This window comes from Orbicella faveolata, unplaced genomic scaffold (assembly GCF_042242905.1).
Source record: "Orbicella faveolata isolate gen_17 unplaced genomic scaffold, um_ofav_v1 contig_36, whole genome shotgun sequence".
Classification (NCBI taxonomy): Eukaryota; Metazoa; Cnidaria; class Anthozoa; order Scleractinia; family Merulinidae; genus Orbicella; species Orbicella faveolata.
In genome coordinates, this window is record NW_028301565.1 from 13762057 (window position 1) to 13823004 (window position 60948).

The 60948-nt window shown below is 40.1% G+C and overlaps 8 protein-coding genes across 10 annotated transcripts in view; 5 read left to right on the forward strand and 3 right to left on the reverse strand.

The window, feature by feature from the left end:
• LOC110064180 (uncharacterized) overlaps positions 1-19119 on the forward strand; it is a 25542-nt gene extending 6423 nt beyond the window's left edge. For 2 of the 3 annotated variants that reach the window (XM_089275598.1, XM_089275597.1), the window contains 13 exons: positions 2711-2824; positions 3398-3497; positions 4093-5442; positions 6098-6163; positions 6760-6927; positions 7509-7606; positions 7937-8066; positions 9219-9325; positions 10412-10507; positions 11713-11875; positions 12382-12462; positions 13799-14271; positions 15483-19119. In XM_089275598.1, coding sequence (XP_089131724.1) covers positions 2711-2824; positions 3398-3497; positions 4093-5442; positions 6098-6163; positions 6760-6927; positions 7509-7606; positions 7937-8066; positions 9219-9325; positions 10412-10507; positions 11713-11875; positions 12382-12462; positions 13799-14271; positions 15483-15620 — 3084 coding nt within the window. In that variant the 3' untranslated portion in view covers positions 15621-19119. Of the gene's footprint in view, positions 1-2710; positions 2825-3397; positions 3498-4092; positions 5443-6097; positions 6164-6759; positions 6928-7508; positions 7607-7936; positions 8067-9218; positions 9326-10411; positions 10508-11712; positions 11876-12381; positions 12516-12940; positions 13026-13798; positions 14272-15482 lie in introns of those variants that run through there. The other variant, XM_089275599.1, reaches the window with a different exon arrangement.
• Positions 19120-22104: 2985 nt separating this feature from the next.
• On the reverse strand, positions 22105-26516 carry LOC110064249 (histamine H2 receptor-like). Its single transcript, XM_089275600.1, has 2 exons — positions 25846-26516; positions 22105-24540 (listed from the first exon to the last, which is right to left on the reverse strand). Exon 2 carries the CDS (start codon positions 23964-23966, stop codon positions 22821-22823), a length of 1146 nt encoding a protein of 381 aa, XP_089131726.1. The 5' UTR covers positions 23967-24540; positions 25846-26516; the 3' UTR covers positions 22105-22820.
• Positions 26517-26652: 136 nt separating this feature from the next.
• On the reverse strand, positions 26653-32277 carry LOC110064248 (uncharacterized). Its single transcript, XM_020771266.2, has 3 exons — positions 29399-32277; positions 27898-28065; positions 26653-27467 (listed from the first exon to the last, which is right to left on the reverse strand). Exons 1-3 carry the CDS (start codon positions 29892-29894, stop codon positions 26782-26784), a joined length of 1350 nt encoding a protein of 449 aa, XP_020626925.2. The 5' UTR covers positions 29895-32277; the 3' UTR covers positions 26653-26781.
• Positions 32278-34497: 2220 nt separating this feature from the next.
• Positions 34498-35588, reverse strand: LOC110064086 (uncharacterized). The gene has a single exon (XM_020771093.2). The coding sequence runs from the start codon at positions 35586-35588 to the stop codon at positions 34635-34637; it is 954 nt and encodes a 317-aa protein (XP_020626752.2). The 3' UTR covers positions 34498-34634.
• A 4195-nt stretch (positions 35589-39783) lies between these two features.
• Positions 39784-43541, forward strand: LOC110064128 (uncharacterized). The gene is made up of 3 exons (XM_020771127.2): positions 39784-40397; positions 41814-41984; positions 42796-43541. Exons 1-3 carry the CDS (start codon positions 39887-39889, stop codon positions 43503-43505), a joined length of 1392 nt encoding a protein of 463 aa, XP_020626786.2. The 5' UTR covers positions 39784-39886; the 3' UTR covers positions 43506-43541.
• A 1618-nt stretch (positions 43542-45159) lies between these two features.
• Positions 45160-48631, forward strand: LOC110064178 (uncharacterized). The gene is made up of 3 exons (XM_089275172.1): positions 45160-45670; positions 46189-46359; positions 47884-48631. Exons 1-3 carry the CDS (start codon positions 45160-45162, stop codon positions 48594-48596), a joined length of 1395 nt encoding a protein of 464 aa, XP_089131298.1. The 3' UTR covers positions 48597-48631.
• Positions 48632-51320: 2689 nt separating this feature from the next.
• LOC110064340 (uncharacterized) lies at positions 51321-55566 on the forward strand. The gene is made up of 3 exons (XM_089275143.1): positions 51321-51558; positions 51699-52406; positions 53880-55566. Exons 2-3 carry the CDS (start codon positions 51905-51907, stop codon positions 54686-54688), a joined length of 1311 nt encoding a protein of 436 aa, XP_089131269.1. The 5' UTR covers positions 51321-51558; positions 51699-51904; the 3' UTR covers positions 54689-55566.
• A 78-nt stretch (positions 55567-55644) lies between these two features.
• LOC110064339 (uncharacterized) lies at positions 55645-60539 on the forward strand. Its single transcript, XM_020771382.2, has 2 exons — positions 55645-56986; positions 58110-60539. Exons 1-2 carry the CDS (start codon positions 56449-56451, stop codon positions 58886-58888), a joined length of 1317 nt encoding a protein of 438 aa, XP_020627041.2. The 5' UTR covers positions 55645-56448; the 3' UTR covers positions 58889-60539.
• The last annotated feature ends 409 nt before the right edge of the window (positions 60540-60948 follow it).

Consider the following 60948-nt stretch of genomic DNA (forward strand, 5'->3'; position numbering starts at 1 on the left):
AGCCTTGACAGGAAATACACGTCATAAATGTTGGAGGGTGCCAAAGAGTGTAGATTCACCAAAATGAATGCTACAGATTAGAACAGCTAAGTATATTTTTCGAACATCTTGAGTACTCGATTGGAGACTTTGAAGAAGAGTGTGGCAACTTTTATATCACTTCCTGAAGCCTAAACATGACATATAACATCGTCTGTTTTCAGCTTGGTTCTGAAATTTGGATTCTCACATATATCTTTTGTTGAATATATCCTCGGCAACTCTACAGCATTAAAAGCGGTAAGCGCATCAGCCATCCGCACGATCACAAAGTTATTCACAGTCCACAAGCTTTGAGTTGAGTTCTTCTTTGCACACAGAGGGCATCATTTTATGATACTAACAAGTGATAGTTGTTTTGGTAGACAAAGAGTATCTTTGAAAACTGTGATCCACAGCAGGGTTTGCTTTATCGCCGCATACATATCAGTCTAAACAAAGCGGGAATTTCGCTTCTCTTTTACACATATCTCCCAATTGCAATATTTTAAGGCCGATGGATTACTCTGAGTTCTTTAGTGCATACTTATGTCTATGATCTTTATTTAATAGAATCCAAGTTCAAAGCAATTCATTAAAACATCACTAGTTAACACTCCTTTGGAAGGTTTATTAAACAGAATTTGAACTAATTTGCATATATGACCTTTCGCCGCCGACATTATCACACTCTCTCTCATTTCCTGAAAACATACCTGTAGGGTCATGGCAGCTTAGTTTACTTTCATAGTTTTAAATTCGCTCCCTCCATATAAAAGAAGAGGGTTTCTTAAATTGTGCTGTTGTGATAACTTGTACGATGTGGCAGATACAAACTAAATACATCAACACATTAATAAAGCTTTTACCTTACTTACTTACAAGTGGACTAAACGTCACTGTAGCACAATCTCGTCCGCAGTGAAACTCACCAAGCGTCCGGTTTCCTCGAAGCAAAACGACTCGAAAACTCAAAGCATTGTTGCTGCGATTTGTGCAGCAGCACTCCAGATAATATTTTCAAAAGCCACTTTGTCTTGTTTTCATGTCTTTTTTACTTTACGAGTGTAGATATTGTTTAACTGAGTGCTGGCCATTTGACAAAGAGTCCTGATCATTTTTGCGATTTAAGAACTTGCACTGGTTTGCTTGCCTTCATAAAAATAATATCCTGGAAGTATCCAATAAAATAGACTGAAAAGCCCCAGGATCGACTCTCCACGTCTTCATGTCTAAGGCTACTGTTATTATCTGCTTAACACTCTGAGATGTCCTTAAGATGTTTTTAGGGGGGCTTTGAAAAGTATTCTCTTCTCCCATAATCACTCTAAATTTTCAGCGCGGCATGAGAGTAATACAACCAGTGACGTCACTAGGCTGTTTTGGCCGCGCCAAGATGGCCGCCAATTTTGGGCTTAACGAGCCAACTTCAAATGGCTGAAAAAGCAGTTTTCACTTACTGTATGCAAAAAAAAAAAAGTATGCAGTGTTTCCAAGTAAGGTTGAAACTTTATTATTAAGCAAAAATCTCACATACGAAAATTTTGTTTCAGTAGCACTTTCGTGGTAACTAAGTTGAGATATCCAAATGCTTCCTGGACTGATACCCAAGTTCTATGACATGGTCTATGAACACAGCTACCTCTCATTGCCCCCAGCCAGTTTGGCATTTTTTGCTAGAGACCGTCTCCCATTTACAGAAGAGCCTATACTGATGATGTCAACTACTAGATAGTAAAATGTCTTTAAACTTTGAGCTTAACTGTCTGTGCCAAACTGGCCAGGAGTGGTGAGAGGTGACTGTATTTGCTGGCTAGAGTTAGGCACTTGGCTGTACCCTCATTTCACCTCTCCCCTCACAGGAGATTAAGGTGGCTCCCTAGAGTATTTACGAACACCCTTCCTATAGAGCACAAGTTAGAAAAGGAAAGATAGTAATTTCTCTTGAAGTTTTCCCTGGAGAGATTTACCAGTATGGGTACTGTTAATATAAGGCTTATTTTTTGATTGTCAATTTTTGAACCAAAGCCATTATCATGGCAACATCTCATCTAATGACAGGCAGATATGTTCCTCATTTTGGCCTGAACTCCTTAATATTTTTACTTTCCTTAAAAGTCAAGGTTGTTGAGATGGTTTTTCTAATATTCTGTAATTTGTCATTCTTCTAAATATATTAGATTAACTCTGACAGATTTAATAACAAAAATAGGGTATTTTATAGGAATTGTATGTGGTTGCAACTGAGCCAAATTTTAAAAAAATTCACCAAAGGAAACGCGAGAAAATTCACTGTCAGTTTTGCTTTTTGTGCTCATCTTGAAGTCATAAAAATAAAAAAACACTGATGTTTTCCTTTGAGTGTTCGCAGATTACTTGAACTTTCATCCTATGTGTGCGTGCAATCATAAAACTATAGGGAGCCGCCTTAAATGGGTACCAGTAGACAGTAAACCTGTGCAAACTGCAAAAGTTGACTGTAATCATGAATCTGTGATGCCATTACTCACTCATCCTCGTCACTTCTGTGAGTGGAGCATAAGGTTACAGCTTTGAATATCCCATACACTTGTTTAATAATTATGCTATAGATGGAAATTAGGACAAAAAAGTGTATGGATTTTTGGTTGACACACAAACCTTGAAAGAATTGGTAATTGACAAATATTTTATTACGATATATTTTTTTCAGCCTGGCAAAGTAGCTCCTATCTGGATGCCTGATTTTGGGTGCTACAACTGTACTGCCTGCAATATAAAATTTACACTTTTCATCAGAAAACATCACTGTAGAGGTTGTGGGAAGGTGAGCTGACTTTAATTCAATGGTTATTTGAATGCCAGTGACTGTGAAGATAATCCACCTATGCTATGTAGCCATAATTTCATAATATGAACTGAAATGTTAACACAAAATCCGATAGAAAATCAAGCAGTTTGAGGTTTTACATGTAGTGGTCAAAAATCTGGTACCAGAATAATTTAAGTATTTTACAGTCATTTTAAAAATTTACGTTTTCCTAAATAATACATAAATAATTGCCTGAAATAACACCAAAAACAATTCCCATGGGAACGAGAGAAAATAAATTTCAAAGTTCAGAGAACTTGTGCAAACACAGGCAAAATTTCATCATCAGTTTCATTTCGCCAGTACTTTGAAGTGTTTCATAAGAAGTTCAACCTTCGCCTTTGACATTTGGTGTTGTTAGAAATGATTTTTTTTAGCAAATTTTTAAAACAGTGGTACAGAAGTTTGCAGAAGGTTTTTGTCCACTTCTTACTTGAACTTCTGGTGGATTCTGTCTTAAGCTCTTTGTACTGCATGAGGCATAATATGTGATGAAATGTTAACGGTTTTTCACTGCATGTTTAACAGATATTTTGTAATAGCTGCTGTTCCCAGCTGGCTAGATTTCCTTACATGGATTTCAAGATTGGTAGAGTTTGTTCTTCATGTGCACAAGCTATTAGAGAAGGTAATTTATTACTTATTTTCTTGTTTGATGAACTTCTAGTTTATTTTAAGATCCTAATTCTATGTAAGAAACACAGTAATTCATTTTATTGCTGAACTCATTTTGCAAGAGCATATTCAACAGATCTTATATATGAACTCCAGAGCAAAATGTGAAGACATGAAAGATCATTGTACATAACTTAAGCAGCATTACTGGTAGGCCTGATTGAGGTCTTGGAATCTGTTCAATCCTGGATTTTTTTTCAGGCTTTATTTTCACAGTTGCTTAAGTTGGACTTAAATACTGTGATATGTCTATAATAATTATGCAGGTGTCTGTATTAAGAGGGTGTCTGAAGTACAGGTACCACAGACTGTGAGCAAGTGCCCCCCCATCCCCCCCACCCCAGGCATACATTTCTTTGATATAAAGTCTGGGGTCCCATATTTTTATGAGTTGGTAACAGATTCTTATGAAACTTTTCATATTTACTAAATTTTGGCATGTTAAATTGAGCAGTGAGGCTTCTTTTGTGGTGTTTGAATGAAAATTTCAGAAAAGCATGGCATGAGTAAAAAGTTCCATTGGTTTGCTAAATTTCTTCTTTTTTTAGTTACTCGTTTAATGAAAAAAGAAGATCCATCAAAACCAAGTCCTGGGCAGCAATCAACAATAGAAAATCAAGGAGCTGCAGCATCTCCTGGGCTGCCTGCTCAGAAATTGTCTGCACTACAAACTAGACCACTACCTCAAGGTGTTGTGGTGACTAATGGTCAGGCACAGAGAAAAGCAACCACGCCTCCATCTGCACAGATTCAAAGATCGGCAACTCAGTCTGCTGCTGTGGTGTCATTACACCAGGGACTGCCAAGAGGTGTTTCAAACCAACCTGTCCAGTACCGACCACTAACACTGCCACCAATGTCCACTGCAGGGATGCGAAACACAGCAACAGCATTGCCTTTTTCGAACCCATCTGCTGCTGTTTTACCATTAAATCAGGGACTGCAGCCTGTTCAGTACCAGCCCCTGACTTGGCCACCAATGTCAACTGCAAAGGTTCAAAAATCAGCGACGCCAGTTCCTGCTCTTGTGCCATCAAATCAGTTACAACAGCCATCTCAGGGACTTGTTACACCAGCACAACCAGCTAATCAGTACATGTGGGTGCCCGCTTCTGCCATTCAGCAAAGCATGCCTGTCGTTTATGCCAACCCTGTTGCACCTAGTTTGCAGGGGGGACCAATGTTTGTCAGTTATCCCCAAGCAGGTCAGTTCATTCCGCAGCAGGCTCCAGTTGTGCTGATGACCAGTCAACCATCATCTACTTCATGCTTGCCTCGGACGACTACCGTTATGCAGGCTACAATTGCAACGACAAGTGAAAGAGCAAAGGGAGTAACCCCAGTTTCAAACAGGTCCTCAGGTGGGACAGTGACAACGTTCAGTGTTTTGCCACAGCATGTTGGACAGTCAGCTGTCCAGTCAGCTCAAAGGAATAATGTTGGAAGTGTACGACAGCCAACAACAACTGTTAATGAAGCTTCTGTTGGCAGTGCCATGCCATCAGTTAGCAAACAGCCAGTGGTACCCTCCTTTCCCCAATCTAGTCATCAGACTACTTCATTAACCAGTCAGCTGCCTTCGACTACCCTTCCAATAACTTCTGCGCCTCATCAGCCTCCAACTCCCTGTGCAACTACTGCATCACCATCCCAGAGATTGCCTGATGCTGTGGTAAGGAAATTCAATGAAGACAGTCAATCCCATGAAAGTGTTAATGGAAGCTCGCATTCCAGGGAATCAGATGGTAGTTTCCTTGTTGCTGATGAAACAGACCCAAGCTCAAAAGATTTCCATCTACCATTAAGAAGAGCAGGAAGGACCATCACTTGGCATTACAGGACCCAAGGGAAGAGTAAACTACAAGAGATGAGGAAGTCTTTGGCGAAGGATTTAAGAGGTAAGTGTTATTACATCCCAGGAGAGCTAGAAAGCTGATATTATAACAATAAATTATCCTAAGATGTACTCTATAGAGTATGTTGATACAGGTAGGGAGAATTAAATTCTTTGGGCCTGATAGAGTCCAAATAATGGACTTAGGTGTAAGCCAGTTGGACTAAAAAATGTACACCCCAACCACATTATGCTACTAGATCAACTGGTCCAGCTTTCACTTGAAGTGCAAACTGAGACCTCCCACTATAAAATAGACCATCCTGTCTTTGACATGATCTTAGAGCTTTTTCAGTGATATGGGTAAAGAACCTTTAGTATAGACTTGTAAAGAAGAATGACCGTTTAAGACAATCAGATATTTTAAGCTTGATGACAACTTTTTAAGAGGTAAATTCAAAAATTAGTTGGCTTGCACATTTAATTGACTCTTCTAAAGTCAGGTTCCTTTTAAGCTTTGTTTTCACTAGCAATTTTAACATAGCTTGCTTTTTAGTGAGGACAGCATTGAAGAAGAATGAGTGTGTTGATTACTCTATGGCTGTGCTTACGGGACACTGTGTTTACACTTTCAATGCATATGCTTATCTTTCTATTTAAAAAAATGACATAAAGCATTTCTTCAGTTGTTATTGATGCCATTGTTATTTTTGCTGCAGATTTGCCAAATGGAATAACAGTTCAGGCCTCTCAAGACCTCTTGGTTCACATCAAGAAAATGAAATGTATGTATCCATTTTTTAGTGTGCAGGATTGTAAGAGAGCAGTAACTTGCTGGGTTGCTGACCAACCCCAGTCAGCTCCTTAAACTGAGTGAACAGTACTTAGTCTAGTGTCATTATTTTATAACCATTGTTAGCAGAATGTTGCTTGAACGCTAATGCAAATGCTACAATCTGATTGGCTGGGATATTTCACACTTTGAGCCATTGGTTTGCAAGTGCTGAAGTTCATCTCAACTTTATTTTCTCCATTTTCCATAGTTTCAGAGGAATGTTTAGAAACATCACTGGATAATTAAGTTTCTGTAAGGCTGAAAGACGGATGTTTAACTGTTACAGGACTTTGCTTTTTTAAAGAAAAACCCTTGAAATTGTTGAAAAAAACAGATGAATGAACCTGCACAACTGCAGTTTTCAAAATTTAATGGCAATTCAGTCCATGCGATGTTGCTCAAGCGTAGCATTTAATTCCCATTCAAGTTGATAGTTTAAGAGGCCTGTCAATGGATACTGATTTTAGATTCCTTCTTTTTTCCCACTGAGGATCATTAGTCAACCTAAGTGATTTTTAGCAGACTTTTCCTTTCATTTGCATTCAGTGAAAGAAGGAGAGAGGGACATTGCTGTGTGGTGCTATCAGAGTGACGGACTGAACAAGTTCAATCATTTAGAGGTTGTGGTTATGCTGGAAATGAGGAAAAAGGAAAATGTCTTTCCTGAGGAAGTGCTACGAGTTTACAGAGGCATATTACATCTTGCAAAATTGGGTAGGTACCCAACACAAAACTCCTTTTAATTACATTGTTTTCAGGTACATTACTTGACCCCACTGCAATTGTCTTTCAAATTACAGTTTGTTTGAATCATAAAGTACTATATTTGGATAAGCTACAGACCATGCATTTCTTTAACCACTTGATGTACTGTATGGAAAGATACTTAACAATGATTTCTTCTTGAATTCCATTAAGTTAAATCTTCTTTTGGTTGGACTGCCTGAGCGTCCAACCATCAATTTATTGTATTTATTTATCTATGTTTTTGAGAGGAAAATAATTTACGTTCGTTTGAGCGTAGCGAATTAGAACGTAAATTCATTTTCTGTACTGTAATATTATTTTATCAGCGTCCATGGCCGACTTTTTGTTGAACTTATCAACCATTGAAATAGACACCTTCCGGGCTCACTGAAAAAATTTAAATAAGAATAGGGGTAAATGTGGCTAAATCGTTGCCAATTGACCCAATAATAACAATGTTCACTTTATCTGTCTGTTATTCCTACTGTTATGTAGGCTGTTGTTTTGTTGTTGAATGTGAAGGTAGTTTCTTTTCATCTTTGTGGCAGAAAATCGTTTTGAACATGGTAATTATTTATCAAGCAACAGTCAGTTTCTGGATGGCAGTGATGATGCTGGCTTCATTTTTGTGTCCAGTGAATTAAAGGTAAAAATTTAAATACCGGTATCTAGCAATTGCTGTGAGTGCATTTCATCGCCGAATTTACAGCTGAAACTTGACACTAAAAACAAAGGAAACAAGATAATGATGAAAAACAAACAGCCGGTCGACACGTGTGGTGTGCAAATGCTGCTCCTGACTTGCTGACCTAAACTCTGTAACAGGGTGAAAAAAAAACCACTAACACTGCACATGCCTATATCCATGAAGCCCATGTAGGGGAGTACCTCCTGGGAATTAAACACCCTGATTGTTTAAGAACATCTTTTTATTTTTGTCAGGTTATTCAATGTTTGCTTCTCTGTGCTTTTGCAGTCTAAACCACGGGGATTAAAAGAAATGAAGGCACCTTTCTTGTATGGCATTCTGGTGAAAAGATCTGAACTTTCTGCCGCCATGTTTACGCCAAGCAGACTTCTACTTCAATTGGGAAATAAAATGCAAAGTAAGTTGAAGAAGGTCTTGTGTTTTATGTCGTTTTTTTTAATTTTATCCCCTTCCGCTCACTTATTGGAAACTCTTTAATTTAATGGACGTTTGTTGAGTGTTAGAGATGTTGTTGATTAACAATAAACAGTCGGAATACTAATTGACATAGTCTGTGAATATGTTTGTGAAAGAGTCTTCATCGGCAAGTACACTTTTCCAGTAATTTTATTTTCATTTTACTACCCTTACATGATAATAACTCGACCCTCGGTGTAGGAAAAATAAGTTGGAATTAAGAGTCATTTCCAGAAATGGCTCACAATTTCTAGAAACAGCCAGAGGCAAAATTTCCGATGTTTCGTAATTGATTTTGGATACAGTGATTAACACTTTGCAAATGTTTGAAGTGCTCTAGCTAGTTCACATTGAAAAATGCTTTTTGACTGAAAAGCATTTTGCCATGACTTGATTTTCTGTGGCCAGCAAAATTTAACTTTGAAAATGCAATGTTGATCGTCTTCGTTTACATTAAGTGATGCTTCATTGAATGAATATTTCATGGACGTACTTGTATTTCAGCAGATTTGCAATACAGTTGGACTCCGCTATATATATTCAAAGTCTTGGGGAGAAAGAGAAATAATTCAAAACAGTAGAGGCCTGAAGAAACTGAGTCAGTATTCAACGTAACCTGCGATCAAGAGATTGGCATTTGTAAATTTAAATGTCTTGGTCAAGCACACAACGTTCAATCAATCAATCAATCAATAACTTTATTAATGTGTCAAATACATTCTAGCCGAGGATAAAAAACCCTCTACTAATGGGGGACACAAAATAAATAAAATAAATTATAAAATTTAGAAACCTAAATTTGATATTTACAATAAAAAGAGACTAAAATTTAACTTCATTATTTACAGTAATTCCAACAATTCTAAAATAATTCAATCGTAAGTAGATCGTGTGCTACATAAAACACAGTTCTCGCATTCATGTTCAATTTTCTGTGAAAGATTAGTTAACGTGATCTGTCTTTTAAAAGATCTTTCACAATGATCCTAGAGAGCGTTTGAATTGCAGTCCTGATAACGGATCTAAAGCTCTTCAGGGCAGTAAGACTTAAAGGAAAGGTCCCTTGTGTTGAGACTGTTTTCTCTTTCATCAGGTTTTCCGTTCCCGTTGTGGAACAATCGAGATCGAAGAGCTATCAATCTTGGTATCCAACAGGACGACAGGTTCTTCCACACATTGTTTGCCATGAACAAGTACCTGGTGTGTATGAAACCCTTTTTCACTGTTCTTTTATTCCTCTCAATTATTTTCAATTAACTTTGATACATTATGTTTTGGAACTACCCTTCTTCTTTACTTAACACTCTTTTTCCGGAGACGTGCTTTTAAACAGAAGTAAATATTAAACTCCCGTGTGTATTTATGCACTGTTGGCTTATTCAGTTTATGATTTAAAATACGCCTGGTGTAAACGCAGGTCTCCTGAATTCCTAGGGAGCCTTGAACATTTTAACATATTACACTCACTTGCTAACGCAGCGTAAATATAAGAGTTTGTATGGGAATGTAACCATCGTTCAAAACAGTTCGAAATATGGAAAAGAAATTCTATTAGAACGACTTACTTCGACTCTTCTGTGTTTACTTGCGTTCTGTGGCGTTCCGGTCGCCGTCTCAAAGCGATTTCAGCGAGTATTAGTTTCATCGTGTTCCTCAAGATATGAATGAATTCTGCCACCCTCAAAAAATATTGGCATCAAAATAAATCAGTCCCCAGAGCCGCTATAGTGAATTTCTCTGTGGTTAGTTTGATCCTGTTGCTCCCAAGAATCCCAATGTTCCGCAAGACAGAAGTATATCTCTAGTGACATGGATTTTATTTCGTAAAATACCCAGAAGCAAACACGAATATATGGAAACACTGCTCGGCATCTCTAATTTGAATGGTCACAGTGTAGGGTTTTAATTGTCCGTAAACCCTGACGTTAGAAATTATTAGTTGTTGTACAAGGCACAAGAAACTGTAGCTCATGAAAGTTCTGAGCAATTTTGCCAGCTTTTACGGCTTTTCATCTACTGAATGTCACTAAAAATTAATGCCAAATTAATTGACTCTGAGAGTCAAAGGACTGTATATTATGACCACACTACTATTCCCTTGCTGATTGGTTGAAAGAGGTTCCTATAGTCTAATTGAAGGACGCACTGTCTCAATGCTTTACCGATTTTGTTTAAAGATGGTTTATTAAAACTAATCACAAGCGCCAATTCACGTGGATATTTTGTTTCTTGATTGAAATTTGGCTTTGTTAATTTTCTTAACTTCCGTCTTTGTTTTTGTCGCAGAAAAACGGTGTACCCGAGGCCATGGTTCCTGGGCTTTATGTGGTGAAAGAAGACAATAAAATTATTCTTCAGGTTCCCAGCAGTGGTCAGAGTGCGGTATGTGGTCATATTTGATCGACATCTAAAATCTCCTTGTTAAATAAGTACATTGTGAAGCAGGCAGGTGACGAGAATTAGAAAATGCAATCGTCTAGTAAAGATGTCTTGATTGCAGATGTTAATACGAATGGGTGGAGACTTTGCGAAGAATTAGTGTAAAACTTGGCTACGTGACCTTGGTTACATGAAATATAAACACGCAAAAACTTTGGCTGCGTTCATTTACCTCAGCGAATTTCTGCCATTGCTAAACAGTGTTTGGCTTTAGCAATAAGTCGTGAATGGAGTGTGTTTACGAGGCGCGGTGGCCTCATGGTTAGTGCGCTCGTCTCTGGATCGAGCTGTCTGGGTTCGAGCCCTGGCCTGGGACATTGTGTTGTGTTCTTGGGCAAGACACTTCACTCTCACAGTGACTCTTTCCATCCAGGTGTATAAATGGGTACCGGCGAATTTAATGGTGGGGGGTAATCCTGCCATAAACTAGCAACCCATCCAGGGTGGAGTAGAAATACTCCTATTCGCCTCATGCTATAGAAACCGGGATAAGCTCCAGCCTGATGAGCCACTTGGCTCGTATGCAGACTTTACCTTTTACCCTTGATGGAGTGAAAAACTGGCTATTTACACTTAAGCCACAAAAAAGTGGCGTGAAAAGCATCACAAAACTAATCAAACTGCAACTTGATGTTATCGACTAAAGGGAATGAACGCACTCCTTGTGGAGAACTACAAAGGGGTTCAACTCCACTGATGATTTATCCTTTCACATTGAAAACGGTCTTTGATCGACGATTTTTTTAAAAAAACAAGACTTTTAAGACCTCTTTTATCGCACTGCAAAATGACTCTGCTCCAGATGGGGAAAACTGGATCTTTTCAGAGGTTACGTGTCACCATTAAATTCAAGGATTTCGTATGCCTGCTATTTGATATCTCGAGAAGGGAAAAATTCTCGTCTACAGGCGTCTAAAGAGAAGTCATTGCCGAGAGATTTTGGTTCCTTGTACCCCAAACAATGCTGCATGTGCTTTCACACCCGCTTCTTATACATTTTTAGTTTCCCTTTTGCAAATAGTTTTTGAAGTCTCATTGTCTGTAAAAGAATCTTTGTCTTGTCCACTTAAAGGTTTATATGGTGGCCCATATACTGGCCTCCTAGAGACTACGATTTAATAATAGTGTTCTTTCCTAATGGTCTGTAGATTGTGGGTCTGTTGGATCGTCTGGTAAAGAAGGAAGATCAAACAGCTACTGTGCCGCTATTGGCTGACATACCTCCTTATGTGGATAACTGTAAGATTGTAGTCTGCAATGAACGTGGAGGAAATACTGTACAGACATTCGGAAATACAGCTAACAAGTCAGGTACATACAGCAAGTTATTAAGAGTTTTCTTCTCAACGGGGCGGACTCTCATGTTAAGTGGGCAGCAGGGCAGGGGTGCTTGTCGGAAATTTTGAGTAACGGGAATTTTGAAATTTTGAATTGCGGTTAACCTCAAAGGGGACTGATCTGGGCGTCGCCTAAGCGTGGATTGAACCATAAAAGATACATTTCTACACGGACACAACACTGAGACCTTTAGTCAAGCCAATAACGATCAAATACTTTAACCTGCTAAGAAATTTTATAAACCATCAGCACAGTGTGACGGGTAATCCTGCAAGATACCTTAAGTAACAAAATCATGTTGTTTCTGTCCTGAACGCCCTAAACGAGATCAAAATCTTAATTGTACAACGACCAGCATCCCCACCCCTTAACATGTAGTATGGGGGATCTCTTTAACTGTAGTCCGTTTAAACCAGCACTTTATAACCATCCCCATAAGCTGTTATATAAGCGCTCTGACACTGAGTTTTGTTGATCAGTTGTAGGTCTTAGTTTTCTGTTGCTTCATCTTGGAGTAGATGCCTCTTCGCCTCTCAGCTTTGGAGGAGAGCTTCTAGATGGTAAGCATGAAATTTAAATTAATTGAACCTCTGCTAGAGGACACCTTCCGTAGGTAGGTAGGTAGGTAGGTAGGTAGGTAGGTAGGTAGGTAGGTAGGTAGGTAGGTAGGTAGGTAGGTAGGTAGGTAGGTAGGTAGGTAGGTAAGACTTTATTTTACGAGGGTAACATTTGACAGTATTAAAACTGATAACCTAATGGCCCTCAAAAATTAAAATTTTAGAAAAAGAAAGAAATTTTATGCTGAATCATATATAAATCGATGCGCTCTAACCTACAAAAGGCTGAATGGCAATACCCCGGAATATATAAATGATTTACTTATCAGAAACTCTGACACTCACAATAGATCAACCCGTTTTTGTAATATAAACTTAATGTGCCCGCGATTTAAGAGAATTACTGAAGGGGGTCGAGCGTTTGCTGTGCGAGCCACAAAAGAATGGAACAAATTAAGTGTGGACATCAAACAGTCCGTAGACAGACATCAAATTGTGATCCTGTTGATTTTCTTACTAAAATGCTCTTGTTAGCAGAAACATACACCCTTGTTCAAGTCTTGTTGGCCATAATAACATCTCACGAGTTGATAGTAGAGAAAGAGAATCAAGACTGAAATACACGACAAATTAGAGCTGCATCTTGCGTTAATACAATAAGGGCCCACTGAACAGAAAACAATGATCAGTAACTATGTGCGTATATCTAATAAAGGTGAAGCTAATAGGAAACATTGGTTAATAGTGGAGTCGACCGCAATCCACCAGTACTCAGCAAACTTTATGCCAGCTGAGAAAAAAATATCTTCTGAAAACTTGAACCTACGCGACAGTTGTTTGCCATTTCCATTTCATCTGAAATGCACTCATAGCAAACATACGGTACATACTGTTTCAGTGAATCCTTCACTTTTGAAATTCGATGGTAATTTTGAGTCGATTATATGGTTTGGTTAAAAAAAGTCTTTGGAGCGTAGAAGAGAGAAGAAGCTGAAAAAGCTCTCAGGTTTATACAGAACTGGTATTTGTTAGGTATTTATTGCCTAGTCTCTCACGCCATGAAAACTTCACGTCCGATTTTTTTATATCAGATTTTAGGTTTAGACTTAACTCACTGTTTTACGTGCTTTAGGCTATCATTAGACTTTGTACGTCTACAATAGAAAATATTTACATTAAACGATTGTAATCAGTTTACGTATGAACATCTCCAATTGCCAGAGAAAAGAGAGCGAAAAATACTGAACTACTGACTGATAAGTTGTCGCACAATCCACCATCTCCAAGGACGCTGTTTGATATCTCTGGTTGAAGTTTTTAAAATTTCTTTCACCGGCAGATGGTGTGCTACTTTTCTTCTCTAAGAGACACACGCAAAAGCTCCGCGAAAGCTTGGCATCCAAAGCCAACTGTTATTTCTTCCTGGGCGATAAATTTAACATCGCACACTTCGAGCTGCGTTGGGTGCCAGACGTAAATTATCATGAATTACCAAAACCAGCGAAAGACGCCGATTTCCCAGAAACGACAGACAACCGGTTGTCTGAAACAACCACTGCCGATACAACAGCAAAAGAAACCGGGGGCGAGTCGTACCCAGGTACTGCGACCATTGACATTCGGTACTCGGGGTATGGGAACGAGGTTGAACTTCTGAAGAAAGTGTTCGACGACACTGGGAAGATTCTGAAAATCCTGGAAGGTAACATTCGGCAAGCGTGCACCGATCCACTCATGAAACACGCCAACAAGATGAGGCCTGGTGAGAACCAGGAGTTACAGCTTCGTGTTGTCCTGAGGTCGAGTTACAAGGTAAGAAAAATGTGGTGAGAAGTGCTCACATTTTCACAAACACAAACGCGCAAACGCAAACTTGAATGGCTTGTTCCCTCTATTAGACGTACCCGCAGGTAATCATGGTAGTTGTATTCATCAAAACAAATATCCAGTCCAAGGTGATGAATACAACTACCATGATTTTCTGAATACACGTCTTATAGAGGGAATTGGCCATTAAAAGTGCTTTACGACAGAGAAGCCTAAGCTCCCCCTGTCGCAAAAGCAATAAGGGGTTGTCTTTCAATATGTAGCTTTGTCCCCACCTTGTCGTCCTGCAAACATTTCCCCGCAACTTTTTTCATGTCTGATGCCAATCCTTGCCGGTAACCTGACCAGAAATGCTTGCGCTGCTGGCTACTACGCCGTCGCGCAAGCATAATGGGGACACTTAAGGTTTGGTTGACAAGCACCTGTTGACCCCCCACTTAATGTTGGAAACGTGGGACATTTTTCAACTAAAATCGTTTTCTCCTTTATAAATGAGGAGGAGGACGGAGACGTGTTAAGTGTGGCAAAGCTAAAAAAGCTAGTAAAGCTTGTTGAACTAGTGATGGATAGTGTTTATTGTTGGTGTGGACATTTCTTTCTTGCCTCACAGCCTGCATTTTTATTAGCAACACCAATTCTTAGCGGCAGCTGTTAGGGAAGGGATGGGGATGGAAGGCGTATTAAAGTCTGACACATCCTAGTAAGCTCTCCTTGCCTTCACCACCCACTCTAGCTACTCTAGACAAAATCGTGTTTAAATAAAAGATTGCTGTTGTTGCTATTGATCGCACGCTAGCACTGAAAAGGGTTCAAGTCCTTGAGAACCCTGAACCCTGAGAACCCTCTTTGCTATGTGTGTTCGCGCAAAGCGCTCTTTGAATGATTGTCTTTAGGTTAAGGAACCTGACTAAGGTCTTTGTTGTATGTTTTTGTTGGCTATTTTGGGGATTGACCCTGCACAAAACCTGGCGAAATACAAAAGGTGGTTATGTGGGCTCATACAACTAACCAATAGAAGCATTACAATGATGTAATTCAGGCATAGTCAGTGAGTATAACACAAAAGATGTGCAGGGTCCGGGACCTCCCAACATAAATCTCGGCCTGTTTTTTTGCTTCTTTGATGTTTACCGTGTTTCTTAACAATTTCCCTCTATGAACTATGTCTCAGCAAATGTTTTCTTATCCAAATGTAGAGATGGTCTGTTGGCCCCAGTGATCTTTCCACAGCTCTTATCCGGTCTCTTCAGATGGCTCTTCACACGGTCCAAGTTCCTGTGGTGTTCGAGGGGGAACTGGTGATGAGTTTTGATGTCAGTGTTGTTAAACAGTAGTGTGCCATGTCACAGAAACATGGTGACAATAATGCCTTATAACAAGAAAATGCAAAGCGATTAATTTAGAATTACAATATTTAGGTTAATGTTGGTTCACATACAGTGACCGGAAGTAGTCTATGTAGGAGATGTAATGAAATTTTTGTTCACTTGGAGGGTTACTTCCGGCTAGGAGGTTGTATAGTTTCTAAAGAAATTTGCGCAAAACCGGGCTAACTTCAAAAATGAAGTCCGTCAACGACGCAGAAATACCCCAAGGGTCATATATCAGTTTGAGTGGTCTCGCGAAGGTAACTTGAACAAATTGAGTAGAGGTTTAATATATCATTTATTGGGTATTCCAGGCCTCAACTTGAGATGTTTGACACTTATGTCTAGGTTTATAGAAAATAATCTGGGTACACCTTCCTTTACCAGTCCCTGTATGACGGGCTCTTCAGATACTTGCTTGTCTGTCTTAGAAATGTATCACCCCTTACCTTACTGTACTGGGAAGATGAATAACTGTAGTTTACACAGCAACTTTGTGGTTAGCCCCAGCATTTTTAACATACTCTTTACTTACAACAAAACAACAACAAAAACCTTTATTTCACCCCAGAGTTAGAAATGACAACGTTTTGCTAGAGTAAAAACAAGAATGATAGGGGTGCTGGCTACCCGAAATAACTTATGAGGTCAAAATGCCAGGCAGCCAGTCAAAAGAGAAGGTATTTTAGATGGTTAGGTCAGGGACACAAATAAACAAACAAGCAAACAAACAAACAAACAAACATAGACACATACACACAAAATAATCGAAATATACAAAGTTAAGCTAAGTTAAGCAACGTTATTTCGTACAAAACGTTTTACTAATTGCCATCCTTGGCTACCTGAAATTTCCCTATAAGCTAAAAAGATAAGGACACCAATAGTTATAAGATTATACAAATAGAAATAATGAAGTCAAAGTTTAAATCCCACACCAATCAAATCATATTTTACCGAGAAATAATTTTGTTTATACCAACTTACAAGTTGATTAAAATAGCGTTTCCGTGTAGCTTAAAGTAATAAGACGGTGCAGGAAAAAGACGCAACATTTTTTGAAAAAAGAAAAAGACAAAAAAAGTAACAAAGTAAACGGATGGTTTAAAAGTCAAGGACGGCAACTGTCTGTCAGGAAAAATATGAAGGTACCTAAAGCAGGAAAGGCGCGTTTGTTAGTCAGACGGTTGATGGTTTATGTTGGATGTGTTTTGGGTGTGTTCATGTATTTCTATTTTGAGACGGAAATAATAATGAACTCCCATGTGAAGGAAACTCTGCTGTCTTTGGGTACACAAAGGAATGTTTTGCTTTCCCCTGTTTAATTGCAAGCATTGCATTGTTGTGCAGAAAATGTTCGTGTGCGGGTTATTTTTTTAAAAGGTAACCCACTCTGTAGTAACTTGTAAAACACTGCTCAGTTCTGCGACCTATCTACCTATAAAAATTCTTGAGGTGTAACGTAGAGAGGTCATGCTCGCTGCTAAACGGTCTGAAACTTATGGCAAAGCAAAAATGTTACTCTTGCTTGCCGCCGCCATAGCGATCTCTGAGGGAGTGGATTTGGAGACAGAAATGTTATGTATCCGTAAATATATTTGATATGTTCATAAGTTATAGGATTCTACGCCCCGTCCACACTATGCCGGAGAGGAATTTGAAAACCGAACAGTCACCGGTCATTTTGGATTTGTATTTGCTGAAAACTTCGACAGGGAAATCACATGATTACCCTGGAGCCATCGTTTTCGAAAAGTTCCGCGCGTTTTGGAATGTTTTCCGCCCACGCGAAAACGAAAAGCTGGCGTTTTCAATTTTCTCCGGTTTGAAGGGCGTTTTCGAAAAGCTCCGTTTTGGTGACGGATTAGTGTGGACGGTAGGCCTAACCGGAGAAATAAAGCTGAATTTTCAAATTTCTCCAGCGTAGTGTGGACGGGGCTTTTGTCATGTTAGTTTTTAGAAAGGATGTTGATCTTGAGACACGATCTGTCAGTCTAATGTCACATTATTTTGTCAGTTTTCAGTTAACCCTTTGAATACCAAACTTTTGCCAAAAAATACCGTTTTTAACCGTTTAGTCAGGTTTTTTAACTGCCATGACGCTAAATAAGCCTAAGTTGTGCTAAAAAAGCTTTTTTTTTTGCTAAAAGGAGAGCTTTTTCGAGGATTAGGTACAAAATTGAGTAAAACTTCAATTACGGGCATGCGAATAAGCCAAAATTTGGACGTTTTTTTTTTTTGCCATTAACCGTTCTCAATTTCGTTTGTTGGCCCTTTCCTTTCTGTTTTTCTCTGCCCTTTTACACTGGCTACCTTTTTGATTGTATGTTCTTTCTGGCTGCAGTGAAAAGTTGGATGTTAATTACGGGCGAAGCCTAGAAATGGACCTCGATCAATCATAGGCGTTGTGGACCATTTTACCACCGTTTTTGCACCAAAACTGATAACCTTGTTTTTCGATTTGCGACGTCGGAATGTCGTCGATATCTAAACCTGACCATTGTGCGGAAAGGGCTAGCCTAGCACTACTATCAGCTTAGCAAGAATATCTGATGACATTTAAATTGATGACGTCACAAGTGGTACAAAGAGCACGACCATTAATTACGCACATATGCGTAGTTGGTATTCAAAGGGTTAAAACGTCGAGACCCGATTAATTCAATCTCTGGGACGAAAACCGCTGGCGCGGTCTATTCTAGAAAAGGGGAGTTCCAAAAGAAATGATACCCCCTTCCCGCCTCATCACTGGATTTGCTCCCCTTAGCTTGCTCGAGACTTCATTTGCGTCTCTCTTAAACTCAAATACTAAGAGGTGATATTATTGTGGAGATCCGAAAATAAACCTAAACGAAGCCTTTATGTGCTCTGCAAGAGGGGTTTCCTTGGCATTATTTTGGTGAAAGGGGTGGGGAGGGGGAGGGGAGGGGGTTGCTATTGGTTGAAACGACTCTAGAAACGACAAGGTAGAAGCTAAGAGTACTGTGCAATACGAAAAGTTCTCTGAACCGACTGGTCGAAAACGGACAAACACGTAAACAATACCTGCAACTGAGCATGGCCTATTCTTGAGGAGAGGTTGCAGGGGGTGTTATTTTCGGACGGCGACGGCAGACTCGGTCTCCCGCTTAACCTGTCATTTAATGATTTGTTTTGGTATTTACCTTAGCCGTTTCGTAACCTTTTAAAAAAGATATTTAGCCGTTTCAGTATAATTTAACTTAAGTGCAGGAGGTTTTTTAGGTTGGATAAAACTATACCACTTCTGTGTTAGACACAAACATTATAACATTGTTTTACGTTTGTAGTATTTAAATGTATTTAAATTTACTGTAACATAGATAATGAATAGCGAGAAGACAAATAGGTGCAGAATATTATTATGAATTTGTTAGACCTCTGTTGTCATGATTTTCACGTGTTAGATGCACCTCTATGAAAGAATAAACATTAGTTTACTTTTGTAGCTCAGCTTCAGGTTTGGTAAGCGGCCTTCTTACTTGAAATGTTTAGGAAAAGCTTGCGTCCAACGTCATGCTTATTAGAATTATTAATGGCACGAGATTACAGTCAATACACGCCTAGGGTGGAACCGGCCAGACCTAAACTGTTCACAGCCTCGCGCGCGCTCAACGACCGAATAAAAGTACGAGAAAATAGAGGACTGTGAACAGTCTGCCGCACCCGAAAAATCCTACGAAAGCGAATTTTACTGTTTAAAGAAACAATAATGGACAAATGTCACGGAAAATATAGATGTCTTTAGTGAACATAAAAAGAGATAGAAAACACTAAAGAGATGTAATAATGAACGAGGATCGTAAAGATTGGGGAAGATTGAGATGGATAAGTTCTCCCACCCACCCGACCCACTCAACAAGGTCTGTAATTAGTCAATGATGTGTTTGGTAGGTGAAGTTTTTTTAAAAAAGTACATAATCGGCAATGAATGGAATGCTTAACCTTACAAATATAAATTTATCAAAATAAAAGTTAATTACAATAACAGGTGCATTTAGAATCAAAAGTACCACTACACTTCCAAATTGATTAGCTTCTCAAAACCACTGGCTCCTGTCCCACCTCCAAAAAAAAAGAAAACAAAAGATTCTGTCACTTGTGACAAGAAGTCTGTGATTCCAGGGAGTGACAGTCAGTCTTCTGGCAATACTTGCTTGGTTATTTCGCACCCTATTGCTTAAAAAATGGAGACCAGATACAAACTCAGTGACCTTTGGTTTATTTGTGCTTTTCACTTCTTTCAATATTCGATAAGTGGTTATCCCAAACTCAACCTTGAGAATCTTTCCGAAATCTTTTGATTTGTGCCTCGTGTCCCGATCTCCTCCCCCGCCCCCACCAATCCGGAATTTTTTCAAGTCGACCATTTCAATTTGAATGCCTTGATAGATATCGCTCGTCTCATTCCGTGGTCATTACACAGTAGATTATGTGTAAGGGTCAGTTAGTCTTTCGAAAAGCCTTTGCGGCTTTAGATACTGGTGGTCCCGTCACGAAGGACGACCTTGTGCTCTCTTCCTCCCGCTCTTCGCGCTCTTGTTTCTAACGTCGTAGACATGTTTCCCGCTCCAAGCTCAGGTTTTGCAGCTCGACTTGTAAGCAAGTTTAAGGGCCACGGGCCCCTTTCACGAAAGTCCCGGCAGAGGTTAGCGGTCCCGAAAAGCTGTTTTTGTGTTTTCCGTGTTTGCGTTCAAGATCTATTGTAGATATATTTATAGTTTTGAAATTCAAACGTTAAAAAATACTAGTAAAACGAAATAGAATGGACTGGTTTTTAAGCTAGACCCCGAGCTACTGTTCCTTAGATTTAGACCTTAATATATGGCTTCGGGTCCGTAAAGTTTCGGGGACGTTCGAGAAAGGGGCCCCAGGTCATTTTGCAGGCTTTATCCGTGCAGTACGAATTACGAATACAATAAGTGAAGCAGTTTCCCCGATAAAATGGCGGATTACAGAACGCGCGCAGATGACTGAATCAAACAACACGGACTAGTACGCTACCAAAGTGCTAATCACAGTTTTGTTGAAGTTGAATTTAATATTTGCAGAATGGTTATCCCAGTGCAAACAGTTAGGCTTGAGAACTTAAATCCAGGAGATTTCATGTCTCTCTACACAAACAGACGCACACACACAGTGGTTTTCCAAGTATCAAGTCAATACTTTAATGTTTTTTTTCCGGGATTTTACGTCACTAGTACATATTCTTATCGCTTATCATTTTTTGTCAATTTATTTTAGAAAAATAAAAAGATCGGTATCTATTAATTATAGACAGCCCCACAGAAATTGCGGTAACACTATTGCGCGGAGAAAGCGGAAATCACATTTGACCATAAGGTTTGCTACCAAAGGAAGCCGAAGGAGGCGGATATTACATATCTGCGAGATATTACTGAGATTTGTAAAGTGGGATTTAAGTTTAATGGCGATAAAAGGGGTAGACTGTAATGCCACTTATATTGTTTTCGTAGTATTACTGTAAACATTTGAATCTTCCTTTATTAACAGCTAATGGGTTAAACGCCATTAACATGTCCGCATTGTGGTTAATAATTAGTTTTCGAGGTTTCGCGCTAATGTTTTGTAGCCGCGGGTTTGTACTAGTTTCAGATTGTTAGGTGACAGTTATTTTTCTACCAGAAAAACCTTAACAACTTGCTAACAGGGAATGACAACAAATCTTCGTTTAGCTTTCAGATGTTTGGTCCTAATACAGAAAGTACTTAATAGCAGGAGTTATCTGATTTTCGTAAAGTGGTTGATTTGGTTCAATCAAGATTTCCTGAGTTTGGCCATTACGAAAGTCCTTAATTACGACCAGAAATGTAAAGGTGGTCAAGGATTTTATTGCGATAATAATGCGCTATCAGATAAGAAATTATACTGGAAACGTATTTTTTATTTTCAGTTTATTCCTACTGTGATCGGAAGCTCTATACACGAAAAGGTGTTCTAACCGAGATGAAATTTTCTATCATTTCCTTTGGAAGGGAGTTTTAGTCAACAATGAAAAGCCTATCTTCGAAATTTTCTTACTTGTTATGAATTTTATTCGAATCTTGTTTAAACAGGGTGTACTAAACAATCGCTGGTAACCAAATATAATAAAATTTTCTGAAAGAAATGGGTTATTTTGTTGACACTGTTCCCTAAATCACACGGAAATTGAGCTACGTTTGTATTGCTCTTCGAGCAAGTGAAAAGGCCGATTTCCTACACACGTCAGATTTTGAGAAAGGAATTCCTAGCGACATTTACACAGATTAAACAAGAAATTTTATTTGTTTAAACTCAATAAGCCTACGTGGTCGTATTAGAAATCGTCCTCGCCAAATGCACACTGTATAAAAAATAATAATAAAAAATAATAATAAATTGAAAATGTTTTGCGGTCAGCTATGTTAGCTCCGATTCATCAACCACGCAGTTTCGTTTTGTTTCGTTTTATTTAAGAGAAATGGAAAACAAAACCTGGTCTGAACAAAACAAAGTCCTGTTATTGAAATAGAGGGTATTTATAGATCAAATTTAACTTGATTAACTTGGTTACATGGTCCATATCGTATTCAAATTCGTATTGATGTGGTAACAGTTTGTGGGCCGAAAGAAGGGAGCGTAATTGACAAAATGCAAAATATGGACTAGACAGGCGGCTTTGCCCCCGGGATAAATTACCAACATGTATATTGATCTCCTTCTTTGGCCGTTTTTTTGTAGTTTTAACACTATCCTATTACAAATCACACGGTTAATATTTCCTTTCTCAGTTTCTATCGTAGTATCAACGGGTGTTTTATGAAAAAGATTTGTCGCGTATTCGATTTTACCCCGTGCTAAGTGTGTAAACTTTCGTAATTTTCATTTGTCATAGATCCCTATAGCAAAGGGCACGAAAAGGGAAAAGAAATAAAGTTCAAGTAAAAACAACTTGGGTCGAGTACAACTACACTTAATAAACTGTGATTAACGGCAAAGTTACAGACTGAAACTGGGATTCGGTTCGGGTAAGGTTCTGATGGAAAAACGATATTTTTTTCTCAACGGAAATGTCGTTAGCAAAACAACACTGTTTCATAAAAAAATCCATGTATTTTGTTTTGGGAGAATCGATGCATTAAAATCCTTGTTTCGAATTTTCTTTTGCTAGAGCAACTTTATACGGTTTACAGATACTCTAAAAGTTTGTGGCGATGGCGAACGTTGTAGTGATGTTTCAACAGTTATTGCTGTTCCATTCCTGTCTGAAGCGAGTCTTGGATCGTCTTGGCTTCGAGTGAACGTGATGCGGAGATCTTTATTTCCCTGTCGAGTTGATTTTTTGTGGCCATACCACTGCGCCTTGCAAAATCCACGAGTCCTGATCCACAGGCGCAAAGCATGCCTGAAATCACGTTTGCAGAACGCGCAGAACGCTGGATTAGACATTGGTGGAATAAAACGCAAGAAAGGGAACAGACACAATCCCCAAGAATGAATTGGAATAATTTTCACACTGATGTGATCTTGAAGTATCATAAGATAGGAAGGCAACCAACAACCAGCGAACACCACCAGCATGGAAATGACAATCACTGTTCCTCGCAAGTCGCGCGCAATCGAATTAACAGGTCCGTCGCCCAAGTTGGCACGACGCGCTCGCGACGCGAAAACAAGGCGGAGAGACATAATGAGAATGCGGCTGTAACTACACAGCATGCAAAACAGAGGCAATGCGAAGAACGCTACCACTAAAAATACTATGTACACTTCGTCTTGGCGTTTTGTCTCTCCTAAGTCTTCATTAAGGTCGTACCAAGCCATCTGCACCACTGACACAATGGGGGAGATAAACCACACGGCAGTAAGTGTGCACCCGACTCGCGTTCTCGTTACGATTGTGTGGTAGTGCATGGGATGAGTTATCATAGCATAGCGATCACATGCGACTAGGACGAAATGGAGCATTGTTGAAACGGCTGTAAAACGCATAAAAAGGGCGGACGAGATACACGTGATTAACGACATCGACCTGGCAATGGCACAAGCAAAAAGCAGCGGAATACCCACAAACCCTGACAATAAGTCTGACACGGCCAGTGAAACAAGGAGAATGTTGCTCAGTGTGCGTAACGTCTCTTTCCAGCACATTAAAGCTATCACGACACTGTTAGAGGCGATGATCAGCGCGCAAAATACCATCAATGGGCCGTGTACAATCCAGGAAAAACGGCCGCCGCACATGGACCTTTGAACGAGTTGTGTGGCATTGTGACTTGAAACGTTCTCGTTGAAAACCGACGTGACATTCATGTTTCCTCCGCTCGGTAGAGCCGTCTTAAGTTGCGCTGTTATGGGCGCGATCGGTGTGTATATACATAAATCTTATCTGCCACCATAGGTTAAATAGACAGGATGTATAAATATTCAAATGTACAGAGCGCATTACCATGGATATTAGGTTGCGATGGAGCAGTAAATTGGTATTCTGAGTGTTCCTTTGCTAATTGAGAGAGTGGCATGATGTTTGGTGTCACTTACCATGTTGCGCGTCTGTAATGTTGCCTTGCCTGAGGTATTGTTACTATTTTTTTTCATCTATTACCCATAGCAAGTAACTACTCTCCATATCTACTTCCTGTGGACTGTTTTTGAGTCATTAAGGCACGCCCAAACCGGTGCCATAGAAGCGACATTTAATGGCACAGTGATTCGTTTAATAGTATTAAGGCCTCAATGCTGACACGTAATAACTCCAATGGTGGCTATTGTTATAGTAAACGCGGCAATCAAGAGAGCAATTAGCGCAAAAGTTCCTGATCAGGAGGTGTCTGTTGTCATAGAAATAAACTGAGTAAAACAGATGGTAGAAGGGTAATATGCCAACCTGTGAAGAATGAAGATATAATCTTGAATTGAATTTTGCCACTTAATAGTGCGCAAAGCTCTAATTTTTCGCCAGTTCGGTTTCATCATAATAGGCGAGCAAATCGGAAACAAACATCAATATCGTCCTTTTATTTTCATAGTATTAATATTGTAGCAGGAAGTGAACGTCCATTGGTTTCATCAATGCTTGCTATGCGGGGGAATAAGAGGTTTCTATTTATTATCAAAATGCAAAGACCTTTTGACGTGTTTTGAGCTGCTGGGCATGTCGTACGTGGTTTGTGTGAGGTAACTGGCAGGTGTTCTTGTCATGCCCACTTTTCCTTTGGTTTGACAAAACCCACGATAGAGTATTCAATTTCGAAAGCTTAGACTACGGAATATGACGAAAATTCGCTCTTAGGAAGTCAATAGGCGTGAATGAAGAGATCCTTTCCTAAAGCACGTCCAGTCACAAATTCGAGTTTGACACTTGGGAAACATTAGAATGAACCATAAACGGTCAACATCGCATTGAGATTTTTTTCACCTTCGTTCGTTTTGGGAGATTTGATCGTTTTGAATTAAATTTAAGGTCCGCAAACATCCATTCTAGACCTTGATAAACTACTATAAAATGCACAAAAGCAATGAAAAATAGAAGAAAACGGAAGAGCGAAAAAAAAAAAATTAAATTCAAAACGAATCCAAAAATATATCAGAAGTTTATTTGCGTGAAGTCAGTGGCGGGTTACAACACTTAATTCTTCTGACGCAAGTTGAGAACTTGATCAGATCCTTCACATTCATGATGTTTTTTAGAATGCTGAAAGATGAATTGAAAATAAAACCTATTGTATCTATTATCTGAAAGAACCGTGGTACAAACCATAATAATGAAAATCATGAAATGAAACAAAGGTCCTCGTAGCGTATAGGAAGTTAGTTACAATTTAGCTGACATATTTGCTTTTGAAACGAGTGTTGTTTTAAGAACGTCTTATCACAAGAACCTCGACGAAAGCGGAACGCTACTTTAACCAGCTTTCTCTTGCAAGAATTCTTCTGACGAAAATTGCGCGATTCCATAGTATCAAATGTCTATAAAAATCGACGCCGGATCTTTGATTGAAGTCCATAGTTTTCACGTAATTCTTTATCGTTTATAATCTCTTCGCGGGGAAAAAAGGAAAGGAAAAAGGAGATCAGGGTGTCTTCCTAAGGTTTTCAAACAGCAGTAAACAGAACTAGGGATTTTATCTCAGCATCATTTAGATACTAAAGAACATTTGTATTGACTAAAAAAAGACTTTAAAAAGCTCACCTTGACATCTATTCCTAACTCGTTAATGGTCCCAGTAATGCGCAGTAAAATATCCACTGAAAGCTGATAGTGCACATAATATCTACACTATCAGCTTTCAGTAGACATCATATTATAATACCCGCTCAATTCTCTGTCAGATATCAATATCAAACAGCTGCATTTCAGCTGCCTCCTCCACAGGCTCTTTTTATTTTTATCTTAGCGCAAAGGGCGATTGGGAGACTTGGAGTGAGCAAGAAAACGCGAGCGGAAGCTGGTAGCGAGTGAGGAACGCGATCGCGGGAAGCGATGGGAAAAAGTTTTTTCGCTGTCAAAAAAAAAACCATAAACACCGGATCAATGTGGCGCTAACATGTACACGGGTATTTGTACGCAAGCGTTATCTATAGCGAACAGCGCTTAGCCCGTTAAATCTGTGAGCCCCGCTTACATTGCACATTTTCTAGCGCAGGATTTCAGTCATGTCCTACACGTATTTCTTGTCGGTGTTTTGTAGTTCACGCCCTAAAGTAGAAGCGTACTTTGAGCTTCAAAGGTTTAGTATAAAATAAGTTCCATCTTTGTATCTTGTACTTTAATGCTGACGAAGTCTCAGCAGCAGACGAAACCGGTCGATTAATAAACTCAGTTGTACAAGATTATTAGTTGTTGCTGCGTGCTGCCTACAAGTACTTTTACTTTGAAATTAACAATTCCGGCAACACGCCTGATGCTCCAGATATAATTATGCCCGCATAATCTGTCAGACCCAAAAGCTTACAACTAGTTTTTACAATGATTTAAAATAATGTTTTGAAGGAAAACTTTCGTTTTTTTTTTTTTTTTTGCTGCCTTCAATTTCGGAGGAATAATCACGATATAATAGCTGATCGTGGCTAAGTTTTAATCAGAAGGGAAGCGAAATACGGAGGATTTAAGTTAAAGTTAGCTCAGTTAATCCTGTTTCCCGAGACAGTGCGACATGATGTGCTTTCTGGCCTTTGATCGTGTGAAACAGTAGTCATCGCTATTCAGAAGAAGCATGCAGTGCCTACGCAACAGGGGCTCAATGACAAGGCCTACCAGCGAGGCAGTGAATGTGCCCCCTCCCATGGCCACCACGATGTACCCCATGGCAAACTCCTTGTAACGGTCCTCGAATCTGTCCCTGAAAAAGGCCAATGCGTTGACGAAGAAAACGCCAATCGTTACTCCACCGGTGAACGACAGCAGCAACACGATCCACACACTCGGTAAAAATCGGTACCAGGCCGCCAGGACGAAGAACAGAAGATGCATGACTTCTATTGTGGAGAGAACCCAAAGATACGGGAATTTAGCTTTTTCTGCCCATTCTGGTTTGATATAGGATAATGCCACATGATATGACCTTCCTACCACCTCACCCCCCAGGAAAACGAAGATGTAGTACTGATAGTGGTCACGTGGTCTGAAAGGCGCATTGGGAAATGCGAGTGTTGTGATAACTGATTGGATGATCATATATTCTGAGAACCATGCGATATAAATCGGTATCAGACCAGGCAGCATCTGACGAATGACCATGAACTTTTCCCGGCAAGAGAGGGCACCATCACCTTTGCTGCTTTCCTTGGTTGATTCTTGAGTTTCTACGCGATCTGTTGAGAAATATATTCAACAAATACAAGTCAAGAAGACGGTCAGTAGCGCAACAGTATTGAAATAAAATAATAATAATAGTGTCGAAAACAAACTGGTTCCCAGGCTCTATCTCCTCTGCCTAGCTAGGGAACGATGAAAAAGGACAGTTGAAAGTTGCTCATGTTTTCCAATTGTATAATGACATACGCTATTTTAAACAGAGTTCGTGTCAAAGCTTTTGCTGGTGATTATATCTTATTTTCTCTTAACCTTATAACAAATCATGGGATAAAAGTCATGAGATTTAAGGTTCTCATCATGTCAGGAAAGACTGATTTAAAACAAAATTTTCTACGACATAGTTAAATAAAAAAAATCATTTTTGGTCAAAGCAACACACTAAATAGCCCGTTGGCTTTCAATTTAATCATGACCCTTAATTTTTACCTGTGGTGTCCAGCGCACTGTACTCTACTCCGGCATGCTCATCCCTTGGAGGACTGGCCTCCAAATGCTTCTTGTCCATGGCGTAGTAGCAAACAAAAATCAGGAGTAACATGGCCGCCATGATTAAAATGGTGGCATTTGGTGAAACACAGGCCCATGTTGTCATGGCTACAAAACAAGAATAATAAAAACTTCAATTAGCGTCTTTTCAAATCGGTATAGAACTTGAATATTGCCGAACATCGAATATATAATGGGAGTGAAAATAAAAATATCGAGCCTGATGCAGATACAGAGACCGATAGATAAGCTAAGGATGTTCCGTTTAAGGCAATCAAGGTCTTGGTAAGTGTTACCAGGCCCTTATGCGATGATCGCTCAGGCCCCGTCCGCACTACGCCGGTGAAATTTGAAAGCTTTCTACAATAACCGGTGATTTTTGGATTTGTGTTTGAGGAAACCTCGGTCAGGGAAATCACATGATGATCGTGACGTCATCGTTTTCAAAAAACTCCGTTTTCAAAATGTTTTCCGTCCACGCTAAAACGCAAGACCGGCGTTTTCAAATTCCTCCGGTTTAAAGAGCGTTTTCGTGACGACGGATTAGTGTGGACGGTAGGCCTTACCGTAGAAATAAGGCTGCGTTTTCAAATTCCTCCGGCGTAGTGTGGACGCTGCCTTTTAGTTTGTATTCTGCTGGAAACCGACGTCGAATCTGATTGGTTGATTCATCAGACTTGAAATCACTCACTATTCAATGATAGGTCACGTACGATGATGCACGCTTTACCCTTGAAAGAAAAGTTATTTTTTAGAGCTACCAAATGCTTAAATTTTCTATTTCTGACAGCTATTCTTTACAGTGTCTACTACGCTAGCAATTACGCTGCTTTCGTTCTCTATGAGCTCGAGCGTCGGTCTCATAAAAATACTTGACCTCGTAGATATTTGCTAAATAATCTCACCCCTGTTTACATTATTATCATAATTCGTGTGTTATTCCAATATTTTATTTTTGTTTCTCGTCACAATTTGATCTCCTAGTCACACAACTACAAAAAGACACGAGTAGCAAAATATCGAAATGGACTGCCGGAAACCAAACCGCAGAGGAAGTCAATTGTTTTCTGCTTTTAACTACTTTTCTTATATTATTAATTGCGCCGATCGTCATGCATTTTAATTTTATTTATGAGAATGTGATTTGCAGTAAGAGCTACATATTCTCATCACTCATGTACTTGACATGGAATAATATTATACGGAGAATTTGGCTGTTGATCAGTCTTGGAATACAGGCAACAGCTGCTCGGTTTGACTGTGCTATTCTTCAGTTCCCGGAAGTGTGAAATAAAATATTAATCAAGAGAAATGTGAATTTTAAATTGATAGTAAATATATTCTCTGTGGTATGGCGTTAAAAGGAATAACAAATTTCACTGAGTATTTTACCACACAGACTGTAACATTACAACTGAATAACAAATAAACACAAAGTTACCTGTGTAATATAAGGGTGCTATCACAAACCCCGCCCCAGTGCCTGCTGAATAAGCGCTTACTGTGACCTCGTGATAAAACGAGGTGAGAGCGAGAAAAGTCACTTCACCGACGCCGTAACCAAACGAAGCTATCCCGACGCCAATTAATTTCCAATGAACTTGTTTAGAAAACGAGAGCATGAGAAAACCGCCGATTCCACATAGGAAAACTGTCATGATGCGGGCAAAATACGGAATCTTTTGCATGAAGTAAGGCGCGATTAACGTGACAAGAAAATACGGCCCGATGTCCGCGACGAGAACCATAGAAGTTTGAATAAATGTTCCTGCTAGTATATCTTGAGCACCAGCGATGACTAAGGAATATGTCGCGTAAATCAAACTTCCAAAGATAAAAAACGCTGTGACTGTGCGCAGCCGCTCACGTTCCTCTTGGTTCGGTTTGAAGCCACCATTGTTGATTGGCGTCAATGCAGTCCTGTTATCTGTGGCCATTTCAATATTTGGTCAGTTCATACTCGAGTAACGGTGAACGCGCGTTTGTAACCCGAACAATTCTTTGCTAAGAGCACGAAGTACAAGTCCGTTTGCTTCAAAATTTCACATTCTGCGATCTCGTTTTTGGTAGAACAACTTCTCTCAGGGTTTTCTTTCAGTAGAGACGACAGCTGGCTTTCACATGCTGGTTTTCAAAAAGCCATAAAGAAGGAAACTCAAACAAGGAGAGCTAGACTGATCTATTCTGCTGGCTGATATCTTCTTAATTTGTCCTGGTAGGTTTTGTTAGAATGAAGGTTTAAGTCATCGAAGGTAAAGTTCGAACGAGAAAAAAGTATTTTTGGTACAAACTGGAAGAGGCGCGCGAACGAATTATTGATGAAGTTTTAATTGCTTTCGAATCAGCACATTTGCATTTCACTATTTGGTAAACCAATCAAACTTCGTGTTGTGATTATTAAGAAAAGTTATTTCTCCTAGTCGAGAAAGCTCACACTTGAAAGGGGTAAACATGCAATGCGAAAAGTTGTTCCTAAGTGATACGAATGGCTAAGAATAACATTGTTGTGCTCCTCATCGGCTTTAAGAACAAGATCTTTTTGGCCAAGTTTGAATTCGAAGGCAATTTTTGACAGAGAGGCAAATAAAGTAATCACTTTGAAATCGCGATACTGACAGACTGAATCACGATTATTACAGTTTGTTGTAAACCACCCCCGGAAGATTCGGAGGTTTATAAGAGTTGAAGATTACACGTTAACTCAAACTACCGAGAAAAAAAAAATAAGAAAAACGTAATCACTTTAATTAGGACAACTGAAGCCATACTGGTTGACATACAATTCTCTTCCCCAGTCCTCCACCAACAATATATGTTTGTTCTTGGTTTGCATTTCAGCCAAAAAACGCAAAAAATAATTTTAAGACTTGTCATATTTTATGAATTAAGTTTGGAGAGCGGTCAAAAGTCTTGTTATTATTGATATGAATTCAACACAAATCGAAATTCAAATTTCACGAAATAGAAAATGCTTGAGAGGTTAGCCTCTTCAAAAATTAAAATTTGGTTGTGCGAAGATTCTATTAGCTATTCTTATATGATCAGGGATTTCTTCGGTGTTTAGACTGAGTTTTCGTAATCTTACATTTCGTGATCTCGTAAATTTAGTAACTGAATATCCACTAACCACAATAGTTCTCTCTCGAACGATCTCAACGGAAATGTTCTGGAGAAAATAAGTTCATTTCATAGCCCAAACAGTTGTTTAAAACAACTGATGTCCCATTTGAACAAGATGCTCCACTTGCGTATCACTTGATTGAAAGATATGTAATCTTTTTTATTCTTTTTAGCTTCTCTAGTCCAGCCAGCAACTGTTATTATATCTACATTATTTTTCTAAACGGTCATATGCAAACTTTAGACCTAAGGAAATGCCTAGTGGCATAACTAGTTTGTTACACGGGAAGTAATGTATGTAACGTGGCGATGTAACGTAAAGTGTTTTAAGTGATTCACCATAACGAGCCAGACGTTCTTAGCAACCAAAAAACAGACCTGGGATCCCGTGGAGATGTAGAACTTTTAGTCCTACATGTCCACGGGATATCCAGTGGCTTACAACATTCCAGTGTAATCATATCCCTGTCGGTGATCGTTTATGTTCCACAAAACGCGTCAAGTTTTGCACGAATGTGTCATAATCCTAAAGTGTGAAATTATATTTACTGTAAGACAATTCCATCGTGTCAGAAAGATACAAAACATTTTAATACTCGGCGATTCGGGAAATCGCGCGACTGACGTGAAGCATTTGGATTAAAAGAAAAAATAGCGTTGAAACAATGTGTTTTCTAGGTTGGGACGCAAACGCCAATTTAAAACTTAGACTTTTTGATACATTTCTTACTCTTGTAAAGCTACGGAGCACGTATAGATGAAACGTTTTCGCTAATCTCAGTTATCACTGTTATTCAGTAAGCGAAGTGACTATGCCCAGCAGCCCTGAAATGCCCGAGAGTCAGAAATGTTCTCAGATTTTCCGCGGAAAGCCTAATTGAAACCTGTTTAGGGTATTCTCTGTATACATGTTTGTTGCTTAGCGATTCCAAAAATAATCTGAATTTTCTAGTATTCGAATTCGAAGATCATGTGCACCGACACTTTGAAAATCAGTTAATGTTGTGGGCAGTCAGGAAATTATCTCAAAAATTATGTCAAAGCTCTCAAGAGCGATAGAAATCTCGAGTGCATGATGTAATTCTTTACAAGAAATGCCGAGCGATTCTGGAAACAGCACGACGAAAAAATCACTATCACGATTTTGTTACATATCCCGAAGCACTCAGCAACTGTATTGCATGGACTTCAGCCTGGATGAACCAGAAAAGGTAAGTAACATGTTCCTATAATGTCACGCACGACGGTAAAATCACTATGACGATTTGGTTACATATTCCGAAGCGCTCAGCAACTGTATTGCGTGGACTTCAGCCTGAATGAACCAGAAAGGATATGTAACATGTTCCTATAATGTCACGCACGACGGAAAAAATAACTATGACGATTTTGTTACATATCCCGAAGCACTCAGCAACGGTATTGCATGGACTTCAGCCTGGATGAACCAGAAAGGATATGTAACATGTTCCTATAATGTCACGCACAACGGAAAAATAACTGTGGCGATTTTGTTACATATCCCGAAGTACTCAGCAACTGTATTGCATGGACTTCAGCCTGGGTGAACCAGAAAGGATATGTAACATGTTCCTCTAATGCCACGCACGACGGAAAAATAACTATGGCGATTTTGTTACATATCCCGAAGCGCTCAGCAACTGTATTGCATGGACTTCAGCCTGGATGAACCAGAAAGGATATGTAACATGTTCCTATAATGTCACGCACGACGGAAAAAATAACTATAACGATTTTTTTACATATCCTGAAGTACTCAGCAACGGTATTGCATGGACTTCAGCCTGGATGAACCAGAAAGGATATGTAACATGTTCCTAGGATGTCACGCACAACGGGAAAATAACTATGGCGATTTTGTTACATATCCCGAAGCACCCAGCAACTGTATTACATGGACTTCAGCCTGGATGAACCAGAAAGGATATGTAACATGTTCCTATAATGTCATGCACGACGGAAAAATCACTATGACGATTTTGTTACATATCCCGAAGTACTCAGCAACGGTATTGCATGGACTTCAGCCTGGGTGAACCAGAAACGGGTGTGTAACATTTTCCTATAATGTCACGCACGACGGAAAAATAACTATGACGATATATTTTGTTACATATCCCGAAGCGCTCAGCAACTGTATTGCATGGACTTCAGCCTGGGTGAACCAGAAAAGGATATGTAACATGTTCGTGTGATATGAACGAGCGAGGGAAAAATGACGATTTTGTTGTTGTTTTTGTTTCCTATAGTGTCACGCATTACTGAAAAATATGTGGTTTTTGTAAAATATCCTGTAGCACTCGGTAACGTAGAAATACTGCGAAGACGTTTGCGTGGGAAAACCAGAGCGGATTTATATGTGGCTACATGGTGATTTTACTATATATCTGGATTCGTCTTTCAGAAAACTGGTGTACCATGGACTTCAGTCCAGGGTCTAACCCACGGATGAAAATAGTCATTTAACATTTTAGTAGCTATCTAGTCCCCACACAATCTAAAAGCATGACAATGGGTGTAAGTTATGATATAAATAAAATATTAATCGGAAGACTTAACTTGGTGCATTTGACTTGTTGAGTTTTGAAGCTGTTGTCTTGATTCGATGCTCTGGGAGGTTGGTCACGGGCAGCGCAAGCTGAAAACACTTTCTGGTTCTCTCCGTCGTTCTTGGGTGAATGAATTCATGTATAAATCAATCGTGCCTGGCGGTTTCGTTTGGTTTTCAACAGCTGTTTTATGGTTTAAGCGAAAACCAATCCAAATGTATAGTCAGGGCAGCTCCTTTGTTTCTCTTCCCGTGAAAAGAAAACCCACGCGCCTTCTTTAACTCCTCAAGGCAAATTCGATTGGAAACTGGCTCAATTTCGCACAAATGCGTCAGAGAGACACCATATCTTCTAACTCAGAGGCACATCTCGTTTTGTATCCGTTTTCAACGACCGATGACGGGTTCATTCGAAGTCGAAGTCTTTTTTTTCATATCTGACCGCGCAATATTCCCGCGTTATGAAAATTTACTATAAAATATCAATTATGTGGCCAGATCATATCTGAAAATAACCAGGTTGCTTTTGTACACAATTACTCTCACTGAAAGCAATTATCGCTAACCACAATAGAACCGCAAAAGTCTTGCGATGACAGCAACCTAACAGATAAATGACATCACCCCATAGCAACCGGACCTGGCGAATTTTTCAGCTTCCGGTTAGCTCTGGCTCGTGGCGAACTTAAATTGTGGTCATGTAAATGTTGTATGTGTTTAATAAAATGCATTCATGTTGAAAACGAGATGCTCCACGCTCAAGAGACATTGTCCACCAGAGACACTTATCACTACTACATCTATGGAAGACGTCGCTAATAAAGAAAAGCCGAACTGAATCTAAAAGACAGTTTTTGTTTTTTTTTCCGCATAAGCGAAGGTGTAGACGTCCGTTGCAGCCTCTAGTCGTTGCCGACATGAAACACTCTCCGCTGACTATTCAATGTGACACTCGTTGGTAGTGCACTGGGTCTTGATTGACTCATTTTCATGGATTGAGTGTGCCAAAGTTTGTAGTTGGCAGTTTCCATCCCTGATCTTTATTCCGTCGATTTAATCCCAGTACAATTTTTACGGAGTGTTTCAGTTCGTTGATACGAAAAGTTGTCAAGAAAGGATTCACAGTTGAATTTACAAACAAGAACACTATGGACGATTCTTTGAACGCGAAAAACCATCTTCGTTCGTCACAGTCATTGCATTTCTCATAAAGAAGAGTTATAACAAAATACGGGAGAAGAGAAACTGTTAGTAGAAGTAAAATGAGGAAAGAAGTTGCGGCGATCTTTCTCTCTATTTGTGCATTTTTCATTCGTTGAATATCGCGTAGCGTTGAGTTCCTGGCCGATATCGTTTGTTTTTGCAATACGACTCGCCCTCTTTTTCTCAAAAAGAAAAATATCGCTAAGTAGGCTACAGTAGTTGTCGTAAGAGGAAAGGTGGTATGCAAATGAACATCTATTATACGGTAAACATCCATTGCAACTCCAGCAAACTGAAGTGAGGCAAAAATCGAGGAGCAGACACAAATGACTGCGTTGAATAGCACGACATTTCTTGGGCTGATTTTGCGGCGATAGAAATGAGGCCAGACAATTGCAATGAGTCTGTCAACTGACATGGCAGTCGCCAAGAGAATGGAACTGTTAATTCCAAAGTATCCCAGTATTTTAACGACGTCTCCTTCTTGTGGAATTTGACCGTCTCCTGACGTACATAGAAGTCGCATCACTGCTTCTCCAGAGCATACCACGGTACCAATGTACAGATCGACTGCAGTTATAAACATCAGGAACATCGAGAAAGATTTTCGGAAACAGCGCAAAGGATTTTTGTACAACACCACCATGATAAAGCCATTGGAAACTGAGATAAAAAGTAAAAGAAAAGCAAAGGCTATACCACTTCCTAGACACAATGATTTTTCGAAATCATGATTCATGGTTAAAATTTTCTAGTGTTTCCATAAATTGCACAAGTGTTCTTTGCTTTTTTTTCTGCTCCTGTCGACTATAGACAAACAGGAACTGTATGCTAGAGTTACCTTCAGCAGTGTGCTGATATATTACGATCGTCATCGAACACCTGCCCAAAACAAGAATTCTTACATAAGTAGAAATTTAATATACTTTTTTTTAATATAGAAAATCGAAAAACATAGAAAAGAGTATCGCACCTATAGGCTCAGATAAATGAAAATCCAATAGCTCTGTAATTTATGATTTTGTGATAATTGGAACTTTGCAAAAAATTGGTTACAAAGTAGAAGAAGAACTTTTTATTACTACGATTTTCAGTGCAAAAAAACAGCAAACCGCGGTTTTGTTGCTTGAAACATTTTAATTTTCATTGTCTTGGTGTAGTTTTTGGTCAACAAGAGTTATCGTTATCATCTTGGCTAAAAATAAAACTAATTAACTTTGGAAATAAGTTTCTAGTGTTTTAGTAAATGGACTGAGAAGTAAATGGAAATGGATATTTCATGTTGTTCCTAGACAGCTGTCATTATCTTGATTGAAAATAAAGCCGGCCTGCTTAGGAAATGACATGAATTTCGTCGTGTTTAATTTAATGTTGTGAGAAGCGAGAGAGGTAGACTACTCTTTCTTTTGAGAAGTCATTAGAAATTTAAATTTCATACTGTTACAGGACATCTGTCGGTAAAGGCAATAACAATAGGGACTACAGCTGTTCTGTTTACAAAATTTATTTGACTATTAAAATTTAATTTACAAACACTAAAAGCAAACCCAAAAATATATGTAACAACCTTGAACTCAGTATTTAGCTCGATCCGGTTTTGGGATCACATGGCAGGGCCCTCCAGTGTTCAGCAAGGCAGGAAGTTTCTGACTTAAACAAGAGGAGGTTGTTAGTGTCGAGTAGAATGGTAAAACATTTAAAAATTTTTGTTGGAGTTAGAGGTATGGTGAAGTCTCATTATACGAGCCAAGTGGCCCATTAGGCCGGAGCTTATCCCGGTTTCTGTAGCACGAAGCGACTAGGAGTTTCTACTCCTTCATGAATGGGATGCTAGTCCATCGCAAGTTTGCTCCCAGCATTAAATTCGCCGGTACCCGTTTATACACCTGGGTGGAGAGAGGCACTGTGAGAGTAAAGTGTCTTGCTCAAGACCACAACACAATGTCCCCGGCCAGGGCTCGAACCCGGACCGCTCAATCCGGAGGCGAGCACATTAAACGCGAGGCCACCGCGCCTCCACGCTGGAGTTAAAACTGATTTGTTTTGTGCGATGTCATCGGTCGATAAAACTGGTCCCAGTTACCGAGATTCATCTAACGTTTAGACTGAAATCAAACAAAAACCAATTATGGCAAGACAATCGTGATTTTATCCGAGAGGTATCGGGTACCAAGCCACATATTAATTTTGGCATATTAAAATTAGTTCATAAAATCAACCAATCAGCATAAGCGTCGCACCAGTATTAGCGGAAGCTATGGCGTCACGTGCAAACCACTTGGCCTTGCATATTAATGATATCATTACTAGTTACTGCGACTGACGTGGCTGACATCATTCAGGTTCACCCTGGTTCACTAGAATCCTCTAGTGAACCAGGGTGCCGCATGAGTGATTGCCACTTTTCGTGACTTGCAAGGCTTGATCATTTTCTTTCAGTGTTTCCACATCTCTCAACCAGTCAGTTACTAGCTTATCCATAACGTGAAAGAGCAGGCAATCACAAAGTAACGTTCACGGCAAGAATAAATAACATGTAATGCGTTTATGCAGAGAATTCCCAAAAGAATGGAAAAGGTCATGGTTTCGTTTGAGCTGTCAATTCATTGAACCACCCCCGCCGCGGGCCTTAGGATGTATAAGTATTGTTATTCAAGTAAAGGAGCCATTTATGTAAAGGGTCCATAAGTAACTCGACGAACCCAGTCGGCTGGAAAGACTTATTCTAGGCAGAGAGGTTGCCGGTGAAGCATTCTTCTTCTTGTGCCTTTGCTTATGTAGCCAGTGAAAACGAATAATTAAGTTCTGTTATCTCATTGTGTGTTTGGAGTTGTCACTGAAGCGACCCGTTTCTTTCGTGATAAGACAAACGCCGTGAGATGGCCTTAACACAGGAGTATTGGAGCATAGCGACGATGACGGGCTGAAACGAACTCATCAGGAGCGAGAACGTCTGGGTGCAGTGACAGCGTTTTTGCTCTTTGGAATTTTAACGTACGCAGCATATTGCTTGGTCATCGCCGGTGCTCAAGATGTTATAGCCTAGACGTTTATTCAAACTTTTTTGGTCCTCATCGCGAACATTGGTCCGTAATTTTGTTGTTACGTTTATGGCACCAAATAGTGTCCCCAATTAGATTTTTTTAAGCTTAATACTATTGACACTTTAATAAAGTCTACTCCTACTCCTTTGGAGTAGGTGTTGCTGAAATGACATTTTTGGCCCTCACTTCGTTTTATCAGGAGGTGGTATCGACAGATGAAGAAATTATATTCAATCAAGATTAGGGGAGGGAGGGAGGCGCGGCGGCCTCACGGTTAGTGCGCTCGTCTCCGGATCGAGTGGTCCAGCTTCGAGCCCTGGCCGGGCTCATTGTGTTGTGTCCTTGGGCAAGACACTTAACCGTCACGGTGCCTCTCTACCCAAGCGTATAAATGGGTACCGGCGAACTTAATACAGGGGGGTAACCCTACAAAAGTCCATTTTTCCGCTACCTACCGTGAAAAGGTTTGAATTTGTATAGTTTCTACAAAATTTCGCAATTTTCCCTTGGCCTTACGTAAAGTCTTCATACGAACGAAGTGGCCCATCAGGTAGGAGCTTATCCCTGTTTCTGTAGCATGAAGCAACTAGGGAGTATTTCTATTACCCCGTGTATGGAATGCTAGTCCATCGCAAGGACTCCTGAAATGGTCGTTTCTTAGCATGATTACGTAATCTGCATACCAACGAATCTACATACTGACACACAACTATCTTACACGAACAGCGTAAAAATTCTATATATTTGCACAGACATCAACAATGACAATAACTGAACAGCTATTAGAAATTTATTTCGCTTACCGTTTGATTTTTTTCCCCTTTCTTAGATCGGCCGGTTTTGGTCACTCACCTATTAGGCTGAAGTATCGCCCACGTTGTGGACCAAAACTCAGCTCAATGTTGGGAGTTAATTGAATGATCTGCAATTAAGGCTGTGTTCACACTTGGTGCCGGAACACTAGTGCCTGGCACTTGCGCAAAATAACGGTGCGTTCAGACACTGGGTACTCACAAGTACCCAAGTACCATTTAAGTGCCCGAGTACAAGGTTGAGACCTTGTACCCAAGCTCTGGCACTGTGCCCGAATTCTGGTGTGAGTAATGATTAAAGATTAAAGATTAAAGAAAAAAGGTTTGTTCACATTAGTGCACAGCAAGAATGGGTTCTCTGGCACCGTGCTCGGCCATCAAGTGTGAACGTAGCCTAAGACACACTCTGACACATATGCTGCCGGAGCTTCTCCCGGTTTAAACGTTTCTGTAGAGGTGAACCTAGAGGAGTAGTGAGTAGTGCTGCTCCCTCCATAACTACTGGTCGGTTCTCATTGAAACTCATGGCTGAGTGAGTGTTACTGTGGGCAGTGACCCGCCTGGGTAGTGTTCGAACCCGCGAGTCACTAGATCTAGAGTCATTTTGTGACTGGCTTACCCAAGTAAATCTGTAACAGGAAGATAGCGGAAAAAACAACAATAAAACCGGTCTCTATTACAATAGTGGTAAAGATCTAAGCACTCTTCATTATTCCTGCCAATACCGGTATAAAGGATCCATTTACGTGGCTTTGAACATTTATTTAAGTACTGAGTGAAGTTTGCTTCTTCCTTAGAAAAATGTGTAATTTCCTCTGTCTTTAACCAAGACATGCTCTTTACTCTGAATAATTCGATGCGCTTCCGATTAAGGGAGAACTAGCCTGCGTGATAAGCAGTGGACACCGCCGGGAGATAGACTACTTAATTAAAAGAGCGACACGTCCCACAGCATCGCAAGTCGTGGAAAACATAATGCTCAGTGATTTGGAAAGTTTGAATAGAACTTATGCAAATTTGTTGGTTCATGACAGTGAATTGATTGAAAAATTTGATTGCTTCACTAGTCAGATGGAACGATTCAATTATGGCAAAGAGAGCTGTGAACTCTGTACGCTTACTTTTCTAGGACGTTAGCAGTTACAAAAGCGCCACGACTGTGTCGCGTAATTAATTGGAACATGTCGGAATCCAGCAGAAGCCAAACAGCAGCTCTGTCAGTAGCTAACGACTGTGATGGGATTAAACTCAACAACGGACAGGAACGCGAGCGACTGCGCACAATCACAGCGTTTTTCATTTTTGGAACTTTGATTTACGCAACATATTCCTTAGTCATCGTTGGTGCTCAAGATATTCTAGCGGGAACGTCGATTCCAACTTCTATATCTCTCATCGCATTGGTTACACCGGGTTTTCTTGTTACTTTAATCGCGCCTTATTTCATGCATAACATTCCGTATACTGCTCGCATAATAACGTTTTGTTGTACGGGAATCGGTGGTTTTCTCATGCTAGTGTTTGCCAAGCAAGTTCATTGGAAATTAATCGGAGTTGGGATTGTGTCGTTTGGAAGCAATTTTAGTGAAATCACTATTTTGGCTCTCTCGTCATTTTATCACGAAGCAACGTCGACAGCCTTTTCTGCCGGAACGGGGGTAGGATATTTGATAGCTCCCTTATATTATACAGGTGAGTGTTTGTACTTAGCTGTTATTAACCGAGCAGGAGGTCTGTATGGGAGAATCTTGACCGAGGTGGTGAGTACAGACCGAACGCAGTAAGGTCTGTACACACTTCCGAAGTCAAGATTCTCCCATACATACCGAGTAAGCTGGCTTAATAAGACGTTTATAGCAGCATGATAGCGTCATTTGACTACAACTACCAGAATTCTTTTCGTTTTTTCTTTATTCTATAAATTTTGAATTTCCAATGGGGTTTAAATGACAATTGCCCTAATTAACATAAGAAACAGAGAAAGTGAAGGACTCTGTTAATTGTAGTCAAATGACGCCATCATGCAAATCGCCTATTATATGGCAAACACAAAAAATCTAATTCGTTTTATGTAACTGTGGCTCACACTAGCTAACTGATTTTGCTTGCGAACGGCGATGAGCTGAACTAAAATCTGCCAAAGTTTGCTCCTTCCTTACTTTTTTTTTTTCTCGTCAGGCTTTTCGGCACTTCCACTAATATTTTTAGAAGAAAATTGTCAATATTCTTGTATTTTAAATTGCAACTTTTTCACCACAAAACGTTACTGGTCTAGATGCTGGTCTAGATGGGAAAATCTAATATCGATTTCAGCCAATCAAATTCGTGAATTTGGTAGTTCCCAGTCCTTGTAAGACAGAGCCATATAATAAGTTGAAACAAGCGCCAGTAATTCTTCCCATTTTTGTCATTGGAACATAATATAATCAGGATTTAAGAAGAATTTTTAGAAGGGGCTACGATTTCTCCAATTCATCACTTTTTACCAGAATGCGTTGCATTAATTAACCAGAGTGCACTGCGCCACATTTTCACACATCGCAGTGGACGCGTCCTTTACGCAGTCTGTCAACATTCTAGAGACATTCAATGCGTACCAGTATAGAATTTATAAGTTAGATTTCTGCTCCCACAATTTCCACACCTTTCGATTTTCGGGATCTGGTAAAGGGGAGGTCGATGTGTATCGTTTCATGTCCAGTTCAGATCACTATGAGCTTTTTTGTCGCGATCCCTTGTCGCACCTCGCCATCGATGCGTCATCATGCATGAAGTTAATGCATACAAGGACAGATTTGAAGTTACACACTACTTTAAGAAATAAAGGTTAATGTAAGTCTTGGAACGTGCAGGTAGATGAATCACTGCGTAAAATATGTCACTATCAACAAAATGCGCCGCAGCATTACTATCTTTTGGATACCCTAGTCATACGGCTTGATTGCCCGCTGTTGAATGTGTCATTACTCCAGCAGTCCCACGATTTGCCCCAAGCAAAATCTGCGTCACTTGATTGGCTATTTCTAGGTCCTTCTGGGATTTCGGAATAAAAATAGTTTGGGACTGATTTACCTGGGTAATAAAAGCTTTATTATTCATGTCTCGTAGCCATGACAACTTGGGCCTGTGTTTCACCAAGTGTAACAATTTTAATCATGGCGACCATGTTGCTTCTGGGCTTTGTCTGCTACTACGTCATGGACAAGAAGCATTTAGAGTCTCCCAGTCCTCCAACGGATGAACATGCCGGAGTAGAGTACAGTGTTCTTAATACTCAAGGTAATATATTGTACACGTAAATAGATCTGCACGTCTACCGGGTCTTGCAAAAGCTGGTTTTCAGTCAAGCATGAGCCAAGAAGAGACGTCTGTTACTTGGCGACCGCAAGCACAGGCTAGATTTCCCGAGTAGAAAATATTTGCAAAGCAAGGCTTAAAACTTAAATCCTTATGGTCCTTATGAACTAGACCGTACAGTCTGTTCCTAGATCCTTTTTTCCGAAAAATAAAGCTACAGGAAGTTATGAGGATAAGTATTATGATGACATTATTAGTGCGCTATCGTGATTCCACTCGGCTTAACCCATGAAGTTTCCGGCTGTCCTTAATAGTTGGTCACACAAGAACTAAAACTGAACAAACTCAAGTCAGACTTTGCACTTCAAAAAGTTACCGGCGTGGGAAGCCTCCCACCATTTGGCATTCAACAATAGTATGTCCTAACTAGGAACATACACAAAAATGCCTTAGATTAGGACGGTGAGATATGACAAACTCGACTCAAGCCTGTCAGGAGAGGGGGGGAGGGGTGGGGGTGGTTCATCGCTGCGGGAAGAAGAAGAGCGAGTAAGTAGTCAAAGCTATCGTAAACCAAAAAGACTGAATGAAATTTGGGGAAAAGTAAGTTATCTTCCATAAGGAGTCCAGCCTAAGGAGGCTAGTTGACAAGTTAGAGTACCAAATATTGCAAAGTTCTGAAGATCGTTTTTTATGCAGAGTCCCAAGCAGGATTAAGAGAATTTTTGAGGGAATTTGAAAGGTAAAATTCCCTATTGACTGGCATAACAAAAAACTTGTTTTACTTTAACAGATGATGGATGTCAGAACTCCAAAAGAGACGACAACAACAGCGTGGAATCAACAGAGGAGAACAGCAATGATGTTGGCTCTCTCTCTTGTCAAAAGATATTTATGATCATTCGTCAGATGCTGCCTGGTCTGATATCGATTTATACTGCATTTTTCTCAGAATATATGATCATTCAATCCGTCGTTACAACACTAGCTTTTCCCCACGCTCCCTTCAAACCACGTGACCACTATCAGTATTACATCTTTGTTCTCATGGGGGGTGAGGTGGTGGGAAGGTCATATCTTGTGGCATTGTCCTATGTCAAACCAGAATGGGCAGAAGAAGCTAAATTCCCGTATCTTTGGGTTCCCTCGACAATAGAAGCCACGCTTCTTCTGTTCTTCGTCCTGGCGGCCTGGTACCGATTTTTACCGAGTGTGTGGATCGTTTTGCTGCTGGTATTTGCCAGTGGTGCAGTGGTTGGTGTTACCTATGTTAATGCAGTAACGTACTTTAGGGATAGCTTCAAGGACCGTGATAAGGAGTTCGCCATGGGGTTCTTCCTTGTGGCCATAACTGGGGGCGTTTTTGCTTCTGCTTTGTTAGGCCTTTACGTTGAGCCTACCTTACGCGAGCACTGCACAATGTTTACAAATAACAGCGACTTTTGCTTTACAAGATCAAAGTCCTTAGATCGTTTTACTTCAACATGTACTAAAATAACCTGATTAACTGATTAAAAAGCCGTTCTCACGTACATACAATTGTTTGTCATTTGCTATTATTTTTCTACTGAACTAGACTCGTCAGGACTGAGTATCACCTCAGCTCGAGACAAGTAGAAATCATTGTGGTCTTGTGTTATCCCTCCCGGGTGAGGTTGGTCCTTCAAAGGAACTTGTTTGGTTGCGATCGATTTTGACAAACTAAGCGGAAATCATCTTTAGAATGAAAATCTTTTTCTCCGCGTTGTGACAATTATCATAATCTGCGTTACTTAATGATTGAGTCAATAAATTAATCATATTCACTCATTTATGAACTCTCACTAACAGGCCATTTTCCGAGTTCTGTTTCAAAACGAGTCATGACTCACTCGATCATTTTGAGACAGAGGCAAAAGACGATTTGGAAAGTACTTATTGCACGGCTGGCGCTACTTGGAAATTTTGGCCACGTCCACACCACGCCGGAGGAATTAAAAAACTCAACAATCACTGGCCATTTTGGATTTGTGTTTGAGGAAACCTCGATCAAGGGAACATCATGATTATCGTGACGTCATTGTTTTCCAAAAGCTCCGCTTTCAAAATGTTTTCTGTCCACGCGAAAGCGAAAAGCCCGCGTTTCAAGTTTCCCCTCTCCGTTTTGAAAGAGCTCCGTTTTTGTGACGGATTAGCATGGATGGTAGACCTTACCGTAGAAATAAAGTTGCGTTTTCAAATTTCATCAGCAAAATGCATTGCGCGTGGCGCGATCCTTTTATTCTGGTTTTCATGTCACACGAAATTACCGAAGTTGAGGACACGGGGATGATGCCAGCAAGGCCTTCGAGGTTTCCTCTTTGTTGGAAACCTTACGGATGAAATGAACTGATTTATCCCGGATAAACGTTTCTGTAGAAGTGAATCTAGAGGAGTAGTGAGTAGTGCTGCTCCCTCCTCCCCCTCCCCACCTCTGGATGAGATGCTGTGTGTAGCTCAGCATTTTTCGTGTTTCCATAACAGCTGGTCGGTGCTCATTGAAACTCGTGGGTGAACAGTGGCACTGTGGGTAAAAGATGTCTTCCCATACCACACGAGGCAATGACCCGACTGGCTGACCCCGCGGGTCACTAGATCTAGAGTCATTTGGTGACCGGTTTGGGCTAGCAGAAGAAACAACAATAAAACCAAAGTCTTCAGTACAATCTAAGCAATCTTCATTATTTCTGCCAACACAGGTATAAAGCATCTATTTACGCAGCTTTGGACATTTACTTAAGTACTGAGTGAAGTTTGCTTCTTCCTTAGAAAAATGTGTAATTTTCTCTCTCTTTAACCAAGACATGCTCTTTATTCTGAATAATTCAATGCGCTTTCGATTAAGGGAGAACTAGCCTGCGTGATAAGCAGTGGAAACCGCCGGGATACAGACCATTTAATTAAAAGAGAGACACGTCCCACTGCATCGCAAGTCAGGGAAAACATAATAGTCAGTGATTATACAAATGTGTTGGTTCATGTGCAGTGATTGAAGAATTTGAATACTTCACTAGTCAGATGGAACGATTCAATTATGGCAAAGACTGGCGTCCTTCAGAGCTGTGTACTCTGTACGCTTACTTCTCTAGGACGTTGGCAGTTACAAAAGCGCCACTACTTTTTCGCGTAAAATTGGAACATGTCGGAATCCAGCAGAAGCCAAACAGCAGCTCTGTCAGTAGCTAACGACTGTGATGGGATTAAACTCAACAACGGACAGGAACGCGAGCGACTGCGCACAATCACAGCGTTTTTCATTTTTGGAACTTTGATTTACGCAACATATTCCTTGGTCATTGCTGGTGCTCAAGATATTCTAGCGGGAACGTCAATTCCAACTTCTATATCTCTCATCGCATTGATTGCACCGGGTTTTCTTGTTACTTTAATCGCGCCTTATTTCATGCATAACATTCCGTATATTGCTCGCATAATGACGTTTTGTTGTACGGGAATCGGTGGTTTTCTCATGCTAGTGTTTGCCAAGCAAGTTCATTGGAAATTAATCGGAGTTGGGATTGTGTCGTTTGGAAGCAATTTTTGTGAAATCACTGTTTTGGCTCTCTCGTCGTTTTATCACGAAGCAGCGTCGACAGCTTTTTGTGCCGGAACGGGTGCAGGATTTGTGATAGCTCCCCTATATTACACAGGTGAGTGTTTATACGTTGAAATAAGCGCCAGTATTTCATTCAATTTTTTATTATTATAGGACTGGTTAGCGTGCTGTTGAATGAGTCATCACTCCAGCAGTCCCACGATTTGCCCCCAACAAAATCTGCGTCACGTGATTAGCTATTTCTACGCCCTTCTAGGATTTCCGAAACCACGAGTCATCTAAAAATAGTTTGAAACTGATTTACCTTAGTTTGGGAAAAATGCCTGTATGGGGGATTAGCTCTCCTAATATTTATCCTGTCTTGTTGAAGCGTAAAAATTTGAACAACACCTATACTTTTTCTATTGCTGAGTGGCCGAATTGATAGAGCTTTAAGGTTTACGGCAGTTGAGCCGAAGCCAATTCATCGCTTATGTATTAAGTACTTTTTAAAAAAGTGGTAAAGTAAAACAATTATTACAAAAATTACCTTCGGAGAACGTTTTCTACTTCTTGGAGACTTTTTATCTGAAAAAGCAACATTGTTTAAGCTTTATTATTCTTGTCTTGTAGCCATGACAACGTGGGCCTGTGTTTCACCAAATGCCACAATTTTAATCATGGCGGCCATGTTGTTTCTGGGCTTTGTTTGCTACTATGTCATGGACAAGAAGCATTTAGAGTCCCCCAGTCCACCAACGGAGGAACATGCCGTAGTAGAGTACACTGTCCTTAATACTCAAGGTAAAATATTTTCGGCTGAAATAAATATCCACACCAGCCGGGTCTTGCAAAAACTGGTTTTCCTCCAGCATGAAATATACGGGGATAGGCACTGAAGGTAAAGTCTCCATAAGTGGCTCATCAGGCCGGAGCTTATCCCAGTTTCTGTAGCATGAAGCGACAAGGAGTATTTCTACTCCCCCCTGGATGGGATGCTAGTCCATCGCAGGGTTACCCCAGGATTACGATCGCCGATACCCATTTATACACCTGGGTGGAGAGAGGCACTGTGAGAGTAGTGTCTTGTCCAAGAACACAACACTATTTCGCGGCCAGGGCTCGAACCCGGACTGCTCGATACTGCTCGGAGACGAGCGCACTAACCATGAAGCCACCGCGCCTCCACGAAGAGACACTTTTAAGCTCCGGCGAGATTTTCCGAGTATAAAAACGCTCCAAAGCATGACTTAAAACTGGTAGACCGTATGAACTGGACCATATGCTCCCTTTCCGAAACATTTAGGCCACAATTATGAGGATAACTATTATGATAATATTATTGGTGCGCCATCGTGATTGCACTTCGGTTAACCCAGTTTCTCTCTTTAACGTTCGGTCACTCGGAAACTGGAACTTTTGCAAATTTAAGTCTAAATTTGCACTTCAAAAAGTTAGCGGGGTGGAAAACCTACCATTCTTTGTTATTCAACAACAGAGTATCCTAACTAGGAACACACACAAAAAATGCCTTAGATTAGGTAAGATATGGCAAACTCGACTCAAGCCTGTCAGGAGAGGGGGTGGGAAACTCCTTGAATTGCTGGCTCATCGCTGCGGGGAGAAGAGTGAGTAAACTAGTTAAAGCAATCGTGAACCAAAAAGACTGAATTAATTATTATGAAAAGTAGGTAGCCTTCCATAAGGAGTCCAGGCTACAGAGGCAAGTTAAAGTACCAAATAATGCAGTTCCAAGCAAGACTAAGAGAATTTTAGAGCGATTGGCTTAGTCAAATTTCCATTTGACTAGCATAACAACAACAACAAGCTTTCATTCCCTTGGTTTAACACAAATATTTTTACAAAATTGTATATCACTAGAGTTAGGGTCCTGGCTACCTGAAATAACTAAAGAGTTAAAAAGGGCAGGCAGCCAGGTCTACAGATGTATTAATACACATACACAGAACACATAGTGAGCAATAAATAAGTGCTATACTAGAACATTTGGTAATGCTATAGAATAGGGGGAATGTAGAGCAAATAAAAGCTAATAGAAAGAAATAGACCAGAACAGCCTTACAGATCCATAATGCAAGTGTTCCTAGTATTTTTCGAAATATTGATCTTTTATCATTTTCTTGAACATAGATAAGGATAATAAGTTTACATCATAATTCTAAATTGAGGGGCCTTGAAACCGAATGTTAAACTTACCATAGTTTTTGCATAAGGAAGATGGTAAGACTATTTAGCTGCAAGTCTAGTATTGAAATTATGGACATTGCTTACTCTTGTCAAAACTAACAACTTGTCATGCTTTAACAGATGATGGATGTCAGAACTCCAAAAGAGACGACGACAATAGCGTAGAATCAGCAGAGGAGAACAGCAATGATGGTGGCCCTTTCTCTTTTCCAAAAGTATTTATGGTCATTCGTCAGATGCTGCCTGGTCTGATGTCGATTTTTATCGCATGGTTCTCAGAATATATGATCATTCAATCTGTCGTTACAACCCTAGCTTTTCCCCACGCTCCCTTCAAACCACGTGACCACTATCAGTATTACATCTTTGTTTTCATGGGGGGAGCGGTGGTTGGAAGGTCATATCTTGTGGCGTTGTCCTATGTCAAACCAGAATGGGCAGAAAAAGCTAAATTCCCGTATCTTTGGGTTCTTTCGATGATAGAAGCCATGCTTCTTTTGCTCCTCGTCCTGGCGGCCTGGTACCGATTTTTACCGAGTGTGTGGATCGTTTTGCTGCTGGTATTTGCCAGCGCTGCAGTGGTTGGTGTTACCTATGTTAATGCAATAACGTACTTTAGGGATAGCTTCAAGGACCGTGATAAGGAGTTCGCCATGGGATTCTTTCCTGTGGCCGTAACTGGGGGCATTTTTGCTTCTGCTTTGTTAGGCCTTTACGTTGAGCCTATCTTACGCGAGCATTGCACAATGTTTACAAATAACAGCGACTTTTGCTTTACAAGGTCAAAGTCCCTTAATCGTTTTACTTCAACATGTATTATAAAACCTGATTAAATGATTAAAAATCCGTTGATATGTACTACATACAATTATTGCTGTTATTGCTGTTATTTTTCTACTGAACTAGACTCGTCAGGACTGAGTATCACCAGAACTCCAGTCAAATCAAAACTATTTTCGTCTCGTGTTATCTCTCCCGGGTGAGGCAGGTCTTAAAAAGAAACGTTTTTGGTTACGGTCGGTTTGATCTTTTTCGTTATAATAATTATCATAATTTTCGTTACTCAGCGAATTGAGTCAATAAGTTTATCATTCACTCATTTATGAACTCTCACTAACAGGCCATTTTCCAAGTTCTGTTTCAAGACGAGTCATGACTCACTCGATCATTTTGAGACAGAGGCTTCTTGGAAACTGTTTATTGCACGGCTGGCGCTACTTGGAACTCGAAATTTATGTTCCACCCACCAAACCACGCCGGAGGAATTTAAAAACTCAACAATCACTGGCCATTTTGGATTTGTGTTTGAGGAAACCTCGATCAGGGGAACATTATGATCATCGTGACGTCATCGTTTTCTAAAAGCTCCGCTTTCAAAATGTTTTCCGTCCACACGAAAACGAAAAACCGGCGTTTTCAAATTTCTCCATACCGTTTTCGAAAAGCTCTGTTTTTGTGACGGATTAGTGTAGACGGTAGACCTAACTGTAGAAATAAAGTTGCAATACTAGACTTGCAGCTTTATAGTCTTACCATCTTCCTTATGCAAGAACTATTGTAATTTCTCCGGCGTAGTGTGGACGCTTCCTTAGTTTGAGGCGAGCGGCTTTGCCGCTCGATCATCGCGCTCGCTATTTTCGCGCTCATCCTACACTGATCTTATGGGTTTTAGAGCAAAAGAGAGTCTAGCTGTTCGCAATCTAGCTAAATGCGAACTTCACTTTCACTCCCACGCGTGGTTAGTTTACCAGGTTAGAGCAATTTTAAAGCAAAAAGATGCCTTACTTGTCGGCAGCTTTTACTTTCACTTCTAAATACATGTGTACAACCGCCACCCCACCGCAACTGTTTGCACCTACAGGATTATACCAGTACCATCTCCCCTCGGGAGAATTTTTCTTCCATTCAGTCTCTCTGATCGTTTAAATTTCGCGCTCGTATGGTAATCGGAAATTTCAAAAACTCCCGCGGGCATTTAAAGCTTATACCGCCATTGTTTCAAAATGGCCATATAAGACCAATTTTAGGTCTTGTAGCAATGCCTATTGTTATCAATGTTGAGCCGGTTTTCTTGATACGTTCCACTTAAAGAGCCCATTTCCACGCTTGATGCATTGCGCGTCACTATCTCTTTATTGTGGTTTTCGTGTCACACGAAATTTACTGAAGTCGAGGCATAGGGAAGTTGCGGTTCCCACTCTGTTGAAGACCTTAACGGATAAAATGAACTGATTTGAAAGCTGGACAAGACTGAACTATTCACGCGCTACATGCCATGGAATTCGATTCCGATTAATGACGTAACAGGCGTGGTTGGAAAACAGTTCTTCGTCAAATAAAGAGCCAACAGGCTGTAAAATCCAAATTTATGTTCTTGACAGATGTGGATTGAACAGTTTGCAACTGCATACTGTCTTGGGATACATCATAGAATTATCACAGATTAAACAGAACTGAGAAACCTCTCGTACATCAAAGCCAAGGTTAGTTAAGGTTTAATGATTTTTTTCATCAGCCTAGCATTTCATTCTCGAATACACCTCGAATACACCAAAAACAAAACAGTTCTTAAACTAAGAATAAACGTCAGCCACTAAAGTAATGTTAAACATTGAACTGATTATTGTGATTGTTTTTCCCACTAGATAAAAGGTATCGGCTGTTTGGACAATCGTGTGAGGGCTGGGTTGTTCAAAGCCCAAATAAGCTAACCTAGGAATTAGTGGGAATTTTGATTTCAGTTTTGCATTTTTCCGTTGAGGTTTTTTGTTTATATTGTTTGTCCTTCAGTTTTTGAACATGAATAATCTCGAACTACACAACTTAAACAGTGAAAAACATTTTTATACCAGAGAAATTAATACCTCAGGTAACTTTTAATCATTGGTTAGCGTTTACCGGCTTTCGAACAACCCGGCCCAGCTGATATCTAAGCCACTCAAAGCTGGGCCACAAGTCTCGCCAGCTTTGAATTCATCTTCATAGCTTTATTTTAGTTAATTTTTTTTAAAAAAAACTTCATTTCTATCTTCAGGTAAATCAAAAAGTTTGACTTTAAGCCATCAGTGAAAATTACGCTTTAATAAGAAAATTGAACCTTCAGTAAATGTTAATCCTGGATTAAAAATATTGTGACTGTGAACCTGCGCCTGTCGCAGGTACGTACGAGCACTGATGTCTGCCATCTCACAGCAACTCAGAATTTCTCCACATTAACGAGTAAAACTTCCAGAGGTGACTGTTTTTCTCGTGCAGTTTGGCTGCTGGGTATTTCAAAAATTCAGTCATTCAAATTGCAGGTATAAGTATGTTTGAAGTCAACAATCCAATGCGAAAGTTTTTTTTGAAGCTAAGCAAATCAAATGTTTGTTTGGAGAGATTTGAGGTCGATGTTTTTTTACAGGGCCTAGCGGGAGCTATTTGAAAAATCCCTACAAAAATCGGCAGTAAAATCATACTCTCAGATGACTTTTTGCAGGTTGAACAAACTATATGAGCCGGTGAGAATCAACGTGCAAGAACTCACGCTGACTCTGGAAACAGCTAAGCAGGTGGTTTTAGTTTCTGTGAAGAATTAACAGGTGTTCGCCGATTGACTAAAAAATGATCAGACTTCTAAACCAAATGTAATTCCTCTCCATTTCCTTAAATAGTTGGGAGGTTTTTCGAACTAAAATAGGCTTATACTATTCAAAAACATAAACGAAAACTGACATTATCGTCGGGCGCGTTTTCTTTTTTCATTTCAGTGATTTGACCACCTTGATGGAAGTAAGATGTTATCAAGAAACAGTGGTTAGTTGTAATCGAAATGCGTGGTTTCTTTGAATATGAATCCGGCATTTTTCACTATGGGCAAATACCAAATGTAAATAAACCCAAATTGTTTTTGGCCTCTGTTGGCTAACCTAATTTGCATATGTGCGTTTTAACAGGAGTCAGATGTTTAATCTTGGTACAGTCAAGTCAAGCCGCCAAGCTACAGAAACGGCGTTGTTGCCGGTGAGATTTGTTTACAAGAAAGCGCCTCTTTAAACGATGCACTGGCCTAAACCTTAGAGATTTATTTTAGTGCCGGATAAAATCATTTCTTTGTTCCACGAAAGACGTCGGCGGAGTCAACCACAAGCAATAGCAAGGGATGGCAGACGAAACAACAGAACGTGAAACGACAGAGATGGAGTTATTCCCCGCTAAAGAGGAAAATCACCAAGCGAAAGAAAAACCAGTAACAATCCTTGCTTTCTACATTTTCGGCTTCTTGATTTATGCGATTTACTCACTGATAATATCGGGTGCTCAAGACATTCTTGCAGGAACATTTGTTCCCACATCAGCCGTGCTGGTTGCCAACGTCGGACCATATTTTGTCATCACTGTGGTGGCTCCGTATTTCATCCAAAAAATCGCGTATTTCCCCCGTGTGATGGCCATATTTTTTCTTGAGGCTACAGGACTTATCATGGTGGCCACAGCCAAGCGAGTTGGAGTGAGATTGTTGGGGGTTTCATTATCTTCGTTTGGATTTGGTTTAGGGGAGTTATCTTTCATAGCCATGACGTCTTTCTACCATGATACGGCAGTTAGCGCCTTCTCAGCCGGTACAGGGACTGGTATTTCACTAGCGCCCCTATATTACACAGGTATCTTGTTTATAAGACTAACTATTCTTACCATTATTTACTTTATGTGCATCATGGTTTTTACTAACTTCTAATGTGACTCAATTGAACTGTGGCCGATGCAAATATTGTATTTTATTGTTCCAGTGTATTGCCAGCCCGAAATTCGGTTAACTTATTATCCGTTCGGGCAGTCACAGGGTTTTTGAATGAGTTTAAAAAATGATTTATAAGTTAAGAAAATTACAACTTTGAGTTGCGGACTCAAAATGCACTGTCACAAGTCAAAAAGTTGCAGGAGTAATATACGTGAGTTGAAAATAATAATACAGTGTTGTCGATCTATTATACACGGCATCTTACTGATAAAGGTGTTTCCAGCCTTTCAGTTCTGTCTATATTGTATTGCTAATCAATGGAAGATATCTAATAATTATAACAGGAAGCAATTGCCTAACGTTTCTTTTTTTGTGTTTGAAATGATCCCGAAAACAGTTTGCAGAAATCAGCTAAAATCAATTTTAAATTCCCTAAAATTCATGCAGGTGAAAAAGTTAATAGAATCATGAATTATAATGTTGGTCACGATCGCTTGTCATTCAATTTGGTTTAATTTCAAACAAGGCTTTGTCAGTAATATTTCGCAGGAATTTCTCTAATATACCACCAGCCTTCTGATTGGTTAACTCGGAGGTGATAAGCAAAGTACTATTCACCTCCACTTCACTGAATAATTGCTAATTTACGCCAAGGAACTAAAACATGCCACAGATGTTCTTATTCAAACTTTGTTGATTAACGCCCCTTCCGAACTATGCCGGAGGAATTTGAAAACGGAGCTTTCACACTGAAAACGCATCAAATGTTTTCCGTCCACACTACGCCGGAGAAATTTGAAACGCAACAATAACTGGTCGTTTTGGATTTGTGTTTGAGGAAAACTCGGTCGGAATCACATGATTATCGCGATGCCATCGTTTCGAAAAGCTCCGTTTTCAAAATGTTTTCCGTCCACACCCCTACGAACAGCCTGCGTTTCCAAATTCTTCCGGTTTGAAGAGCATTTTTGAAAAGCTCCGTTTTCGTAACGGATTAGTGTGGACGGTAGGCCTAACCGTAGAAATAAAGCTGCGTTTTCAAATTCCTCCGGTTTAAAGAGCGTTTTCGTGACGACGGATTAGTGTGGACGGTAGGCCTAACCGTAGAACTAAAGCTGCGTTTTCAAATTTCTCCGGTTTAAAGAGCGTTTTCGTGACGACGGATTAGTGTGGACGGTAGGCCTAACCGTAGAACTAAAGCTGTGTTTTCAAATTTCTCCGGTTTAAAGAGCGTTTTCGTGACGACGGATTAGTGTGGACGGTAGGCCTAACCGTAGAACTAAAGCTGCGTTTTCAAATTCCTCCGACGTAGTGTGGACGCTGCCTCTATAACTCAGTGGTGCATTTTTATTTTTATTCTATGAAGGACTGAGCACGATTTCTCTCTATTCCACAGCCATGACAACATGGGCTTGTGTGTCTCCCCCCTTGACCATTTCTATCATGGCTGTCAGTTTGGTGTTGCTGTTGATATTCTACGGTCTGATGGAGCGAAAGCACTCTCAGTCTTGGCAGTCTACAGCAAACGGAATCACTCACAAGGACATTCAATATTCACCTATCGAGGAACAGGAAACAGACATCGGTGACGAGCATTTAACTTGGAAGGAAAAATGTTCAGCGATCAAAAGTGTTCTACCGATCATTGCTTCCATAATCAGTGCATGGATTGCAGAATATCTGATCATCCAATCCGTCATCACCACGATAGCGTTCCCGAGCGCTCCGTTTCCACCTCGCGACCACTATCAGTATTATATCTTCGTTTTCCTGTTCGGGGAACTGTTCGGTAGATCGTATTTGATCGTTTTGTCGTATCTCATGCCGAATGTAGCTCGAAAGCTAACCATACGCAGAATATGGTTTCTTGCTGTAGCAGAGATAGGAATTTTACTTTTCTTTTTGCTGGCGGCTTGGTACCGCTTTTTAAGTGACGTTTCTATAGTTTTGGTTCTTGCCTTCATCGGTGGTCTGGTAATTGGCGTTATGTACGTAAATATGTTAGCGATTTATTCCGAAATCGAGGAGCCGAAGTCCAGAGAGTTTGTTCTGGGGTACGCCTCTGCTGCGACTGGCGCTGGGGCGATTACCGCTGGCTTGTTAGGATTGCTGATCGAGCCGTGGTTGCGTCGTCACTGTTTAAGTGTGGCAGCAAATAGCAGCTTTTGTTTCACTCGTTTGCAGGGAGGTGGAGTTTGTAAATAGACAAAGCAAACAACGACAGCAAGAGAATTTTTTCAAGCATTAATTTTGACTGGGTTCACTTAGGATAGTACTGATTCAAACCAGAATGGATTCGAACGAAATAGATTTGTAATTGTTTCCCAACAGGGGACACAAAAATAACTTAACATAGCTATCCGCTTTGCTTAAATTTAAATTTGCAATTGCTGTTGTATGGTCTGTTTGATTCAATGCTGTTATATGGTCTGTTTGCTCCAATCAATACAAGTGTAAAACAAACAAACAAACAAACAAAACAACTAACAAACAAACAAATAGGGCAAAATTCACCGATCGTTTTCAACAGTTACAGGTTGGTGCTACATATAAACAACCCGCAGGTGCAGGTAGTTTCACTCTAGGTTTAGGAATTGTCTCATGAAGACAACTGCGTCTCTAAAAGGCATTGACAATATCGTTATAATTAACTCAAACACCGATTGAAGCGCAGAGAAGCGTTTGTAAAAAAGAACTGTCTATGTTGCGGAATGCATTTTACGGTACCAAATAAGGTGTGGTAGTTCTTGGAACAAGGAAGCTGTCTGTTATGATAATGTAGGCAGAGTTCATATGGCGTTTAGTCTTCTCACTGGGGCAAAAGGGACTGTATCTAATGACGAGATGGTACAGTCCATTAGGGGTAGAGTTTATAAGAAGTAAATGTTGGCCTCCTGAAGGACCTGTAGCCGAAATATTTTTGCTCCACTGCGGAAAATTGTTCGAGAACATACTGACATTTGCCTGTAAAAAGAACTGAACATGATAATAATAATTATGCAGTCAATACAAATGTTGATATGCTTGAATCACCGCAGTTTGTAAATTAAATTAAACAGAGGCTATTGTTTTCGAGTATCATATTGCCCTGATTTGCTTGCTGGTAGAGTCAGCTTTCTTTCGACCCATGCCTCCTGAGAGTAAGCACCGAGCACAAGAAAGTCCTTGAAATACACCAGTTTAGTTCGTTTATTTTCCTCTAAGATGAACACCTCTTCAAGGCAAAGCTGGTTCCTGGCATGTTCACTACAGCGGGGAACTGGTAGGAGAGCTCAATTCAGTTCTTTTGCAATTTTTAGTCTTTTCTATAACAGAGCCAAATCACAGCGAAACTTTGTGCTTTGTCGATAGTTTAGGTAGGTCTTGTCCAAAATTGTCCGGAATTCGTCACGGTCGAAGCAAATTTACTTTAATCCCCCATAATTCATGTCGGCCATTGCAGTTTAGTCCGTTCAGCTGGTGGACTTTTGCCACCTGTTTAAACTGTCATTAGTTTGTTTTTTCTTGATCAAAACGTCAGCGATTATTAGGGGAACCTTGGAGAGCTCAAGTATTTTAACATCTGGAGATTTACCACCATTTCCAAGTCCAAACCAGAAGGAAGACTCTCTTCACGGTTGGTGGGTTACTGTGTCGCAAAGAAACGGGATTATCTTGAATTACCAGCTAAAAATCTTCCATTCAAGTTTGATCAAGATCCAACCCTTGTTTCTTGTTTCTTTGTGGCCACCAGGTTGTATAACGTAAGCCAACGGAATGTGTCCTTGGACAATCAAAATTTTATTGACGAGTTGTGTACCATGACGTGAGAGTCAAACGTCTCTTGGCTTTGATCGCTCTCATCGTGAAAATCACGCTCCCACAAGTTTAATATTATATCGAAGCTTCCGATTTATCAGTTAAAGGGAAGGAAAGCAAACCAAGAGGAACCTAATTGCTAGTGGTCGACTTTGAAGAAGCTCAAAATGGAGAACACTGCTGAGAAAGGCGAAGAAAACCCGGAGGAAAACCCTACGAAAGACAAGGAAAACGAGGAAAACAACGGAAGCAAAGAAATAAAAGCTGCAAAGACAAAGAAAGAGCCGTTACGGAATCTTTTTGCTTTCTACGCTTTCGGGGCGCTCATTTACACAGTGTATTCTGTCATCATTTCAGGCGCGCAGGACATTTTGGCGGGTACTTTTATTCCGACGGCGGCCGTGTTAGTAACAAATGTTGGTCCGTATTTTCTTGTGACGATGATCGCGCCCTATTTCATTCACAAAGTACCTTATGTTGTTCGAATAGTGGCGATTTACGCTTTTTTTACAGCTGGTCTGTTTATAATTGTCTACGCTAAAGAGGTTTATCTCAAGTTAGTTGGAATCTGTACAACGTCCCTGGGGGCCGGCATTGGGGAAGTGTCATTTTTTACCTTGACTGCATATTACGAGAAAGTTACGGTAGCCGCGTATTCGGCGGGAACTGGTTCAGGATTTATCTTAGGACCTCTTTATTATACAGGTATGTTTAAAGCTCTTTTGTGCTTATTTGTAACGCACTACCGGGGTAAATTATTATTTTTCGAGCAGATGCTCGAAGAAATTGTGTCGATCTTATCTCACGCAATGTTAGACTTTGTTTCATTTACGTCGGAAACTGAATATAGCAAACGCACGCTTAGAAAAAGTGGATTTACTGACCCAAACTAATTGTACATCAAAAATCGTGGCTAACTTTGTTCACTTGACTCTGAAGATGACTTCAGCTCAGGTTGTCGAAACGTCAGTCACCAACAACGGTTCTTTTCAGAACTACCATCACCCGGACGATCACACTATACGAACTAACTTTGTTTTGTGATTGAAGGAAAATTGGCATATGTCTGAAAACTTCAATCCTCATTCTTGAGTTGTTTCCCGCCCTGGCACCTGGAAAGCAAAACAAAACATTCCAGCAAGCAGGGCAAATAATAACCTCCCACGAAAAATCTCCAATCCATTCAATAGTAGTTTACCTCTTATCCTTTCATCATTAGGTTTAAGAATAAGCTCTGTCATTTCAAAGACTTCGATACTTCCACTTAATTAAGGTATTACAGGATCTCTCTGTTCGGTTATTAGTTTTCTCTCTTATCATACTGAGACGTCTTTTTTATTTCTAAAATACCTGTGACAGATTACGAGAATGCTGTGCCATTTTGGCCCGTGTTTGGGTTGGTTTAGTTTCTTCCCAATAGAGTACACTCAAAGAGACAGTTAATGATTTTTTTCAAAAAATAATTAAAGCAGTAACTGTGCTTGATTGCCAGCAGCTCAAGTTTCGGCCTCTGTTTTCATTCGGAGGGGGAAATACAAATAGCAACGTCTCGCCTCCGAGCGTGTAGTTTACGTGGTCAAAGTCAAAGTTGTAAGCAACATGGCGTTGTCATTGGGCCGGGTACCATGCTGATGTGACTGTTGTCGGAGTGCAATGATCGTGCGAGCTCGCGTCAGGTTTTGATTGGGTAATAAAGATCGAAAACGTGCCGAGTACTTAAACGAATATTTTCTCAAAGCAGGACTTGTTTTCGGGACTGTTTTAGAAGAAACTCTCAAGAATAAGATATCGTCTTTGCCTTAAAATCTTCGTTCGTTATTTTTCGCAGGTCTAACAACATGGAGTTGTGTCTCGCCAAACAACGCTATGCTAATAATGGCGGGGTCGCCTCTTCTTTATCTGCTATGTTATGCCATCATGGAGAAAAAACACTCTAAAGCTGTAAAACTAGATTCTACGTCGGAAGATAGCAATGGAACGGAACCACACACAGTCACGTGGAAAGAGAAACTTTCTGCAGCTGGACATATTCTCCCATTGGTTATAGCTCTGTTTGTTGCCTACGTCAGCGAATACGTCATCATACAGTCTGTCATCACTACAATGGCATTTCCAAATGCTCCATTCCCACCAAGAGTTCATTACAGATACTATATTTTTATATTTTTGAGCGGTGAATTTATTGCCAGGTCGTATCTAGCTGTCATTGCGTCGCTAAAGCCCAGTCTCGTTAACGTATTTGCAATCAGACGGATATGGATTCTGTCGTTGATACTGATGGGTCAGTTAGTCTTTTTCACGCTGGCTGCGTGGTATCGATTCTTACATGACGTCTGGATCGTTTTTATTTTAATCTTTGGCGCTGGCCTAGGAGCGGGCGCGGCTTTCACAAATGCTTTTGTGGTGGTTTCAGAGACTGATGCTAAGTTCAAAGAATTTTCCATGGGATTCGCTACCATCGGGATGGGTGCGGGGACATTTTGTGCCGGGGTAGTGGGACTCCTCATGGAGCCTGTGATCCGTGATCATTGTTTAGCTGTATCAGATGTTGGCGATTATTGTTTTACGAGACCTTTTGGTGGATGGAATCAAACTATAGGCTGCTGACACAAGAAAATTAGTTAAATTAAGTATTAGCTAGTGTAGATGATTCAAACAGTACTATCTTGTGCCGAAATGTATCCGTTGAGGAGCAGCAGAAATAGCAGGTAAGCAACGTAACGCTTTCGAGTGCTATGCCATGGGAAATCCAACGAGTCACTTGTATTTTCTTGGTATACACACAAGCCTTTAGGCGAGTGCGTATACTAAGTAAACACAAGTGGCAAGTGTATGGGATATTGTCCCGGGGGGGGGGTACTCCCCTATATGGGCTATATAGGTAGGTGCGGCCCCAGAGGGTATGGTTTTTCAGCCGTTTTGGTCATAAATGGGGTATCGATTTTAGCTGATTTTGGCCATTTTAATCATAAATAGAGTATGGTTTTTGCACTCTAGCCTTAATATGGGTGTGTTTTTAAGAAAAAGCCACTTTTTCGTCATTATCGAAAAATCAACAAAAGCCCTTCACAAATTATGCTTTCAGTAATTTAGCCTTGGTCTGAACTAGGGAACTAATTATAATGCAGGTCTGAAACAGGTTTTGATTTAGGGGTTAGGTCATAAATAGGGTAGGGAATACCGCAGTTTTTGGTCATAAATAGGGTAATGGTTTTGGGAAGTGGGCCGCACACCCCCACCCAATTTTTCTGGGAGTACCCCTCCCGGGGATATTGTATGGTATGCTACTAGACAGTGTTGCATAACCATTTTATACCATGCCATAGAAAATACAGTGGCCATGCAAACACAGTCAATACCACATACCTGAGGGGCACGATGGGAAGGTTGGGTGTAAAACCGTCGAATATACAACGGCTTTCCTGTGTTCTGATTGGCTGTATTTTCTATGGCATGGTATAAATGAAGAGAGCAAACGGAGAGGAAGCTTAGTTTACGAGCATTAGTGTCAGAATTACCTTTTTTCTCAAATATAATCCGAATTTTTAGCTTATATTCCTCATTTCTGTTTCATACATAGCGCTATTAAGCTACCCCCACTCATCCTCTTGATTTCTCCCCCAGCTCCTTTATTCCCTGTTCGTTTTTCAACCTTCGTCCTAGTTTATTTAGAATTCGTTTTTTCACTGCAACATCGAAGCTAACGAAGCTCTAATATTTCTCTATCGAACGCGTCCTTTTCGGCCAGAATTATGCTTAGACTTTAAACTCCTTTCGTTTTAATTTTATTTGATGGGACTTGGAACCGTAGTCCTCTTGGTGTTTAAATCCAAAATAGCAGATTTTATAGCCGCCAAATCGGATTTGAATGAAAAGAGGAACTTGGCAATGTTAAAATAATTTTAAGCAGTAAGAAGAATTTTAACCTGACTATACACCCAAAGGGACATTAATTTCACAATTTGTCAAATATAAGTGACAGGAATTTTTGACTATCGTTTAGGGCAGTTTTTACTAGTTTATATACCCTTAATTAGCTTCTGTTTCCCGGCGGCCGAGTTATTGTATGTGTTAGGTTTTTGCCTCTTACACTCAATTCAGTTTTGTCTTTCTGTATCTCATCAGTGTTGCAGTAACGTTTGTCGCTGTATCTCATTGTCACTTATTTCATTGTTTGTCATTTTGTCTTACCATTAGTCCGTTGTTTAGTTGTAATAACTTGTTCAATAAAATTATCTGTTGAGCCGGCGGGTTTAAACTGACTATTTATTTGACTCCGTAGTACTGAAATAAATCATTCATGTTTATACAAGTGAACTGCGGTTGAGGGAATTATTAAATTAAGGTTGCAATAAAACAGTTGTCCATTGTCAGCTTTTAAAAAAACCCTGAAAAATGAACTTAATTGTTTTATGACAACCTGGGTAATTGCAAATCAAAAACTTGAAAAAAGAAATCGGGCTGCACAAGGATTTGAAATGGTGAGGTAAACGTTCTTCAACTTAAGGCTGGTTCTCTGTATTCGATCGGTGAAAAGTTGTTTCCAAATGGTCGTTGCGATTACTGACTACGAGTTGATCAATCATTAGAGGGGTCTACGAGGGAATACGGGCTTTCCTTGCTACGGGATCTGCTGACATTGTCAGATAAACTGCAAATATCAGTCA

Bases quoted from the DNA above. Each gene is read 5' to 3' on its own strand.
- LOC110064249 (XM_089275600.1), bottom strand. From the start codon at position 23,966: ATGAATGTCACGTCGGTTTTCAACGAGAACGTTTCAAGTCACAATGCC.
- LOC110064248 (XM_020771266.2), bottom strand. From the start codon at position 29,894: ATGGCCACAGATAACAGGACTGCATTGACGCCAATCAACAATGGTGGC. The intron at 28,066-29,398 runs GTAACTTTGTGT...CTTGTTTTGTAG, and splicing joins AGCACCCTTATATTACACAG to CCATGACAACATGGGCCTGT. The intron at 27,468-27,897 runs GTAAAAATTAAG...ATTTCTCAACAG, and splicing joins CAGTGCGCTGGACACCACAG to ATCGCGTAGAAACTCAAGAA.
- LOC110064086 (XM_020771093.2), bottom strand. From the start codon at position 35,588: ATGAATCATGATTTCGAAAAATCATTGTGTCTAGGAAGTGGTATAGCC.
- LOC110064128 (XM_020771127.2), top strand. From the start codon at position 39,887: ATGTCGGAATCCAGCAGAAGCCAAACAGCAGCTCTGTCAGTAGCTAAC. The intron at 40,398-41,813 runs GTGAGTGTTTGT...CATGTCTCGTAG, and splicing joins AGCTCCCTTATATTATACAG to CCATGACAACTTGGGCCTGT. The intron at 41,985-42,795 runs GTAATATATTGT...TTACTTTAACAG, and splicing joins CAGTGTTCTTAATACTCAAG to ATGATGGATGTCAGAACTCC.
- LOC110064178 (XM_089275172.1), top strand. From the start codon at position 45,160: ATGTCGGAATCCAGCAGAAGCCAAACAGCAGCTCTGTCAGTAGCTAAC. The intron at 45,671-46,188 runs GTGAGTGTTTAT...CTTGTCTTGTAG, and splicing joins AGCTCCCCTATATTACACAG to CCATGACAACGTGGGCCTGT. The intron at 46,360-47,883 runs GTAAAATATTTT...ATGCTTTAACAG, and splicing joins CACTGTCCTTAATACTCAAG to ATGATGGATGTCAGAACTCC.
- LOC110064340 (XM_089275143.1), top strand. From the start codon at position 51,905: ATGGCAGACGAAACAACAGAACGTGAAACGACAGAGATGGAGTTATTC. The intron at 52,407-53,879 runs GTATCTTGTTTA...TCTATTCCACAG, and splicing joins AGCGCCCCTATATTACACAG to CCATGACAACATGGGCTTGT.
- LOC110064339 (XM_020771382.2), top strand. From the start codon at position 56,449: ATGGAGAACACTGCTGAGAAAGGCGAAGAAAACCCGGAGGAAAACCCT. The intron at 56,987-58,109 runs GTATGTTTAAAG...TATTTTTCGCAG, and splicing joins AGGACCTCTTTATTATACAG to GTCTAACAACATGGAGTTGT.